Genomic DNA, 72,089 nt, shown 5'->3' with positions numbered 1-72,089 from the left:
AAACTTGCATCAAGAGAAAAAAATATTTGGATTTCCTCATGAATGTGGGATTATCAAGATTCAAAGTAGATGTGTCTTTCACAACCTATAATCGTAATATCATCAAACAAACAATACCTCAAATGCACTAAATTTCTCCTTTGCAGCATCATAAATGAGGGTGTCATCCATCAAATTGGTACAACCCTTTGAAATGTTTACCCTTGTGTAACTTCACACTCATCCAATTCAATCACGAGTATAAGCTTCTCAATGCATTCAATCATAATCATGTTATAGAATCCAACCATGGAAAAAAGTTCTACAAAGGTTGAGACAAAAGTTGTTATGCTCTACCCGTGTGAGGGTTTACATAACTACTATGACTAGTTAAATAACTTGTATTTCTATATTACACATAGACATAAGGACCTAAGAAGCTTGAGAACAAAACTCCTTGGATATCTATCTCTAAGCTGTGATTTGATAAAACTTGCAAAGGGCTCTCAACAATAATCCCCCAAAATAATTATGCTTTGGGAATTGTATTTAGTTGAGAGCATGTTAAGAGGAATAACCCATATCATAAAAAGTGCAAGCCGTGATCATTTAATACATTACATTGTGCACACATTCTATAACTCATTTTCAACATCCACTTTCTTTTGCAAGTTCTTTAAGGGCTCCTTGTACTCCCCTACTCCTAACTTGGTGACGGTACTTTCTAATACATTTTCACATTAACTTTTTCTTGAATCGGCAACTATTATTTAGTTTACTCATGTTGATTCATAATTTCCTAAAGTATAACTTGCAGGCCTTGATCCATTTCTTCCTATCCAACATTGTTGACTAGCTAGTTGGATGCTATTTGACATTTTGTACATGTAAAGCACCTTCCCAACAAGTGCAAATCCTTGAGGGCATGCTTAATGCAACATAGGAGATCATTTCTTCCCTAGCATACATAGTGCATGAAGTCTAGTACATTGATAATGTTGGAGGCTCATAGTTAACAAGATCAATGGTGTATAAGAACCATCAACCCCTATATCAATGTTGTACAATCTCATCTTTCTCTAACTCTATGTAACCTGAAGACTAACTTGAACAAAATCATTTAGTATTAATAATGGAGTTCTTGGAAACTACACATTAATAATGGAGCTGGAGAGCCAACAATTTATCCCGGCATGAACAAAAAACCCAAGTTTCAAACACAAAGAAGGAATAGATACAAATTAGGCAAAGAGACTAGAGAACAAGGTATGAAGGAGAAATTGTACTATGTGGACAAAAACCCAATATTCTCACCATACATAAGTGTAGGCGTTTGACCCTTACTAATTTCTTCCATCCTCTTGCAAACTGTTGTCCCAATAGATCACAAAAACGCGATGTTTAATACATCTTGATTGAAGCCCCCAAAATGCTGTTGAAGGCCACCAATATGTCATGGTCAAAAGAATGGAGTTCATAGCTTTATTTTACTAGAAAATGTGTTTAATTATATATTTTGATAATCTAAGTATCCAATTATGTGCACTTAATGTGCCACTTACCTTATTATAAAGTATACTAGTTGGCCTAGCAAGCATTGCTGGTCATAACACAAATAGCACAATCAACACATAATGATGTATGTTCAATTGGTCCATAATTGAGTAGTTGCCTTGCAGAGCACTCATCAACACTCACATCTCATTATGAAGCTGGTGCAATGCAACAATATAATACAATATATAAATTATGGTTCACCTAAGAAACAAGGGGGTACTCCATTGTGGGAGCTTTCGCTCAACCGCCAAGACCCTCGGACCGCTTATTCTTTCAAGCGTTTCAAGCGAGCTCTAATGGCTATCTCTCACCTAGCCGACGCGCCGTCGATCCCACAAGTGTAGTGAGCTTACCTTGATGCTCAATCAAATACCCTCCTCTCTCTTACACTTCGGTAGCTCCACGATCCTAGATGCTAGCTCAAGCCTCCTCCATCTCCAAGCTCCAAGCTCCATCCTCCATAGCCACGCGCGCAAGAGAAGAGAAGGGGAGAGAAGAGAAGAAGAGGAGATTCCGCTCCTTTGTGCTGCAGTAACGTGGTCGGAAACACGATAACATTACCCCCCTCCTAGCCAAGTGCCAATCCCATGGCACTGCGGTGGGACAAGGGGCAAGTTAGGTCGACTGGTAGGCGAAACAGGTAGGTGGGTGGTTAGGGATGATGACCCGGAGCGAGTCCAGCGTGCGTTAAGCTCCATGAAGACACTCGGCATCTGTCACACGGTTGTAGCCGGTCGTCTTGTGAGTATGAGAAGCGCTTGAAGCAATGTAATGATGGTATTGGAGGGATTTATTCTGGTAAAACCCCTTGAACTCTGTTTGGCTTGAACCCCGTGGCTTTGATTGAAGATCCGTGCCTTGGATGTGAAGGTCCTCGGGCTGGTGGAATCAATAAGCTATCCGTGGATCTTGAGGCGTAGGGCATGGATCATTGGACGATACAGTTCCAAGATCTATACCAATGGCAATCTTACCTTGAGCCGGTTCGATCATGGTGGTCATCAGCACCAAGCGGATGGCTGGAGGACGGCACGCTTTGGGTCCTTAAAGGGTGCCATGGGTGATGGTCTTCGTGGGGAGCCATCGCTTGAGAGTCGACATAACCTACAAGAAAAGTTGTGCCCTCCCTAAGGGGTGTGCTGCCTGCCGTGTAGTGTGTTGTGCTCGTGGCAGTGGAACTGGGAGATGGGTCTAACCTTGGGCAAGCCCTTGGTAACGTCCCACACTTGAGGACCCAGCTTGTGCTTCGTTGGTGGTGCAGTGCGAGCCTTAGGGTGACAGGTCTGAAAGTCCTGCCCTTGATGTGCCCTAAGTGTGAAGCAGGTGAGAGGGCTAGGGAGATCCCTAGGTTTTTTTTTTTTTTTTTTTTTTTTTTGCAGATGAGACATAGGCCCAAGTATCTTAGTCGGAATGAGGAGGAGAAGGTGGGCGGAGAGACTTTCTCAAAAATTGGCGACTCTGTATGTAATTCTTTAGATTCATGCGGACATGTAGGGAGGTAGTGGAGAGGAAGGGGTGGTTGCATCTAGTGAACTGGCTGTCGTTCATGTCCTTTAGGAGGGCTAGGCAAAAAGAAGGAAGGAGGGTAGCTCTCATCATGAGACGAGCCATGGCACAATTATCTATAGCATTGGGGTCGAAGAATAGGGGAGGCAAGCCACGCTCTTGTGTAGTCGAGTCCTGCTTAAGAAGTAGCCTAAGTAGCCTAAGATAATTACAGGTGGTTATAAAGGCGGGGTCAGGACATGAGGAAAAGTCCGCAAGGAAGCGCATCATAGACTCCTCTAGGCTTTCTGCGGTAAAAAGAAGGACGTTATCGAAGGATGCTACAGTGGAGTTATAGATGACAGGAAAGTCATATCGCCCGTGGATGGTGGCATCAAAATCTACGCCTACCCTTCGAGGGTACGCCATATAAGCAGGGTCGTTCCGCTCAAACAGCAGGGTATTACAAAAAGCCATCCAGGCGAGCATGCTTGTGTCGCATACTCGTCTCCTCCACAGGGGTTGGTCCCTATAGTTTTGTACAGTGTGGGGGATTTCAAAAACTTTATCTTGCTAGTAGTCGGCCGCTTCGGTGCCCCAAGAGGTTGGGGTCTTTTCCCACTCTTCCAGCCATTTTTTCCCCAGCCGGCCACCGGCCACCGACCACGATTACCTCGTCCATCACTTTAAGGGGCAGGACCCTCCACAGACTGTTGGGTAGGAGGAAACTGAAGGAGAATGGCTCCTTTCCTAGTTCCTGCACCTCCCACACCACTAGTTCTGCATGGAATCCCGCCGAGAGATCATCTGGGCACGGAGGGAGAGGCGCGGATGGTAGCACGGCTGGTTTGGCTCTCAGCTTCTGTCTGGCCTCCTCCACCAGCTTTTTTCGCCTTTCTTTAGAGATGGCTTTTCTTTCTGTAGCAGCTGGGTCTGCTTGTGGCGGGTCTTCGGCGTGTAGCGAGGGGGGTTGCGGGACCACATCTTCCCTGAAGCGATTTACATCAATTTCCAACTCTGCTTCTTCCCCCTATCGTTCTGTATGAACTGCTTCTTCCTCGAACCCGAGGGCATCTATTTCCTGGGGGGTTAGGCCGGCCCTCGTCAGGTATTTCCGTTGTTCCTCCAAACCCAGCCTAACCTCCGCCGGTAGTGGGGGCATCTGTAGTCCAGCATGTAGGGCTCTTCTTGCCATGCCAAGCTTCCTCTGTACTGCTTCTAGTGGCTCTCCTTGTGCTGTGTGGGTGGTATCCAAGATGGTATCGAGGAAGATCTTCCGTTGAGCGTTGAAGGCCACATGGGTTGCCTCCGCCTTGCTCTCCGCGATGATTTTCTCTTTTTCTGTTAGAGCAAGGTGGCGCGCCAATGTCTTCCCCCTCCTCTCATTATGCACGGCCCACTCCTCTGCCCTTTTGTTCATCACTTCCAGACCCTCCCCTTGTCTTAAGGTCAACATCATGATTTTCTGTCCATAATCTTCTAGTTCCCTGACCAGCCTCTCTTGTTCTTGTCATTCAGAGGTCAGCTGATCTATTAGGCGCTTGAGCTCCTCCTCTTGCTCCTCCATGCCTCATTGCCTTTCTTCGTCCCTAGCACTCACCTCCACCCTGAGTGCATCCACCTTAGCAGCTTTCGCAGCAAGCTCCTGGTACTGCACTATTAGACGCTTGTGCCCTCTTTGCATGTTTACTAACTCTTGCGTCTCATTTTCGAGGAGCTGCCTCCAATGTTCCTCCTCCCATCCCTAGCCTTCAGTTCCTGTTTCAGTTCTGCAATTTCGCGCTGCTACAAGGCTACCATTCTTGTCTTGTCCGACTGGAAGGAGGCCATGGTTTCCTTCTCGGCTGCCAACTCAGCCACGGCTGTTTTGCGTTCCTCCTTCGCTCTCTCCGATTGGGAGAGTAGCTCGGTGATGTATTCCTTGTAATTCGCCGGTGGCATCATCGTTGCATGAATAGGCGAGGTGGAGGCTTCGACTTTTTGCTTTTTGGACTCTTGCCTGGACTCTACATCCGTGGCTGGCCTTTTTTGTCCTATGGTCGTAGTTTCCGTGCTGTGCCCCTGGCCCATTTCTTTGTTGATAAAATACTGCATCCACGCCACGAAATTTGACACATCTGCGCTAGTGGGGATGCTGGGGGTGATGGTGGTGAGTTTCACGGGAGGTACCAGGAGGGTAGGGATCGGATGGAGCGGGGCCTTGCCTTTGCCTTCGAAGACTAGGGGTGGCACGAACTCTGGCACCTGTGTGCTGGATCCAGGCCCCTCTTCTCTGCATGGGCTCAGGTTCCTTAGTTCGTCTACTCGGCACTGCGGTTCTATGGACCGTCGTATGGCCTCCGCCAGGTCCTCCTCCTCTTTCCTTCACAGCTCCTCTTCTCCCTCCCCTTTCCTCTTCCTTTCCTCCAACCTTTTCTTCTGCTCCTGTTTTTTTCCTTTTTGTTCGTTTTCCCTCCTTTTCTCCGCTTCAGCTTCTTGTTTTGACGCCTCCTTGGCTTTCTGCAACTCCTCTCTTTCCCTCTGCTCCTCCTGCTTTTTCATTCTCTCTCTCTCTTTTGCTTCTTTCAGGGATTCCTTCTTCGCCCTTTCCAAGTCTTCCCTTTCTTTCTTCCTGCCTTCCTCACCCTTTTTCTTCCCCTGCGCCGCCTTTTTCTTCGTTGTCCTGATTGCCTTCTTACTAGTTGGTCCTTCTCCCTCTTCTTCTGTTTCTATTCTGTCGCTGGACCTATCTTTGTCCTGTCGAGAGGGTGACTTCTCCGACGTTTCTTCTTCTCCCTCCTCCAGCTCTTGTGCTGCCTTTATTGACTCCTGAATTAGTGCAGTCAAGACTCCTCCGTAGCTGATGAAAGAGGCCTTGGAGGAGGCTTTCTTCCTTTCCGTCACCTTGGAAGCCAGAGATTCTCCTCCCGTCGGTGCACTTCCCAAGGCTAGTGCTTTGGCCACTTGATCGATAGTCTTTTGCACGTAGCCATTCCAATCCACCTCATCTAGAGTGTGGGCTACTACATTCTCCAGCATTGGCACACTAATCCGATGCATTAAGGAATTGTAGCATTGGCTGGAGAAGAGCACGTGCACCAACTTGGCCTGCAGCCTAGCGTCAGTGTCAGGGATGTCTTGGATGCTTATGCCGTTATTCGTAAGTACCTCTTCCTTCTTCATTTTCAACGAGGCATAAACATCCCTTTTTTGACGCCTTTCTGTTGTAGGTACCAATCCCAGAGCTTTTTCCACCAAGACTGGGTCCAATCGGACATGTACCTTCTTTGCGCCCTCTCCTCGGCCTACTGTTACAATGCCCCCTTGCTGGTCCGAATTGTATGTTCTGAGGAATTCCACGCATTTAAAGTGGTCCGAACGGGGAGGCTTTCGATATGAAGTGACTAGGCATCTGAGGGCTGCTTGCTCCTTGGAGATTTCATCGTTTTCTATTAGTTCGGCAGCGATTTTGGGGGATTTAGTAGTTGAGTTCGTATTCATCCCATGTGCATGGTAATGCACGAACCTCCAAAGCAAGGGTTCTGTCAAGGAGGCCTAGGTCTAGCCTCTCATAGCTTCTTGCGAATGTGGTGAAAGTGTCATCCAACATCCTAATGCAGGTTATTAAGTCGTCCCCAGAGGTCGTGGCAAGGTCGTTAGCCAAGGAGAGGAAAGGTCGTATCGCGTATGAGGGTTTAAGACCGACTGGTGGAAATGGTGCAACTGGACTGGACAGTGGTGACTACCTCATCGGTGTCACAGGTTGGGCTTTGCACGCAGAAGCACATTGAGGTGCTGCAAGAAGCTCTGGGGGCCTGGGGGTTGGGCTGGGTTCTGAGTGAGTAGTCACAGGGCTTTTTAAGCCCTCTAGATTAAGCAAGTTTAAGGCTTGTGGCGTTTGCTTTGGTCGATAGATGAGTTTAGGCTTACTAGCCATGGCTGGCAATGGCGTGCTGATTATGTGCTGGGTACCACGTGTGCAAGCCTTCCGCTATAGGGTGATATCACTTGTAGATGAGCTTTTTAGCCGGCCAATTTTAGGCACCCAAATCCAGGGGTTTCCCTCGTAGTATCATTGTGTCCGCAAGAGATTTTTAGGAATCCATCGCAGCGTGGTTGCTTGTCTATGGCAATAGCGTCTATACTGCCTTCTAGGCCGGAACGACTGATGTTTCTGGCGGTTAGGGTCCCGTTAGGGTGGTGTACCCAAATGTGGTTCCTGCCGTTTTGGCACCCACATAAGTCTGGACTCCTTGGTCTTGTGAGCATTCTTGGTGGATTTGGGCCTGGGGTTGAGTGCGTGGCACAGAGCCACATGTTTCTCCAGTTTAGACTAGGTCTAGAGCGTGGTCCTAGGGGTTTCTACCAGTGGTGTCGTGATAGTGGAGGAGTCATGACAGCCCTTTCTGAAGGCCGTCACTATACGGGTGTTGCCGATGGCAAGATGAATGCGGTTTAGGTTGTAATCCACATTACAGTGCGTTAGCTTTTTGAAGGTACGACCTAATAGTGACACATTACCGGCTTCTGTAGTGTTAGGCAACACATGGAAGAAGGCTGGTAAACTTTTAGTCTCGATGGAAACAAGTACCTTGCACTTCCCCAGGAGTGAATAGACGGTACCCCCAAACGGGGTGAGGTTGGCATTAGTGGGCTGTAGCATTGGTTGACCAATGCGTGTCCAATGGTCATGCGTCAACATGTTGTAGTCAGCCCCTTCATCAATCAAGGCGTCGAAAGAATACACCGCGCCGGTTGTGACTATGATTCATAGATACGTCGGTGCCACTGCTTCCTCGTCCTGATCCGTAAGATCGGTTACAGTTGCCATTCGGACGTTCAACGGGGCTTCTAGCATGGGCGGCTCATGTAATGGATGGGAAGGAGGATAGTACTTCTTTACGCGGTTGCCGTTAAAAAAGCACACTCCTTTACCGTCAAGTGTCTCCAACTCAACATTCCCGGTTCTACCAATCATGGGTACTCTAAAAGGGCCCAGTCCTCGGAACTTCATCTTCTGTTTGTGTCCTTTTACTGAGTATAGCAAAACAAGATCCCCTTGTTCGAAGTCTCGCTGCTTGACATGCTTGTCAAACCACATCTTTCATTGAGCCTTCTCGTAGATGAGCGAGTGGGTGGCTAGAAGACCAATTTCTGACAGGCGTTCCAGCTCTGTCAGGCGTTGCGTCCATGCTTCATTTCCTTCCCATCGTTCTTGGAGTGCTATTCTCAGGCTAGGGACGAAGAATTCTATTGGTAAAATTGCTTCAGTCCCATAGGTCAACCTAAAGGGGGTTTGACCAACGGCCGTTTTATAAGCTGTGCGATAGGCCCACAAGGCTGCCATCAACTTATTATCCCAGTCGCTTCTTGAGGCTGAGACTACCTTAGTCAGGATGTTAATAAGAATTTTGTTAGTTGATTCTGCCTGGCCATTAGCCTGAGGGTAGTATGGTGAGGATTTGCGATGGATGATAAGAAAGGTGGATAAGAGATGTGCTATCACTTCGTTGATGAAGTGTATGCCTTGGTCGCTAACCAGTTCGATGGGGCAACCGAAGCACGAGATCACCTACTCCCATAAGAACTTGGCAGTCGTTCTAGCGTCGTTTCTTCGTGTTACTCTTGCCTCTGTCCATTTCGTGAGGTAATCCGTGGCCACCATGATGTACTTGGCTTGTGAGTACTGCGCTACAGGGCTAATTGGTCCTATGAAGTCAATTCCCCATTTTTCGAAGGGTTGGCGAGCAATAATTGGGGTTAGCTCCATTTGATCCTTACGAATCGAAACTTTTGTCCGCTGGCACTCGTCACAATGCTTGACAAATCGCTTGGCATCGCGAAAAAGTGTGGGCCACCATAGTTGGGACTGCAACACCTTCCGTGCTATCGTGTCTCCGCTAAAGTGTCCACCTGCAATGCCGCTGTGCGCTTCTAAGAGCACATCATCCATCTCATGTTCACACACACACCTACGCAGCAATCCATCTTGCCCCAACCTATAGAGTTGGCGTGCAATCAACTGGTAGGGCTGGAGCTTCAATATCAAGCGCCTAAGTTGTGCATTTTCCATTGGTCGCTCAGGTAGTCCGTGCTCGAGCACTTGGACTATGTCATCTGCCCAGTATGGTGTCAAATCAGCCTTAAATAGGTCTCTCTCTGTGGACAGGTGCAATAAGTGGGCGTCAAGTAACTCGTCAATGATGCCTTGTCCAACTGCTTCTCCTGTGGGTATGCGGGATATGTGATCAACCATGTAATGATGTTTTCCCTTTCGTACCACCACAGAGAAATCGAACTCCAGGAGCAGGAGGACCCATCGAGCTATGCGTCCTATAGCACAAGGTTTGTTCACTAAGTAGAGCAGGGCTTGATGGTCCACGAAGAAAATGAAAGGTGTGGCCAGTAGATAGTGCTAGAATTTCTTCACAGCAAACACCATGGCTAGTCCCTCCCTTTCTGTTGTTGAATAATTCATCTCCGTCTCAGTGAGTTGTCTGCTAGCAAAGCTCATTGGGTAGTCCAAGTTATGCTCACCCGGTTGGCACAGCACTGCTCCCACGGCAAACTTAGAGGCATCAATGTGTACGTGGAAGGTAGTGGTCCATTCCAGGGCTTGTAGAATCGGTGCCGTTGTCAGAGCCTTTTTCAATTGTTCGTACGCCCGTTGGCATGCTTCGGTCCACTGGAAGACGATTAGTAGCTTGTACAATGGCCTAGCGATCAGCACGTAGTTCAGTACAAACCGCCAATAGTATCCTGTGTGACCTAAGAAGCATTGAACTCCCTTGTAATTACTTAGGGATGGAAGGTCAACGATAACCCTGACCTTCAAGAAGTCCGTGGCAATGCCGTTCTTCGACACCACGTGTCCTAAGATGCATCCGTGCTTCACCCAAAACTGACATTTCAAGGGGTTCAAGGAGAGGCGATATAAGCAACACCGTTCAAAGACCGTGCGGAGTTTGTCTAGGTGTTCAATCCAGGTCGAATGGACACACAGGTCATCGACAAAGACCTCTAGCTCCTTGCGAAGCATGTCCTTGAATATGGTGTACATAAGGCGTTGAAAGGTAGCAGGGGCATTGGTTAACCCGAAGGACATGACTACGTACGCAAAGACGCCCCACTCAGTGCCAAAGGCGGTCTTGTGCCTGTCTGCAGGATGCACTTGCACCTGGTTGTACCCCCAGAAGCCATCCAGAAAACTATAGGCTTCCTTGCCTGCCACCCTCTCAAGCATGTGCTCGGTGTACGGCAAGGGGTAGTTGTCTCTCTTCGTAGCAGCGTTCACCTTCTTGTAATTGACGCACACTCGAATCTTGCCGTTCTTCTTCATCACAATGACTATGGGTGACACCCAATCTGTGTGCTCAATTTCGTAAATGAATCCAGCTCTCATCAGCTTGTCGATTTCCTCTTTGACAGCATGAGCGTGCTTTGGATTCATGGGGTACGGTCGGCTGCTTGACCGGCGTTGCATCCAACGTCATGGGTATGTTGTGAGTCACAACACTCGGATCTACCCCTCATAGCTCATCTAAGGACCAAGCAAATACGTCTATGTACTCCCACAAGAGATCGACAAGACTCAACTCTTCTTCACTAGTCAAGTCCTCGGCAATGAACACCGATCGGGATACTTCCCCTTCCAAGGCTAGGTTTACCTCCTTGACCTTGGCTGGCCCTTCGATTGGTTCGCTTGTTTGCCCTTGGCGCTTGGCACCTAGCAGAACCACTACCCTATCCCCTTTTTTTAATTTAGTGAAGCATTTAGGGAGGTCTTGCAGCTTTCGTTGTTCCTCTGATCGTGCATCCTTGGGACGCTTTGCCTTATCCTACCGTAACCGTCTGCACCTCAGGTGGACAGGTAAGTCCCCCTTGGTGCGTCTCGTCATGGGTGGCCTGGGCATTTCTGGGTTGCTATCAAAAGTAACTTCTGATTCAGAGCCAAACCCTCCATTTTCACTAGAAGAGGTGGTCTCCCCTCGTGGCCGCAGTTCAGATGGCGGCTCGGTTCTAAGTATTGATGTCGTTCTTGGTTGGGCTAAGCCGGCTTGCTCAAGGTCTACGGCTTCTATGCATTCCAACCAAGCGCGATCAGATTTCATGCACATGACTCCTTGGTCCATTCTAAGGGCCCGTTTTTTCTACGGCTTGGCGTCTGCCATATCTGCTCAATTTCTCGTCCTTCAGTGTCGTACTCTATGGTATCCACTTCACCCTCGCTTTCATCACCGAAAAATTGGCAATCTTCGTATTCATCACAGGAATCCTTGTCACTCGACTGCTCATCGTCTCCCAAGGCTTGCTCTGCCTCGTCTCGTTGGTCAAGAACCAAGGCCCAGTTATACATGAGGTTCAGCTCGTGCACCCTGGTCCACTGCCACTCGGAATCCTCCAAGAGGTCCTGGAGCGGCTTGAAGTTGGCGGTTAGGCTGCCCGCTAGCTGGTCCGTTAAGTATTTCAGTATTCCCTGGAGTTTCCTTTTGTTGGAAGGCACTTGGAAGGTAACCGGCTTAGGCCCTCCATGGAGGCTTACTGCCATCATGTAGAGTGGCGTAGGAAGTGTTCCGTTTGTCTTGCCGGCCGTTTTGATGGCCTGCTCGTACGCCTCCTAGTCAGAGAACGGCAGGTCAATTGTAGCGAGGACGTGCATCCAATCCCGCTCATCCTCTGGGTATGGGATATACTTGGTCAAGGACTCATAGGGCTTCCTGACCTGAGTGTTCCCTTTGAGCATAGCAGAGATGGCGTCCAAGTCGACTGGTGAGATCTTCCAAGTGTCCATCTCTATTCGTACGGCGTTAGTTCTATTGCCAAGATCAAGCCGTTACCCCAATCTTCGATGACTCTCGCGTTGCGCATCCGGGGTCGGCCTAATAGGACATCATAGTCCACTCCATTCATGACTATAAAGTCAACGGAGAACTGGACACCTGCGATCTTTACTGGCCAATTTTTCAAGACCCCGAATGGTTTCACTCTCATGCCGTTTGCTAGCGTGGCGTTGAACCTAGCAGCTTCAACAGGCGGGTTTCCCCAAGTCTGGAGCACTGCGTAGCTAAGCACACTAACCTCGGCTCCCGTGTCTACGATTCCCTTGTTGCGTTCCCCAGGGCTAGAGGCAGGACTGCGTGCATCTCAGAGCCTTCCCAAAAGGCATTGACGTGCAAAGATTTAGGCACAGAGTGCAGCGTTAGACTGGGCAATTGTGTTTCTGCATCCTGGTCTTGAGGGTCTACCGTGACCTGCTCTTGTGAGCCCTTGACCCACTGCCTAAGGTCTTGCCATAGGGCAGGGTGCTGCTCAAGTAGATCTCCCAGGCCAACTAATACAGGGGTGGTCACTAGCGTGGTCAGGAGATTGCTAAATACTCGTCCTTCCTTTAGCCTAGACTGTCCGGGCCAATGGCCGCGGCTGATCTGCGGCTTTGTTGCGTCTAGGCTTGGTCTCAGTGGCACTGCTTGTGGCATAGTAGCCTTGGCCGACTTAGGTTGAGGTGGTGACATTGGCGTGCTTATGCTGGAGAGATCATCGATCTCGTCCTCCGTGATGGGTTCAGCATCTTTGAGGTGCTGTTGAGCCTCCCTCACCCATTCCTTCACCTTCTCTATGGCCTCCAATTGTCGCTTGGGGTGCGGGTATTCCCCTATCTTAGCACTTCCCTTTTCGGTTGTCTTAGGGGCTGAAGTCTCCGCCTCCACGTAGATCTGAGACTTTCCTCCTAGCAGGTAGAGTCGTAGCACTCTCGGTCTTCAATGCGACCTTAGCGTCCGATCTCTTCTTTTTCCACTTGCGACTTTTCTTTCCTATTGAGGCTACGTCCAGATTGCTAGGTCCTGGTAGAGAAATGCCGGCCTGCTTGGTTTGGGCTCGGATCATGACTCATAAGGGAATAGGTATGGCCTCCCCGTCGAGGTTTTTGACACCAAACAGCCCTATTGGGACAGATGGCAAATTAGCTGCGCTAGAGGACGGCTTCCACTTTGAGCAATCAATGAAAAGATGGGTGATTCCGCACTCTGCGCACCTTTGGTCAACCTTATCCTTGTTTTGCTGCTCTCTTTCAGGGCAGCGTGATGAGACATGACCGGGATGTCCACAAGTCCAACAAGTGACTGGATCCTGTGGCTACCCTCCTAGGCCTCTACCCCGTCCTCGTCCTAATGCCATCACCGGCACGGGTCGATAATCCATGAGGACCGCGTTACCCTCGTCGTCATTCGAGACGTAAGGATATATGTAGGTCTCTTCATCATTTGGCTCCTCCACGTAATGTACTGGAGCGTCGCTCGGTGGGTGAGTCACGTAAGGACCAGGCGGTCTAGGAATGCCGGTGGGATTTATGTTCATTCTAGGGACGGCTAGTTTCATATCGTTAGGCGCGGGTAGAGCCAATGGAGCTCCCCTTCCGAAGAATGGCTGCGGCCTGTTAGCTAAATAAGGCTGGCCGTAGGGTTGTGAGTATGGAAGCCTTCTTGGTAGTCTGCATTGTGCGGCATCATGGCCGAACCTCCCGCAGTTAGCGCAAGGTCTTGACCTTGGGTCTTGACACTCGGCCGGCAAGTGGTTTCCGCCACAGTACACACACTGGTTGTGCGGGCACGTTGGTCGTCTCAGCATGTCCTGTATCTTGGCTAATTCCATCTTGACCTCCGCCAGGCCTTGGTCTGTCTCGGTGGCTTTCCCCTTATCTTGGGATGATGGGTTCGACCGCTCACTAGAGGCTGGCGTTCTCTCTAAACTCCGTGGGTTGGTTTCTTCTAGATTTGAGCTCCTAGAGCTCCACTCTTTTAGCTGGTCATCGACTCTGATGGCTTCCTCAAAAACTCTAGCCACCACGTCTCGTTGCAAGCTTGAATTGCCTGCCAATGCCTTATATAACTTCTCATCTCTAATTCCGTTGATAAATACAGTTGACACTGCTCTGTCAGTCGATCACTCACCTAAGGGGATTCTCTTAAAGAGACTCCTCACATGGGTCACATAGTCGCGGATGCCCTCCTTCTCCTTCTGTTTGACATTCGTCAAGCGTACTAGCAAGTTGTTGGAGTATCCGGGCTCGGCAAACCTCTTGACGAAGAGGTCCTTGAGGTTATTGAAGTTGGCTCGTTCTACGGCATCCAGGCTTGTATACCACGTTCTACCGTTATCGCTTGAGCAAAGTCCGAATGCTTGCGAACGTTGAGTCTGGTCGTTGAGGCCATTGGCCTCGCAGACTTGCTTAAACTGCTCAACAAAGTTGTACGGATCGTCATGTGGCTAGTACTTGTCGAGTTGCTTGGCAATAATCGGTATTTTGGCATGGCTCTTTGAGCCCTGGTTTACCCCTAATCCTGCAAGCAGCGACGTCGCTAGTGCAGTGGCACTCTACTCTACTGCGGTGTTATCTAGCAGCCGTTTCATGAGGAGCTCGCTCAGCGTCAGGTCTCCCTCTAGTGCTCTTTCCTGGTCTGTTCGGTTCCGGCCAGCCAAGTTCAGCACTTGCTGCACCTCATGCAGCTCCATGCTTTGCCTTAGGCTCCTGGCTTGTTGATCCCTATTATACTCAGCTATGCCTTGCGGGCTAGCCTTCTCTCCTCCTCTAGGTCTGCAATAATTACATCTGCCGTCCTGCCACGGTGCTCGTACTGGGCATGCGCATCGTAACTGCTCACCATCTGCTGTATAGCATCTGGGAATGTGCTCACATCGAGCTCCTTGGTAAACCGATGGTCTGAGCCTTCCTCCGTCATAGTTGAATTCTTGCGCCTTGCTACGCTGTCGACCAGGTTGGCTAGTCGTGACAGATCCTTGTCGTTGGCGCTCCTCGCTTGGTTCTCTCCTGCACTTCGTGTGTTTGTCTACGTCCTGGGTCCTCTCCTATTGGTGGGTTCCTTGAGCGATTTATCTAAGTGAATTCCCTTAATTACTGAATACAATTCTTAATTTACAACCACTCGGTGAGTGTGTTGTTCCTCGTGCACTTGTGCCCAATCAGGCTTTCAGTTTCCTTAAGTATACTTCAAGTGCAAAATTCAATGTGAGTGTAACAAGCAATTCCTCGACGCCTCACTCACTCTCACTCATTTCTGGCCTGATAGACTTGTAGACCCATTTTCCAACCATTTAGTCAAGGTTTAGGACTCTTTGTATGTTTCCTTGTTTGCTTCCGATCAATCACGTCTTCGTGGCTTAGTGGCTTGCGTCCTAGTCCGTGGATCCCTGAATTGTCTACTACCCACCGCTAAGCGGCTGTGTACTACAATGTCTCTTATCCCGTGTGCCAGAATCAAGTTCTGAACGCCCGAAGGGTTTCGACACGTTGCGCTAATGCACGTTTGCTGGGTCGGGTCAAATTTTTGACAGCTTTGACAAAAAGTTGCATTCGGATCAAGTGGTCCGAATTGCAGGGTCCGAGTGGGTCACTCGGACGGGCCGAATGGCACGGGGTCAAGGGCTGAATCTCCAAATCTAGCTCGGACGATTTTTACTCGGACGGGCCAAATGGCAGGTTCAACAAGTTCGGACAGGCTAATTCGGACGGGTCGAACCGCAGTTGGTCGAGGGTCGAATCCCGAGTATGGCCGAGTTCCAATTTTAAAACTCAGACGGGTCGCTCGGACTGGCCGAATGGCACAAGGCCAAATGTGCCACGTGATCAAAAAGTTCTAGCTCGGACGGTGCGAGAAGGGTCACTCGGACAGGTTGACTCGGACAGTCCGAGTGCCGACTAGGGTTCCGACCGAGTGGCCGAATGGCAAGGGGCCGAAGGCCGATTCTGGGACTCGGCCCAAAAGCAATAGCTCGGATAGGCCGAAAGCGGCGCGACGAAAACAGCGTGATGCCAATCTTGCCCGATTCTTATGATCTACTCAACCATTCCAAGCACAAACCTCCAAATACTATCTAGGGGGTTTGAGAAAGGGATTCATATACCTAAATGGGTCGGTGAGTGCGTCGGTGATGCAATCGAATCACACGGCCTGGGGCTTTCTAGCTCTCTCTCTCTCTCTCACACTGAAATGGCACAAATGAGTTCTCTTTTGGCCTCCCGGTTCTTATATACCCTCCCAGCTATGGCGTTGACACCCCTAATCCCTCTTATCGATCTTAGTCCTCATTAGCGAGCATTTTGCGCATTTACATGACTTTCTCCCTGCTTTTACCCTGTTTTGAAATAGTGAACCCTATCCTTTTCCGGTTCGACCTCCTAACTCTAACCTACGCTAAATGCAACAAAAATCGAAGGCAAAAAATTGGAATAGATTCTCCATGCTTTCCAATCATCAAAGAACCAAAATATCCCAAAATACTTACTTGTCGCGTAAGTGCTCAAGCTTGAATCCGTTAGTCCCGGCAACGGAACCAAAATGTGGAAGCTTTCGCTCAACCGCCAAGACCCTCGGACCTCTTATTCTTTCAAGTGTTTCAAGCGAGCTCTAATGGCTATCTCTCACCTAGCCGACACACCGTCGATCCCACGAGAGTAGTGAGCTTACCTTGATGCTCGATCGAATACCCTCCTCTCTCTTGCACTCCGATAGCTCCACGATCCTAGATGCTAGCTCAAGCATCCTCAAGCCTCCTCCATCTCCAAGATCCATCCTCCATAGCCACGCGCACAAGAGAAGAGAAGGGGAAAGAAGAGAAGAAGAGGAGAGGAAATGGTGAAGAGCTTCACCCTCTTGATCCCTCACCCTCACACACACTCACTCTCTCACACTCTCACACTCCCTCTCTCAAGAGCACACACAAGCAAGAAGGAGAAAAGAAGAGAGAAAGAAGAAGACTCCTTTTGCCATACACCCAAGAATGGGCTTCTCATTCACTTTTCAACTTTATATACAAAACCCTAAATCCCTTTCGGGCGGTCATCCCCTTTTCTCTCTTTTACATGGCCGACCGTAACCTAGGCCCTTTTTCCCATTTCCCACCATTCTAATTTATCCTATTCCCACTAATGGAAGCCTGGCACTCTTTTACACAGATTTGGGGGCACTCCCGCATTTTAATGGTGCACCTTTTCCTCTTTCCTTGCCGTGGCCCAACACCGAAGCCTCTTGAGGGTCATGTCCGAACATTTGAATTTTTCAGGAATTGGTTGCCAGTCAAGGCACCTTTTTCTGCTTTAGCGTCTTTTTTGCTCTCTTTCCTTCTTCCCAGTTTCCGCTCCTTTGTGCTGCGGTAACGTGGTCAGAAACACGGCAACATCGATCGAGCAGTTTCTTTTAAAGCTTTAAAAAGTTCCAAACAAAAATTAGGAGCCTTGAGTGCACTCTATGAGCGCTATGTAAGATCGGGTCAAGGTTTGGAAGTTTCTTTCAATATTGAAGTAGCATACAGATCCTAGATCTGTTCTAAGTGTTAAAAATATCATACTTCATATAGATACCTCATGTGTAAAACAAATTTTCATCATCCCCACATGCGTGCATGCACAAGAGAGCACGCGCGTAACAGACCCTAGATCTGTCCGAAGTGTTAAAAATATCATACTTCATATAGATACCTCATGGGTCAAACAAATTTTCATAATCCCCACATGCGTGCATACTCTCTCTCTCTCTCTCTCGCTCTCTCTCTCTCTCTCTCTCTCTGTGGAATGAGTTTTCAATTATAATCTCCGTGAAATATCAAAATGCAGCTTGGCATCTGTGGAATTAAATTGATCTAAAATGTGCTAATTTGACCCTGAAAGTATCAACATGCCATGTCTACCTATGTAAGTATTCAAAATTCCCTAAACATGTAAGCAAAATTGTCTAAATTGCTATAAGACACACCCATTGAGAGTCAGGATAAGAGAGTAAATCCACCATGTCTTTGTGACCATCTGATCTTGGTACCAACCTTGCTACATGGGGAGTTTGTATCCCATAGATATCACATGTAGAAACTCAGAATGCAGACAACTCAGATTGGCTTAATGTTGATCAACCCAGCATGTTTTACAAGTGTGTATTTCCAACAATGTGCACTATGATATACTGCCAATGCCGATCAAAAGAGTTACTAGCAAGACCTTAATACAAGAAGATAAATTATAGTTGCTATCATTGGAAATAACAGTGAGTTCTGAACCTGCTTCACTGTGCCAGTGAAAAACAAAATAAGATTTTATGTGCTTATCTATTACCATTGGGTACACTTTCATACATGATGACCATGTAGTCACTCTGAAGATAAAGGTCATATTATACTTCAGCTGCTCTTCTGCATCAAATTTATGAAAAGACCAGCCACTATGTTTTGTCACAGCTCAATTCTTCCTGCCTTCTGCCAGAATAATATGGTAGCCATGCCTATTCATAAACACCCAAAAGTAAGGAGCTTGTAACTAACTGTGTAACAAAAATGATAGAGCATAATAAACTGTACAAAAGAAGTGTGTAGTTCTGACATCTAACAAGTACCAATAAACAGCTCATACCAAGCCCTTGGTGTCTGCATCCCTCCAAGAGATCCCTGCCTGCTCAATGTGGATCTCCTCTCATAAGACCCAATTTCAAGAAGGCTGACTTACAAATGATAGAAGGGCCATCAACAATAAGCAACTAAAGCAATAAGTAGTAGGTGCAAATGTCTCTGCATAGTCCAACCCAGGTTTTTGGGCACAAGCCTAGCTTTGTGCTTGTCCAAGATTTTCCATTAGCCCTGTCCTTGGTCCAATAGACCTCTCTCACAACAATGATCTTCCTCACCCTTCGGGGAAAATGACCAAACCCAGATGATCAAAAACAATAGGATGTGAATTTCCTTGAGAAATGTGAAGATTGGTTATAATCAGGTAAAGGAATTCTATTATATATCTACATTACATTGAGAGGAGTCCAAGCTGAGAGGAAAGTCTTTGACATGAACCTGCTTGTAAAGGCCAGTATACACAGGCAACTGACTTGGATGAGCCAATAATTAGGGATTCCTATTTCATCCTGTTCAATGCAAGTATTCGTGTACAGTATGCAACAAGATTCAGACAGTCCAGCAGGCATGCTTACCCAACATTGAACATAACTCATTGGACCAATATCTTCAGATTATTATAAAGAGCGTCCGCTCTTTCATCAGAAATTACTAGTCAAATTTAATGTCACTGAATCCACATGAGGTCTTTCTGTAATGATGGGGAAACTATTACATACTATCTCATATACACTGAGAATGTGTATGAATATAATGACCTAATGTGGTATTCAACTAATTTTACACGTAAGAACACTGACAAATGAATCAATACTACCTGTGAGACCTTCAATAATTTTGTGCATGTACAAGAAGATATGAAAATAAATGATGTGTATAATGTCCATAACAGAGAAGACCAAGGACTTGTACCAAAGAATTCTGATTTGGAGCACTTAGATGGCCCCAATGGCCCAGAATGCAGAAGTTGCAAATGTGAAAATTTCAGACTCACTTTGACATGAAATAGACATTACCTTTAAGAAGAAAACTAATAGACAACATACATTGCTCAGAATTTTAAAAATATCAATATTTGGGACAGTAAAGCAACATTAAACTGAAAATTGGGAGCAGTCCAGAGTTAGAATGGGAATGGCTGCAAGTCCATTAATTTGCTGGCAAAATTACTTTCCAAACATGTGGCTCTAAAATGTTCAATACTGTTGACAATGACATTTTCTAATTTGATAGCAAAATATGGCTTTCAAGATACTTACGTAGACTTGAAAGGAGCACTGCAAGCACCAACAGGAGTAGAAAATGCAACATCTTGAAAAGGACCTGCCATCTTTCCACGAGGAAACCAGCCCAGATCCCCACCCTTTTTCCCAGAAGGGCACTCTGAGTATTCAGATGCTACCTGCAATCAGTAGCACACTATAATCTCTCTCTCTCTCTCTCTCTCTCTCTCTCTCTCTCTCTCTCTCTCTCCGTAACAGGTATGTATCAATTATGAAAAAAGTACAAGATTACAAGAATTACAAGATGCAGGATGGCTCCAGGCAATCATGTAGAAAAAGATGGCTCTCTCTCTTTTTCTCCCCACCCCCCCCCCCCTCCCTTTTTTTTCTTTCGTAAATCCTCTCTCTCTCTCTCTCTCTCTCTCTCTCTCTCAATTATGAAAAAAGTACAAGATTACAAGAATTACAAGATGCAGGATGGCTCCAGGCAATCATGTAGAAAAAGATGGCTCTCTCTCTTTTTCTCCCCACCCCCCCCCCCCCCCCCCCCCCGCTCTCTCTCTTTTTTTTTCTTTCGTAAATTCTCTCTCTCTCTCTCTCTCTCTCTCTCTCTCTCTCTCTCTCTCATTCATTCATTCATTCACTTATTAAGGTTGCTGAAATCAAAGAATAATCAGCTGTATGAGAGGCCATCTAGCCAGCATGCAAAGCCGTATTCACCACTGGAAAAAACAAAACCACAAAAAAGCCAAAAGTGCGATGGAGTGTCAGAGTGTAATGTCCATCAGAGACAAATCCCAAGAGTTGTAACCACCAGTCGAACTGGGGTAGGCAGCAAAACTCAGCCTGTAGGAGTGTGTTGGGGCTAACAAAGACCTCCAGAGCAATGGTGGCAGCAAGGCGACCAGGGCAGCAACAAAACACAGCAGTTCAGGCACCTGGCTGATCTGGGTGGCAGCTGAAAATGGCTGAACGGGTGCTGAAGACTGTCATGGAGTCTATCTGGAGTAGGTAGAGTGAAGAACAGCCTGTCGCCTGGCAGCTGAGGCAGCAAGTGCAAGGCAGACTGCTCTAATGATGACGTGGACTGCTGGTAGCTGTGGGAACCTCCAGAACAACAGGGTGATGGCTAAAAACAATCCACCTAGCCCTGGATCGTGATGGGCTGCAGTCGATGGCAGCTGGACATCGAATAGTCAGCAGCTGATGGCTGAAATTTATACGTGAACCCAAGAAACCTGCTCAAAAGAATGAGACTGAATGGTGGGAAGCCTATCTATTTATAGATGTGGAAGGATTCTCCCAAATCAGGGTTTTGCATATGGGACACAAAAACTCTCTAGATCCACTCCCCATTTAATGAAACTTTTGGTAATTACTGTTTTGGGGCTTTTTTAAAGAGCTAATCACTAGGTAATAAATTTTAAGCCCAACATCATCTTCATCCCTAGCTCGTAGGTTGGTGCCAACCATGTCCTCCTAACATCTAGATTGGTGAGATCTATCCTAATAACCCTACCAGAGAGAGAGACCCCACTTCCTTACAACACACACACACACACACACACACACACACACACACACATTTCTTCCTCTTTGTGTCATGACCCACCTATAAGCCTCCTTAGCACGATCCTAGAGAGTCACTATGTCCCACATGCAAAACCCTAATCTGGGTGCCCCAAACTTTCTATAAATAGGCATGCATCCCACCACTCTCCCTCAATCTTGTTTTTGCGAGTTTCAGGAGCCGTATCTTTGCTGCCCACATCCCCTTCGTGGAGAACATCACAATCAAAGCTTCCCCCAACCATCTACTACCATCTGGCACATGATTCCAACCTTCACCTTCACCCTACCGCTATCACCTAATGTCTGATTGCTGCGTTTGATACTAACATCATCATTTGGTGTTGTCGCCCTCAATCAGAAACTATCACCATCTTTGAAATCTACATTTGCTGATTTTCTCTTTTCTCTAGCTATCACTTGCATCTTTTGCACAATCCCCTATTGATTTCAATTGTTGCTCAATTGTTGACCATTTTTCTCTCTCCTCAGGTACCTACGTTTTTAGTGTTGGATCAGAGATGGCAGCTATCAACTCAGCACAAATTGTGTAGACAATAGAGAGTGAGAGTGTGGTTACTACTCCACACTTGATTAGTTGGAAAGTAAGTAACTCAAAGTACAAAGTACAATCCTTAGACTTTAGGATTGTGTAAGTGCCTTAAGGTGCGTTCACATAGGAAAGTATACGATGTGTGATAAGTGACCCAAGTGACCAAATTGTGTAAAATAAATATACAAATAAAAAACAATATAGCTACAGATCACCGACACTACTATGTGAGCATAGGCATGAGTGAAACTCAACAAACCCCTTGAAGTGAAAAGTGATTAACATACAAGGATCATACACCAAAGGAGATCAAATTTAAAGCATTGCGAAATGCTTCAAATTTATCGCAAAGAAAAGCTTTGGTGAAGATGTCAACCACATTATTGTTGATAGGACAGTAGACAAGGTTGATGTCCCCTGCATGTAGCCTCTCTCTAACAAAGTGATAATGTATCTCAATGTGTTTTGTGTACGCATGAAACACTGGGTTCCGTGCCACTACAATGGCACTCTAACTAGGCACTCTGACTATCAATAAACAAAGAAGTAGGCTCCGTGGCAAATACATCAAGATCACTTAACAAACATCTCAACCATACACATTCAATTGTAGTAGTGAAAGTTGCCTTGTATTCAACTTCACAGGACGATGTGGCAAAAGTGGATTGTTTCTTGCTAAGCCAAGAAATGCGAGATGAGCCAAGAAAGAAACAATTTCCATTTGTAGAGTGATAAGAATCAAAATCTCCAACCCAATTGGAATCACTGTAAGCATATAACTGCAGCTGCCCCCCCTTGGCATAAAGCAATCCAAGAGTCCTAGTGCCCTACAAGTAACGAAAAACACACTTCACAGCTTGCCAATATGGCATGTGTGGGCTGTGTATATATTTGCTCAAGATTGAATCTGCAAACTAGAAAGCTGGCCTTGTGTTGGATAAATAAATGAGACGTCCAAACTACTAGAGCGTATGTATGAATGTCAAACATGTCACTATCATCATGCAAAGACAGCTTAAGTCCAGTCTTCATTGGTGTACTTATTGGCTTGCAATCCTAAAAGCCAAATCTCTCGAGGAGTTTACCAATATATCTAGACTATGACAATCTAATGCCCCTAGAATCATGAAGAAACTGAATGCCCAAATAGTAATGCAAAGGCCCCAAATCTGACATTTCAAAAGTTTATTGCAATTTTTCCTTAAATGCTGAAATCTGACCAACATGTGTCCCTGTGAGTAGAAGGTTATCTACATAAAGACAAATGACCAACAAGGATCCCTCCTCTTTGCATACATAAAGCGTAGACTCTGATGGGCTATTAATGAACCCTTGGTTGAGTAAGAAGGCATCAAAGGCTTTTTTAGCTTGCATACCAAGTGTTTAGATCCTTCAACTGCAAAACCCATGGGTTACTGAACATACACTTCTTTCTAAATCTACCCACGTAAAAATGCAGTTTTAATGTCAAGCTGGTACATAATCCAACCATTATGGACAGCCAATGCAACCATACACCTATTAGTAGTCATACGAGATGTAGGAGCAAATGTCACCTCATAATCAATGCATTTCTTTTGCTCATAGCCTTTTGCTATAAACCTCGCTTTATACTTATCAATGGATCCATCCGCTTTTCACTTCAGCTTATAGATCCCTTTAGTACCAATGGCTTTCTTTCCAACATGAAATGTAACTAAATCCCATGTTTGATTCTTCATGATAGAATCAAATTCAGCTTGCATTGCTAGCATCCAATGCACACTTTGTTGTGCATCCCCAAAAGAATCAAGCTCGTCATCATCAAGTGTGTTTGTTTTCATAACAAACTCCATAGCATTAGCATGATCATGCAAACATGTTTGTCTTTGAGTACGACCAGCAAGCAAGTACCATCTAAGTATTTGTCTAGCCTCCTAATTATGTGCATGCTCTTGACGAACCTCAAGTTCAGCATATTGCTGCATATTCAGATCAGCCATAGGCTGAATTTCTGCATTATTTAATGGAGCAGTTGGTTGAACAATTTGTTCATTTAATGAAGCTCCAATTGTATCACCAAAAGATATAGGTAGCAACCCTTCAAACACATCATTTGCAGCCTAATATGTGTCATAATCAACAAGAGATAATTTTGATTTTTCATCAAAAATCACATCTCTACTAACGAAAACGTTCTTGGAAACAGGATCGTACAATCTATACCCTTCGCTTCAAAAAATTATTCAACAAGGAAGACATATTCCCCCCCTCGGTCTGAATGGAGAGTCTTAATCTAACAGCCAAATTGATTTTCCACAAGTGCAATAAAAGCCAAGAATGCATCATACACTTCTAACTTTTTTACCAATGAACCCAACAAAAACAAGTAAAGTCATCAATGAAGGTGACGTAATAATAGCATCCACCTAATGACTTTGTTTACATGGGTCCATATACATCTAAATGTATAACTTGCAATCTAACCATAGCTTTAAAAGCAACATCACGAGGAAAATAATGCCAATCCATTTTTCCCAAAATCCATCCCACAAATGTGCTCAAGAGGTCTCTCCAAGATCCAACATATGAGTACGTTGCATAAGCATCAAACTGCCATAGTTCACATGCCCCATGGGAGCATGCCATAACTTTGTCTGTGACATGGCAGGAGTAATAGTAAATGCCAAATAAATTGATTGATCAACCAAATGAGTATCTAACTAATAAAATCCACGACATAATGTACCAATGAGTACCAAAGTCAAGAATTCCTTATTCCTGACCATACATTTATTATCATCAAATGTGACTTGCATTCCACACTTTGCTAAAGAAGAAATGAACAATAAATTCTTCTTTCTCCCTGGCACATATAAAGCATCCTACAAATGAAAAGTGAAGCTAGCAAGACAATCTCTCCAACATCTCTAATAGAATAAGATGCATTGCCGGCACATTACACTGATTTGCCAAAAGGAGCTGCAACAACAGAGGTAAAAAATCCATACAGAATGTAATGTGCTTAGAAGCACCACTGGCAAAGATGCTAGTATCCTCTGTAGGGTTGAATGCTCTATCTACCCAAGAAGAATCATAACTGTAAGTGTAAAAAGAATATAGCAATAGTAGTAGTAGATGCATTTGAAACACACATCCCAAACTCCTCATTTTTCTTCTTAGCAATACATTTTTACATTCTGTGATGTAATGACTTGGTTTTTTACAATAATGGCATTTCCCCTTCTTGGCTTGCGTGCCCCCTACTTGTTGTTTTGTGAAGTTCTTAAACTTCCAAAACTCTGCGGAGCATTCCTAGACTGACTGCCCTTGCCCTTTTGTCTTGCCATAACACCCTATTCAAAAGCTACAACATCCACCCCACTATTCTTCCTTGTTTGCTCTTTTTCTAGCAACAAACTAACCAATTGAAGAAAGATAAGTGGCTGCGTAGAAATTCGCATTGTAAGATTCAATGCCGTATAAAAGGCCAAATAAGAAGGTGGCAAAGAATTCAAAGTAGTAGAGATCATCTAAACATCAAAATAATACTTATCTACATTCATCAACAACTACTCGCGTAAGTCCTGAATTTTATTAAGATGATCCTACATAGCATCACCTTCTTCCATCTCTACATTTCCAAGCTCCTTCTTTAAGAAATAAATGTGAATAATTTTTTTCCCAAGAAACATATGCTCAAGTGTGAGCCATGCTACCCGTGAAGTAGCAACAAATCGAATATGCAAGATTATAGACCGTTGAACTGTCAATGCAATAAGTGACAATGCTTGGACATCCCTACTATCCCAAGTCCTCTGTGCAATTATTCTTTGGGGTGGTGGCTAAACCAAAGCTTGCCTTTGACCACTGTTAGTGCACTCTCCACTATATATGTGTATCCCTATAGGAGTATTGGTGGTTGTAGGTGGCTCGGGGCACTTTTTACTCCCCCTAAGGGAGGTTTTTTCCCCCAGGCTAATAATAGCCCATGTGACCTCATCAGGAGGCTAGGGGCAGTATTATTAGGCTAGTTCTAGGCTTTTTATGCTTAGCAAGCACAGTGCTTAGCACTAGTACCTATTATGCACAAATCCCTAATCTAGGGTTGTGTGCTTATGATTGATGTGTATCTTTTTGATGATGTACTTTTTTCCCGTCACGTAACTTTAGCTCACCCTTGCTTCCCTCACTCTGTGTGTACTTTCTTGCTTCTTCATTTGGTATCAGAGCCATCCCATCACTCCCGTGAGCATCCCATCGCGTACCCTCAGCTCGTGAGCTTCATATCGACTCAAGACATTCTGGAATTGACAGGAACTGCTGCAAAACAGGCCGCCGCCACTCTTTTCAGCATATGGGAGGTTGTACCTTCGATTTGGTCGCGGGAATCAACACCAGACTCTCACACGTGTGGTCGCGCTCAGTTCTAGACCTGCAGTCGCCCCCTGTCGAGGGTCTTTGAAAGCTTCTACAGCCTCATACACATGCTCAAGACAGCCTACAAGCTGATAAGCTCAGGCGCGCACAGTTTTAGAACAGTTTCGAGGTCATTCTCAGCCTGTTCAGGTCAAATCGACAGGGAAAATAGCTCCAGGAGCTGTTTCGCCACATCGCGCCTCATTAACAGGGCTGTACAGACCTGTACATGCTGTGTCGACACTTGATTCAGTCATTAAATCAACCCAGTATCACTTCCGATTGAGCGCACTGCTGAAAACAGCTTCCAGAAGCAATAAACAGTTCAATTTTGATCTGTTCCAGCTTGTATTTGCAGCGCAGCAGTGATTAACAACCTGTGGGTTTGTGAAAACGACTGTATTTGCTGTTACCAGCTCTCCCGTGACTTGTGGGTTCTCCCGAGGACCGATACAAGTGTGAAAAATTGGGGCTTTTGCCACCAGGGTGTTGCTGTAGCTGATTTTATGCATTGGGCAGCGTGTACGCAACAATTGTGATCAGATTTACCCTTCCAATCAAGGGGCTTTTCGACATTTCTTGTGTGTATGCCTTGTTTACACTTGGTACAACAAGATTGTGCCTATCCACTCAGGAATTGAGTGAGAAATTGGGGGATTTTATGCTTTATTGTGGTGCAGCAGAACAGGAACACTGTGTGACAGTGTGTGTGGATGCTATGCTCTCAATTTGAACACTGAGAAGGGATTACAGTTTTGGGACAGATTTGTATGCATTGACATTGCCCTTATGCAGTGGGACAGAGTAAAGCAAGTGATTGTGTCTAAATCTCGGAAGAGATATTTTGTTTTGGGATTTTCCTTTTATTTTTCTTTCAGGTGATTCTTGTGCAATACACCCTACGCAATGGGCAAGGATGGTGTGTTGGATTTGCTCTCTGTTGAGAACAAGCTTGATGGGAGCTCCAACTACCCACTGTGGTCATATATGATGAACCACATACTAGTGGCACACGGGTTTAGCAAGATTGTGGAGGGTTCAGAACCTCGTCCTGGCTCTCGTGTGACCTCAGACATGGATGAGGACTCCACTAGTACCACTGGCAGAAGAGGTATTCCAGCTCCACCCCCAGCTCCCACCACAGATGCACAGCAAAAGTGGGATGAGAGGGATGCTAAAGCACATGCTATGATAGCATTGTCGGTCAAAGTTGCGCTTATACCTCACATACGGTCTTGTAAGTCCGCTAAGGAGGCATGGGACACCCTGGCTAACCTTTATCAGGTACGCAATGAAGCCAGGGTAGCCTATCTTAAAAGGCAGCTTGATCATTTAGTGATGCATGAAGGAGAGACTATGGATAGCTTCATTACCAAGCTTAAGGACTTGCGTGAGCAGTTGATTTCCTTAGGGGAAGACATGACAGATGGGTCTATGGTCACTGTAATGCTGAATGGTATTCCTGAGTCTTATCAGGCTCTTGCTTCTACATTGAGGTTAATCATGCAAGGGAATCCTGATTCCTTTCGCTTTGACAACCTAGTGCAGATACTATTGCAGGAGGAACAGTCAAGAGAAAACAGGAGCATACTTCAGCAGGGTGATCAGGCCTTCATGGCAAGTCAAAAGGGCAAGGGTAAAGCTGTGTCTGGGGCTGCATATAAACCAAAAACAGCAGCCAACCAGCCAACTGTCAGTGGGGAAAAAGATGAAAATCAGCCCAAGAAAAAGGGGAAATGTCATTATTGCAGGAAACCGGGTCACTATATTGGTGAATGCCGGAAAAGAATTGCAAAAGAGAAGGAAAAGGGCACAAAGAAGGAAGCAAATGTAGCACAGGCAGATGCATCTAGTGCAAAGAAGAAGGAGACAGCCAATCTGTCCATTGTCTCGCATGGAGACGAGGACTTTGATGATGAGTGGGCTTGTACAGTATCATGCTCGTACAACCCTTCTATGCACACTACAGATGAATCATGCCTCTCTGTGACCTCTCAGGAGGATTGGTATTTTGACTCAGGTGCTAGTAAGCACATTACCTCACAGAGGAATTTATTTTCAGTTTTTGATGCTACCTCCGAGAGAGGTACAGTTACATGTGCCAATAACTCCGCTTATGCTATACAAGGAGTTGGCAAGATTGTACTTACAGCCACACAAGGTGGATCTTTTACACTCACAGATGTACTTTATGTTCCAGGAATCCAGAAGAATCTCCTTTCCGTCCCTGCTATTGCCATGGGAGGACTTGAGGTGACATTTTCTGGAAGGAAATGCACAGTGCATGACCTTTCTGATGAGGGTTGCATTGTTGCAACAGGTACTTTATGTCGTGGGTTGTATAGATTGGATCACTACAGGGCTGGAGTACATGATGCTTGTGCTGTGATTACTAGTGATCAGTTGGCCATTGCTGAGCTGTGGCATGCCAGGATGGGCCATCTACACTTCAAGGGTTTACAGAGATTGCAGGCACATTCTATGGTGGAGGACATGCCACCCATACAGTTACCCTCTCGTCATGTGTGCGAGGGATGCATATTGGGCAAAATGCACAGGACCCCAGTGCCTAAGTTGTCCACATATGGGGCTGCCAGGAAATTGCAGCTCGTTCATTCAGATGTTTGCGGTCCTATGAGGACCAAGTCCATAGGTGGCTGTGCATACTTCGTTACATTCATTGATGATTTTACATGCTACTCTTGGGTTTATGGACTGAGGCATAAATCGGAGGTGGAAGCACGGTTCAAAGACTTTATTTTGTTGCAGGAGAATCAGACACAGGAAAAGGTTGCCACCCTTCGTACCGATCGAGGGGGGGAATACATGTCTCATACTTTTCATGCGTTCTTGGCAAGCAAGGGTATTGCCCATCAGTGCACTGTGCCATACACACCCCAGCAGAATGGTAAAGCTGAAAGGTTTAACCGTACTGTGATGGAAATGGCCAGATGCATGCTTAAGGGGAAGGGCCTCCCTAACAAATTTTGGATGGAAGCACTGCAGTGCAGCAATTATGTGCTGAATAGGTGCCCAAAGAAAGCTTTGCAGAAGTATGAGAGGACTCCATTTGAGATGTGGACCGGCAGGAAGCCTTCTGTCAAAGGCTTCAAGGTTTTTGGATGCTTGAGTTATGCCTTAGTGCCACAGCATCAGAGGGGTAAGTTGGATGACAAGGCTGTAAGATGCATTTTTGTTGGTTATAGCAGTGAAAGCAAGGGCTATCGGCTGTACCATCCTGGTACACAGAAGATTCTAACCAGCAGAGATGTTACATTTGCAGAGGAGCAGAATTTTGATTGGTCTACGCTCCGTAGGCAACCAGAAATTTACAGTCATGATGTCTTCGAATTGCTCCTGCCCCAGGAGGGAAGAAGTGCAGCCACAAATTTACCACGGGTTGTTGACATTGTGGGGCCTGTAGCAGATGCAATTCAGCCCCAAAATCAGCTCGGTACAGCTGGTATACAGCCAGCAACAAATGTTATTGATCCTACTGGTGCAGCTCATGATTTAGTACAGTCACAGGCTGATTTGCCACAGCCATCATCCGAGCACATGGCAGTCCCTGAAGTGTCCAGACGGGTGCCTAGGTGGTTGCTAGATACATTGCAGGACAGCCACATTGATGTTCCTTTGCCTACCAGGACAAGATCCCGCCGTGCTCATGGGATGAGTATTGATTATCATGCATGTGAGGGCACATACAGTGAGGATGAACCCACTCAGGTGGATGAGCCTGTCTCTTTTGAGGAGGCAGCAGAAGACCCAAATTGGATGCACGCCATGCAATCAGAATATGATAGCATCATGAAGAATGAGACATGGTATCTGACAGACTTGCCTCTAGGTAAGAAGGCCATAGGGGTTAAGTGGGTGTATAAAATCAAACGGAATGCAGATGGCACAGTGTCACGCTACAAAGCCCGTTTGGTTGCAAAAGGGTATGCTCAGGAGAAGGGCATAGATTATGATGAGACATTTGCACCCACGTCTCGCATGACCACAGTCAGATGCATGATTGCCTTGGCTGGTCAGTTTGGATGGACTATCCATCAGTTGGACATTACTACAGCTTTCCTGAATGGTGATATCCATGAGGAAGTTTATGTACAGCAGCCCACTGGCTTTAGAGTTAGGGGGCAGGAAGCCAAAGTTTGCAGATTGCAGAAGGCTCTATATGGGTTGAAACAGTCCCCTAGAGCATGGTATGAGAAGATTGATTCTTACTTGGCTTCCCAAGGCTTTCTGAAGAGTTCAGCTGAGAGCACTCTATATGTCAAGAGTGCAAAGGATATGTTTCTGATTTTAGTTCTATATGTTGATGACATGCTGCTCACGGGGCCACAGAAAGTGCATATTGCAGCTTTTAAAGCTGAATTACAGCACCGCTTTGAAATGTCAGATCTTGGTCCGTTGTATTACTATTTGGGTATACAGTTTATGCAGACATCAGGGGGCATATATTTGCAGCAATCTATGTATATTCAGAAATTGCTACAGAAGTTTTCCTTTCAGGATTGCAAACCGGTTGCCACTCCCGTGGAATCAGGTGTAAAGTTGAGTCTTGAGGATGCAGGAGAACTTTTTGATGCCACTGTATATAAGCAGGCTGTTGGATCATTACTGTATTTATGCAACACTCGGCCAGACATACAGTATGGGGTATCCGTATTGAGCAGATTTATGCACTGTCCAGGCACAAAACATTGGCAGGCTGTGAAGAGAATATTTAGATATCTCCAGGGTACTATGCATCTTGGATTGTTTTACCCCAGGGGGGATGCTTCATGCTTGCAGGGCTACAGTGATTCAGACTAGGCAGGAGATTATGACACAAGGGTGTCCACTTCCGGTTATTGTTTCTTTTTGGGTGATGCATGCATTTCATGGCTCAGTAAGAAGCAACCTACGGTGGCCACTAGCAGTTGTGAGGCAGAGTACAGGGCTGCTTTCACAGCCACAGTTGAGTGTGTTTGGCTCAGGAGGCTTTATGCAGATCTTGGATTGGAGCAGCATGCTTCTACATCCATTCTCACTGACAGTATGAGTGCTTTGGCTGTAGCCAAGAACCCTGTGTTTCATGCTCGCACGAAGCACATAGAGGTACATTACCATTATGTCAGAGAGAGACTCGCAGCAGGAGAGATATGCTTGTCTCACGTGTCTACACACGATAATGTAGCTGATATTTTCACCAAGGCACTACCACGTGATAAGTTTGAGGCTTTTCGACAGCTCTTAAACTTAATCCCATTACCTGGTGATTAAGCTACATACCCTGTAACATGTGTACATACACCACACATCACTCCAGGGGGGTTTGTTAGTGCACTCTCCACTATATATGTGTATCCCTATAGGAGTATTGGTGGTTGTAGGTGGCTCGGGGCACTTTTTACTCCCCCTAAGGGAGGTTTTTTCCCCCAGGCTAATAATAGCCCATGTGACCTCATCAGGAGGCTAGGGGCAGTATTATTAGGCTAGTTCTAGGCTTTTTATGCTTAGCAAGCACAGTGCTTAGCACTAGTGCCTATTATGCACAAATCCCTAATCTAGGGTTGTGTGCTTATGATTGATGTGTATCTTTTGATGATGTACTTTTTTCCCGTCACGTAACTTTAGCTCACCCTTGCTTCCCTCACTCTGTGTGTACTTTCTTGCTTCTTCAACCACAACCTCCTTGTGGAGGAGTAGCAAGAGCCATATCTCCAACAAGTACATTCTTCATCATGAAGGACCATAGAGAATAGTTATTGCCATCCAATCTATCCTCTTTAGATACATAAGTGAAGAGATCATTTTGTCCCTGATTTTCCATGATAAATGTCACTCTTCCAAAAGGCACAAGAGCAATAACAAAAACTAGCCTGACTTGGAAAGCTGCAAATTTTCAAAAATTACAGCAAATGCCAAGCTGTAATCAACTAAACTATGTCACACTTAACCACTATTGTCTCAATGTGTTGAAATTTTTCCAGATTTCAACAAGCAGCACGCTGTCCAATGCAAGAACCGTGCTCAGCAGCACTAAAAACACAAAAACCCCAAAATTTAACTATCCAATGTGCTAGATTTCAATCAATTTCAGATGGAAACTTCATTACATATGGCAATGTCCACCAAACATACAAAAGGCCCAAATTTTCCGACCCAAATTCCAACAAATTTCTGCAATTTTTGCACTGAAGCACCTATTGTAGTAGCAGAAATGGATCTTTCCCTATAAAAGCCCCTTGCTTTGGCTTTGATATTTTGAATAAAATGATAAGATATACTTGTGACAATCAAGAACAAGCGGAGGACGAGCTGTGGGTGCTAGCGCTGCAGGCGGGACTGCCCAGGCTGGTGGGCAGTGTAGTCTATATGCAAGCAAGCCTGGCAGAGCTGGACAGGACCAAGCAGTGGCCTGGATAGGCTCGCAGAGCTGGTGGCTCAAGCAATGCAGACAGGTCAGGGAGGCAGCGGCAACTGCCTGGACAAGGCGGCTCGAGCAGGAGCAACAAGGCGGCTGTTGGCTGGGCTGGCGAGCCTGGCTTGGGGGCTGCAGTACAGGTGGTGGCTGTTGCTACAGCTAGCGGACAGAGTGTTGGCTTGGCACGGAAGCTGCAGGACAGACCATCGGCATCTGCCGGATGGACCTAGTGCTCTGATACCACTTGTTGGATCAGAGATGGCAGCTATCAGCTCAGCACAGAGTGTGTAGACAATAGAGAGAGTGAGAGTGTGGTCACTGCTCGACACTTGATTAGTTGGGAAGTGTGTAACTCAAAGTATAAAGTACAACCCTTAGACTTTAGGGTTGTGAAAGTGCCGGGTACATTCACACACGAAAGTGTGTAATGTGTGATAAGTAACACTTTCACACACGAAAGTGTATAATGTGTGATAAGTAACCAAACTATGTAACATAAATACACAAATAAAGAATAATATGACTAGGGTAAAGAACCTCTCTTACAAAGATTAAAAACCACCCGTGTCCTACTACGGATCACTGGCACTCCTATGTGAGCGTAGGTGTGAGTAAAACCCAACATTTAGTTTTTCTCCCTCTTGCACTACCGTCTACATCAGATCCAACCTTCCCCGGCTGCATTTGCTAGTGTCCAACACTTGGAGGCTGCCTTGCTACGTTTCGGGATCCATTCGGAGTACAACACACTCTCTAGCTCATAATCTCAACCTTGATCCTAGAGATATGAGGGTTCGAGGTTTAGTATTCACTACATAGTAGTGTGTTTGTTGCATGATCATTGTATATTCAATATTCATTCATTTCATCATTCATTGTGCTCACTGTCTCTGAGTTACCTGAACCATAATTGTGCTCTATGTTTATCAGTCTATGCTTTGTCATACAATTGGTTTTGTGTTTTCTGCGTTTAGAGCATTTCTTCACAACTTGTCATAACTTTTTTGATCAGCTATACCATCATACCCAATTTTCATTTAGTATTAGATACTTGGGAAAGGTTTGCCCCAAACCAAACGACTTTTTTACTGAGAGTGTCAAATTCGTACTTTGCATCAGCATTATCATCTCTCGTGACAACCAGGTCCTCATTTTGCCTCTCATTGTGTTTTGTAATTAAGATCGGTTTACCCCAATTCGGGTACTCATTTTGCCACTATTTGGTTCCACTGGTCTGTCATCAGAGACCATAGGCTGTAGTACTTACTTGGTTTTTGCTTTCTTTTTTCAAAGTAGTAGTTACTTGTGATGATTTACCAGAATAAAGCCTTTTCCAAGTCTGAAAGTAGCATCAATGTCACTGATGCAGTAAATAAAGTCAAAACAGAAGCTAAGAGCAGAAGTCTAAATAGGTACATAAGTCTAAGCAGTGAAATCAAAAAAGTAGAAGTCAACTATGTTGCAGGAAATATGAGATAGAAACAGTAACTGATGTCACATAGAAGCAGGCAGCCCTAATTCAAAAAATAGAAACTGTGGTAACAAGTATGTTGCAGGAAATATGAGATAGAAACAGTAACTGATGTCACATAGATGCAGGCAGACCTAATTCGAGAAATAGAAACTGTGATAACGAGTCTTTTGTTCACATACACGCATGCGCACGTGCACATGCACACATAGGATAGTATTAGAATTCTTTTTCATCAAGGAAATAATCCTAAAATATGAAAGGCCCTTTTCCCAACACCTAATGTTGGTCTTCAAGTCTTGCCTCTCTCTAATGTTTCGTAATTCTTTCAGTCCCCCAGCATCTTGCAATGGCATTCCATCACGAACAATAAAGAAAATGTGATACAAAGAGTGCTTGATTTAAAGATGTGAATTTAACTCAATCATCATCTGATTGATTGATGTTTTACAAAGCATCTAAAAACACCATATCTATCAATAGTAAATCCAGCAGTATGAAGCCCTAATATACACAAAGAGAGGCAACTAAAAAAGCCTTACCTTGGCAAACTCTGCAGGAGGAACTTTGTCTCCATTGTTCAACCATCCATCTTGTAACTTTTTGTAAGCTTCATTTATTTTCCCTTGTTTTTCACACAGGATATGCCTTGCTGGAGTTTATAGGAATTTGGAACATAGAACATGAGTATCAACACCATTGGCAAAGCTCGCGCTCTCTCTCTCTCTCTCTCTCTCTCTCTCTCTCTCTCTCTCTCTCTCTCCATAAAAGGTAATAGTATTAATTATGGAAAAAGTACAAGATTACATGATTAATGATTTCATAATGCAAGATGGCTCTAGGCCATCATTTGTAGTCACGATGAAGGTACAAAGAAAGTAGAATGACTAAAGGGAGGCGGAAGAAACTGCAATGTGCCAAACAAGCAAATCCTATCTAGGGAGAATGTCTCTTAACTCAATCAAGTCTAGCTGCCAATGAAGAAGCCCTTTCAAGCGAGCTATGTGACTCTACGCACCTAATGAAGCATCAAAGATAAATGCATTCCTCATGGTCCATATATGCCAACCACCCTAGAACTGCAATAAAGGAAAGAGAACTTTCATGTCAGCCCGGACCGGGTCCACAAACTTGGGATGTCCAAAGACCCAATCCTTTGGAAACATCAATAGCCCAACCACTCAGAACCAAATGGCCATTGCTAGTGACCAAGCCTTCCACATGACCAAGCAAGCAAAGAACTGTTGGCAAGGGGTTTCAACTGATGTTTGACAAAAGAAGCAGCAACCATTGAAAATCCTTCACTTGGAAAGTGCCGAGGCAAGAGGAAGTACACCAATCAACATTTACCAAATGAAGACCTTGGATCGGAAAGGTGTTTTGTTAAGCTAGCCTGTCATTACCACAAACATCCACCACACTTGGCCTTTCTAGAGACCCCATGTGGTATTGCCTTTCTAGACAAGCCAATCCTTATAACAAAGTAGCAAGTGATATAATTGATTTACCAAAGCATGAGCCAAAAGCAATCGACCATTAATCATCCAATCTTGCCAAGGGGCCTGTCACAAGGCCGAAGAACCCTGTGAAAAAAATGGGTGTCAAAGGCAAAAGTTATAACGAGTTACACTTGTTAGATTCTAGGTGAATTTTGGTGTCAGTTTGCCCCTAGGACCATTCATTGGCCATTAAGTGTTAGTGGTGACACTAGGGACTAGGCGTTAATTAATGGATTAATGCTTGTCCAAGGGTCAATTAATGCATGGGACCACTTTGGGTTACAACTGGCCTAGCCAATTAATTTTTGGATGGGCAAGGTCAATTTGCATGGATTAAGGGCTGAATTAATTTTCAGAATTAATTAATTCTGAAAATTAATTAAATGGCTGGAAATTGCTAAAAATGGATTAAGAAAGCTGCCACTTGGCAAAACTTTCCCATGCAAGTGGGGGAAAGGTTAAATAGGGCTGAAGGGAGAGGAAAATCTCGTTTTTTTTCATTTTGGAGCCATTGGAAAGAGGTGTTGGACTGTTGCTGCCAGCTTTTGGGGCCAATTCCCAACCATTAGAGACCATTTTGGTGATGGAGATTGCATATTCTTGACCTTGGGAAGCTAACAATTGCTGCTGATGCACTCTCCCCTGAAAATCACAATCTCTGATGCTCCTATTGTTGTTGGTGCATCCGTTGGGGCTGGTACAGCAGGGCAGCAACTGATTTTGATCAGTTCTTCACAACAAATCTCAAAATTTTCTCTCTCTACAGCATTCTCTCATCTCCTTCAGCCTATGCTCAGTCATTCTCAGCAATTCTCAGCTATTTTTGGTGGGCTGATCTGTAATTTCTATAATAAACCCTAATCTACAGCAGAAAGTAGGGTTTAGCAACCACCTTGGGATCCGTGCCAAAGATTGAAGGCTCAAGGGACTGAAATCAGTAGCTGATAATTGAAGATTATCAAGGGATTTCAAGAGCCAGTCCATCCCAAATTGATTTGGGGCAGCATTTGGCCAGCCAAGGGTCAAATTGGAGAAGAAATCCTGGATGAAACAAGGGGCAAATGACCCAAAAGGCTTGCTGGACATTTATGACAGCAAGAGAAATTGGTTATCAAGAGGAGATTGAAGAATCTCAAGTTGTACTCCTTCCAATTGAATGAAAGCTAAAGAAATACCGCAAGGGACGCCAATTTTGGGGCCAACAGGGTGTCTACTATCCAAGAATGTTATGGTAAAGTGTGTATTTCATTTTATGTGCATTTATTTATTGCTGTAATTAACTCTTAAATCAGGTTATCACCACCCATTCCAAGAAGGAAGGCTGGTTTCAGGGCCTCTTGGTCCAAAGAAGGTACAGGCTGCATGGCCCGTAAAGAGGTGAAGATAGCATTCCACAAGTTGCAATAGCCTCAAGGAACGTGAAAGTAGCACCTAAGTGATCTGAAGGACATAGCAACCCCACTAGCATGCAGAAAAGCATTAGCAACAATGACGAGCCCCAAGCGTGCCATCCTATGCAACATCAGCCTTTGTTAATCTTTGCCTTGCCAAAGAGAAGCTTCGAAACCATCAACACTTCCGCTTTCAAGGAGTTTGTTGTCTCCCAATCCAGAGGTGGGTGCCAAGTAGACTTAACAAGGACCGATCTCCAGGAGTGGACCAAGTGATTCAACAACATAGAAGACTTAAGATGAATAGGTTATTCGGCATTAACCACATGCCACCATGAAGCAAAAATCCTAGTGTTCCCATGCTTGATACCCTGAGTCTCAAGGAAGAATCTAGCAATCAAGGACCAAGGTTGCATACCCTCACACAAGGCCTAGAATAGTGACCAACGAAGAGCAATCATGTGTGTCTCCAAATCCAAAACAATCTCCAAATCCAAAACAACCCAACCACCCATTCGTTTGGGAGAAAAAAAAGGTACTAGGAGATTCAAGAAATACCCATCCTTGTAGAATCTTTTTTCCAAAGCAAAAACCGAACAGATTGAGTAATTTTCTACTAATGAGACTTCAGCCAAGGAAGAAAGGGAAGGTAATATGAAACCATTGATATCATGATTGTTTGTCCTATTTTTAATCTCAAGTGAAAAGGCCAAGCTTGTGATTTCCAATACACAAACTTATCCATCATACCTTAGGAGGTCCAATCTATTAGCTCTTTACGCAAAACCTACTCTCCAAAGGGATAGCCCAAGGTGCCTGAAAATTGACCCTTTAAGCACCACCTTACCTTGCCAACCCAAGGCCCAAAGATCACTCTCAGTGCAGCTAATAAGGGCTGACTTGGATACATTAATGTGTAGTTCCAAGGCAAGGGCAAATAAGTCCCATGTGGCCATTGCTATTTGTATATTATCTCGACCAGCCTTAAGAAACATGAAATTGTCATCCACCAAGGCCTAGCCCTACAACTGTTCTTGTGAAGGGAGAGAGAATCCGACCACCTCGACATTGGCCACTAGATACAATAACATCGTCAAAATGAGGTGAGTGCCAAGGCAAAGAACAAAGGACTCAACCAACCTAATCGATCGACGAAGGGGGAAGGATGTCATGACACCACTATTGAGCAAAACTCTTAAAGAGAAATCTATGGTGATAGTATTGATAAGTCTGGATATTCTCAGGCCAAAACCCATGCCTTGCATCAATTAACCCAAGAAGGACCATTCCAAATGATCAAAGGCTTCTTCAAGGTCCAACTAAACCATCACCATTTCCCGTTTCATGTGTTGAGCATAATCTATTCCCATTTGGACATTCAAGATGTTGTGAAGATTATAGTGCCCTTTGATAAATCCATACTAGGTAAGCCTTAAGGTGAATAATGTTCGGAAGATATTCATGCAACCTGTTAGCCAAGACTTTGGTAAAAAGCTTATATATAGAGCCCATAAAAAAGATTGATCGTCAATGCTTGGAGGCTAAGGGGGATGACACTTTAGGGATCAGTTTAATCAAACCCTCCTTCCAAGAGAGTGGCATATATCCAATTTTCCAAATTTGTTGTCTTAAGGCTCAAAGGTGCAGCCAAATGAGTGGCATAGGTCTCAAAAAACTCATTGGTGATACCGTCACACCCCGGACTCTGTGTGTGTGTGTGTGTGTAACAAGTAGTTTATATCATATTGAATCACAGGTGTACAAAAGTCAAATCACTTGAAAGATTCTCTCTCTCTCTCTCTCTCTCTCTCTCTCTCTCTCTCTCTCTCTCTCTCTCTCTCAATCAAAAAATCAATCAAGTGGCTACCCTACTAGCAAGCCACTTATTTTATTAACCTACTAACCTGGGTTCAAATCTCCCTTTTAGTGACTATGCCGAATGTAGAAGTTGAATCCAAGACCTTCTAGTTACCACGTGTTCAACTTAGCCCTCTCTCTCTCTCTCTCTCCCCCACCCAAATAAACAGTACTTACATTGATTACCAAAATTCAAATGTACAATAAGAGGGCAACTACAAGCAATCATCTTGCTAACAAAGAGAGCAAAGAGTCTCTATTGCTAACAAAGAGACCAAAGAGACTATAGCATGCCAAGAAAGAAAATCATCTCTAGGAAGAACATCTACTAGCTTAATGATATTGAGCTGCCAATAAATAATAACTCTTAAATGGGCAATATCACTGCGTACTCCAAAAACAGAATGAAAATGGAAGGCATTTGTAACCAACCTTCCTCCTCAGATAGGGTGATAAATAACCCGATTAAGCACTATTCACAACAATTAACAAATTCACAAAACTAAAATGCACACTTTACAATATAATCTTGGACATTGGACACCCTCTTGGCCCCAAAAATGGCGCCTCTTTCGATATTTATTTAACTTAATTGAAGAAGAAGTTGATGTACAATGGGATTATCCCAATCCTTTTCAGTATTCTAACTTCCCTTGCTGTCCAAAATGACCAGCAAGTCTTTAATCTGATTTACCCCTTGATTTGGGCAATCAATTGGCCTTCACCCGCTTTGATGGGGATGGAAAATGCCCCAAATTCAATGATTTGCTGGTCTCTCCACTTGAATAGGCTAAAAACAACTTCAACCATGTTGAATCTAAGTCTTGAAACTTCCAATTTCTCGCAAGCTTCCCAAGGCTACTGCTAAACCCTTATTTCTGCTGTAGATTAGGGCTTACAGCAAAGAAATTTGAAATTTCTCAACCTATGGTGATCTCACGCATGTACCTAAGAATGTAGACCCATTGCCTGACAATACAAATCATTGGATAAGAAGGTCTACACATGTCAGAAGGCAACCACAAAGGTTTCAACCATCTTTGGATTGCATTTTGTTGACTAATGAAGGTGAGCCTCTAACATTTAGAGAGACATAGTCATGTGAAAACAAGAGAAAATGGAAACTTGCCATGCAAGAAGAGATAAAGTCTCTGTATGCAAATAAAACTTGGGAGCTTGTACCTTTGCCCAAAGATAGAAAAGCTATCCCCAATAAATGGGTTTACAAAGTGAAATGTATTAATGGGCAAAAAGAGTTGAAGTCTTTGTATGCAAATAACACTTGGGAGCTTGTACCTTTGCCCAAGGATAGGAAAGTTATCCTAATAAATGGGTTTACAAAGTGAAATGTATTGATGGGAAGCCCAAGTATAAGGCATGGTTAGTTGCTAAGGGCTATACACAAAAGGAAGGTATAGACTTCCAAGAGGTTTTTTCACCAGTGGTAAAGATGACTACACTCTGTGTTTTGTTTGCTCTCACCGCATCCTTGGATTTAGAGTTGGATCAGATGGATGTGAAGACTGCTTTTTTTCATGGTGATCTCGATGAAGAGCTGTACATGAAACAGCCAAAAGGCTTTGCCATCCCAGAGAAAGAGCATTTAGTTTGTAAGCTGAAATGCAACTTATATGGGCTAAAACAAGCCCCTAGACAATGGTACAAAAAGTTTAATACCTTCATGCTCAACCATGATTTTAAATGCAATCTTTCAGATCACTGCTTATACACTAAAAATGCTGATGATGGAACTCTTATTGTGTTGGTCTTATATGTGGATGACATGTTGATTGCAGGCAAGCATAAGAGTACTTTGAATGCTCTTAAAAGGCAGCTAAGTTCAACCTTCTCTATGAAAAATTTGGGGGCAACTGAACACATTTTGGACATGCACATTAAAAGAGAGAGGGTTTCTCTCATAAGACAAGTACATTAGTGAAGTACGTGACAGGTTTAATATGCCTAATGCTAAGCTTCCTGGTGACCATCACATACAAAGCTTAGTAAAGTTGATTGCCCAAAGGATGATACAATTGCTGGTGTGCTATGAAGGGCATACCTTATGCATCAACTTGTGGATCTTTGATTTATGCTATGGTTGCAACTTGCCCTGACATTGCTCATGCAGAGGGAGTTGTTAGCAGATTCATGTCTAACCCTAGCAAGTCACATTGGGAAGTAGTGAAATGTACTTTCAGGTACTTAAAAAGTACACAAGAGAAGTGTATATGCTATGGAAAGAGTACACTACAGTTGTAGGGATTCTGTGATTCGGACATGGCAGGAGATCTTGACACTAGGAAATTTACCAGTGGGTATATCTTTACTTTGGCTGGTGGGGCTATCTTTTGGTGTTCAAGGTTGCAAAAAATTGTGGCACTGAGCACTACAGAGGCTGAATATATTTCAGCCACAAAAGCTTCCAAGGAAGCTATTTGGCTTGGCCATCTAATCAAAGATTTTGGTCTTTCTTCACGTACTCCGATGCTTGGTTGTGATAGCCAAAGTGCGGTACGCCTGGCTAAGAATGCTATGTTCCATGCACGTACCAAACACATACTACAGAGGCTGAATATATTTCAGCCACAAAAGCTTCTAAGGAAGCTATTTGGCTTGGCCGTTTGATCAAAGATTTTGGTATTTCCACGTACTTGATGCTTGGTTGTGATAACCAAAGTGCCGTATGCCTGGCTAAGAATGCTATGTTCCATGCACGTACCAAACACATAGATGTTCAATACCACTTTATATAACAAGTCTTGGAAGATGGTCTCATCACATTGACTAAGATCAAAACCCAAGATAACCTTGCGAGTGTTCTCACTAAGAATCTTGCATAGACTCAACATGAGCATTGCATCCGAATAGTGGGAGTTGGTTAGCTTAAAGATACCACTTCGGGCCTTTAAGTGGAAGGTTGTTGGGTGAGAAGTCCCTTTGTTTCCATGTAAAGTTATACGGGTGTGAACACACCCTTATTTGTACCCTAACATATAAATACATTTTATTTTTTGGGTGTAAAGTCCCTTCCTCTCTGTGTAATGTTATATGGGTGTGAACACACCCTTATTTGTACCCTAACATATAAGCACATTTTATTCTTTGTGTACCATAACAATCTGGTACACTGATCTTGGGACTCTCTCACTCTCACACTCAACATTGAAGCTCCACTTCTAACTCGCACTCCCACTGCACACTCATCCCTTCAACACAGAATCCGGCAATTTGGACTTTCCATAGATCAAGTCCTTTGGAAGTATCAAGGGCCCAACCACTCCAAATCAAACAGCAAACAAGAGAGACTAAACTTCACCAAACTTTCCTCACCAAGGTTGCATTCCGTGCATATACTATACATTTCGTACGGTACCGTATTGTACCGTTCATTTCGTGTTGTACATTCACTTCGTACCATACCATACAGTTTACATGCGTTCAACATTTTGTTGTTCACCATCATCACCAATTTGCCATGTCATCAAATCTAGCTATGTTTGCATGTCATCAAACCTAGCTACGTTTGTTGTTGCCAAACATCCACAGAGGCTGTCTGCTGCATTCCAAGATCTGTCCAAAGTATGACAAGTATGTCTTTACATGGTATCAGAGTTAGGTACTCACTTAAGAAACCTAGGCCTTTGATTGGAGATCTCGCCATTAGAAACAAGTTCATAGAGGGAAGATGACTTAGAATACATCTACACTCCTTTAGTCTACAAAGCTCTCCATGCAGAGACCCGAGTAAAAGTGGGCTTCACAACTTGCTCTACAAGGATCCAATATAAGAGGAGAGACATCAAATTACCATGGAATCCAAAGAACATATGAGATTGCACGAGCCAAGTACAATCTTATCCTAATGCATCAAGCTCAACAACTCCAAGAAGGCAAACCATTGTTGTCTCCTTTAGATTTAGTACACAAATCTATTGATTTTGTTATCCCTTTAGATTCAGTGCACACATCTACTAATTTTGAAAGCAAGACGAACACTCCACGTTGGACATATCATTTCACTGGAGAAATCAACACAAAGTACAAGCCTCTTATTCCTACCCCTCCACTCACTTCAGTGCCAAATATGCCCATTTATTCTTGATATTTTCAAGTCCCTACTTCTTTGCAAGATTTTGATGATAAACTTCTCAAGGTCAATTTGAAGGAGATGAATCATCCCATTTTGCATTTTATCTTCGCTCACATTTCATTTTCAAAGGCCAAATTCAAAAAATCAATTCAATGAATTCATTCACACTTCAAAGTTCATCACATCATTTTTCTGCTAGATAACCATTCACTTCTCCTATGCACACACCACCAGCGACATCTCACATCACACCAAGAGATTCCTCAAAAATAGACACATACTTTAGGAACTTTTCCTTTCCTAGTGGTGCACATGCACCAATGCAAGAGGCTCAATGTCTCTCACATGTACTTTCAGGCTTTACATAGGGGACATCCTCCCCAAGTTTTCCAAAGTATGGATGAATTGGTACCAAAGTTCACCTAGGCAGCTTTACCTAATGAATCAACTAGTTATGTTTTTGTGCCTCTGCCTACAATTGGGCAAGGCTATCAAGACCAATGCCTTCTCAAATAGCACTTTTTGGACCTTTGTAATGCCAAGACTTTTTGGACCTTTTTGGACCTTTTTGGACCAATGCCTACAATTGGGCAAGGCTATCAAGACTATCACACTAGAGGACAGGAACCTTTGTAATGCCAAGCTCTCCAATTAGATGTGAAAACTATAAAGCCTCTTTGCATACCTCAGTGGTGGCAACCATTTACTCTACCTTTGTAGTAGACAATGCAACACACTTCTGTAGCTTGGATATCCAAGATATTGATCCTCCTATGAAGGTGAATATATACCTTGAAGGAGACTTCCTACAGTCTGAATGATCAACATAATCTGCATCTAAAAAGCCAATGACAGATGCTTTTTGCTTTCCAAAGTAGATGCACAAATCCTATTAGGAATAAAGGCTCACCGTGCCTTTTACAGTGTTCGAGTGTGCACGCATCTTTACACATGTACTTTATATATATTATCAAAAACCTAAAGTGGTACACTTCATTATTGTACCCACATATTGAGTGTCATGCTCTCACTCCCTCTCTCACTACACATATCTCGGCTATACTCTACCTCGATCCTCGCACACACTTGTCTTCAAATTGGTATCAAAGCACAAGGAGTACACACTTCTCAAAGCTAGACAAGCGCAAGCTAGTTAGGTGACCTCAAGCAAGAGGTGTCAGCGCCAATAGTCAGTGTTCAGTAGGTGCAAGTCAGAGTCAACACTTGACTACCTGACGAAGGCAGTTGAGTCGGACCACCAAGCATAGAATTGGCAATCAACAAGCGCAATGAGCAAGCGATGTCAGACAGACTTCATCATAGCGCAGGCAATGGGGGCTGCGAAAAGCTTCGATGGGACAGGCTACAATGGGCTGCAACTAACGCAACAAGTCAACCGTGACTAGATGGGCCACAAGTCACAAATCTGCAATCAATTCTCTGTTTAAAAAATTTTAACATTTCAAATTTGTTCCTCCCCTTCTACTAGGTGTTCATGTGCAAGCTTGACCTAAAAAATTGGGGCTTTTCTCGGATTTGGGGACTTTGATGCAAAACTGGACAATCTAACTCAGAAATTGTAAAATCCATGCACATTTACCCGTGAAATTTTGGGGCTTTTCACACTTTAGTGAATTTTTTCAATTTCACTGAAATTTGTATACACCGAACTTGAGAAAATTGGGGCTTTTGCACAATTTTATCAATTTGTGCAAGAATTGCCCGGCGTATGCACTTGGATACATGTATTGATGCAATCTGGATGAATTTCCTTTTGAAAATTTGGGGCTTTTGACCAAAATTGTCAAATTTTGCCCGATAATGCTTTTGGAGCAGAATTTGCAGTCAAATTTTGGGGATTCCACATGTAATTGGTGCCTTGGCCTCTACATGTGGCTGCAATTGCTTGTGGAAGTTATAATAAGTTATCATTGGCAAGTACTAGGTGGTATCTAGTGTCAAATTTTGGCCTAAAAGATTTTATTAGCCATTAATGTCAATGGTGACATTAGGAACTAGGCATTGATTAATTAATTAATGCCAATTCAAGGGCTAATAAATGCTCATGAATGCTTGGATGACAAATTGGCCTAGCTAACTTGATTGTTGGCTAGTAAAGTTAATTTTTTGAGAAAGAATTAATAATTAAATTAATTCCCTAAGTTCATATTTTGAAAGTTAATTTAATTGTGCTGAAAATAGATGAAAATGCAATTAGAAGGCTGCCACTTGGCAAAACCTTCCCATGCAAGTAAGATAAAGGCTATAGCATGATGGAGATTGGGAGAGGATGAGAGAGAGTTACTGCTGCAATTTTCCAGCCATTGGTGATCAGTCTGTGAAGATATGCTAGGGTTTGCACTGAGGAAACACAGCATATACAACCAAGACTAAAACGCAAAACACAAAAAAACAAAACTCAAACACAGATACAAACACAAAGAGAAGAAACTCTGAAGTGAATGAATGCTGTAAATAAATGTAAAAGTGTACAAAATGCCTAAAGGTAGAGCAATGCAGTATCGAAGAATGACATCCATTGAAGATAGATCCAAGTGCAGTAACCACCAATCAGAGATAAGAAAGTGCCGAGGCAAAGAACTGTTAGGAAACAACAGGAGAGGTGTTTGCTAATGTAGACTACTTGCTGGACAGCAAAAACACAAATATAGCAGCAATTGCTCGATTGGAGAGATGGCACCAGCATGTCGCCTAGCACCAGATGCTAAAAGCCCAAGCTAATCAAGTGCTATGATGCTGCAATAGCTAGAGACCTCCAAATTGCAGGGCAATGCCTGAAAACAAGCCACCTAGGGCTGGATAGTGATGGGCTGCAATGGGTAATGGCTGGACAGTAGATGGTAGGTGGTTAATGGCTGAAATCTACACAATAGAGTGAGAAACCTGTGTCAAAGTGAAGCAATGCAAAAGCAAATGACCATGACAAAGAGTGAACAGAGAGAGAAAGAGAGTGAAACGCAGAAAATCTGCAGTGAAGAATGCTGTATAAGGATGCAGAATTATACACGGGTGCATAGAAAATATATGCGTATGTCTCCACCTCAAGGATCTCGATCTCCATCAGCCCCAAGAGCAATCTCCGCAGTCAACAGGCTGAAATCTATCACAGACAATGCGTCAAGACTGCTGGAAACTCAGCCTTTTAAAGGCTGAAAATAATACCCAGAAATAATCAGGTCGGCTGCATTAAATGCAGCCAACCACAGTGTCCGATTGCTGCCACGTGGCAGCCTACCACATGGCACTACTGACGTGGCCATCCAAGAAATGATTGTCAATAGGACCTCTCAGATCTTGGACAAGGCAGTAGACGGAGGGATCTGGAATGTCGGTGAAGTAAAGCCTGGGGAAGTGCCTTCATAAACAAATCTGCAAGATTGTCTTCGGTCTTACAATATTCCACATCAATGGTCTCATCCAGAAGCTTCTCCCTGATGAAGTGATACTAGATCTCTATGTGCTTCGTCCGGGCATGGAATACGGGATTCCGTGCCAAAGCAATGCGACTCTCATTGTCGCACCACAAGATAGTAGGACGAGTCTAGGGTCAACCAAGCTTCTCCAACAACCGTTGAAGCCACACTGTCTCACATGTGGTAGAAGACGCAACCCATACTCTACCTCAATCGAAGATAGAGCTACCGTGGGTTGCTTCTTGCTACTCCAAGAGATAGCACAGTACCCAAGGTAAAACAATAACCTATAGTAGACGGCCTTTGATCCACATTGCCAGCCCAATCTGAATCACTCCAACCTGCAAGAACAAGATCAGAAGCACCTGTCCTGCTGGATAGGAAATACCGAGGTCGAAGGTCCCCCTCAGAAACCGAAATATCCTCTGAGTAGCCAACCAATGCACCTGCTAAGGTGCACTCATGAACCTAGCCAAAGAACCTACAGCAAAACATAGATCAACCCGTGTGTTGAGGAGCCAAATCAATGATCCAATCAGCTGACGGTAGCAAGTAGCATCTGCCAAAGGGGAATCTGCGTGTGAAGTGGCCTTCCAGTTCTCATCCATAGGAGTAGAAATGGACCGACAATCCTCCATCTCAAAAGCCACCAAGAGCTCTTGTGCATATCTCTGTTAAGAGATGAAAATCCCCCTTTGAGACTAATAAATCTCATGGCCCAAAAAGAAATGGAAAAGTCCTAAATCCGTTATCTCGAACTTCTGATGTAGAGTTGTCTTCGTCTCATCGACCTTCTGGGCATGCTCATCCGAACGATCAAGTCATCAACATAAAAAACAAACAACACATGACCACCCTCGAAAGTGTGCACATAAAGTTGCGGATCGGCCCTAGAGCACCAATATCCCAACTTGGCCTGGAGAAACGAATCAATCTTCTCCTTCCAAGCACGCGAAGCCTACTTTAGGCCATACAAGGCCTTCTTCAACCTGTAAACCTTCCCATCTGAGGAACCAAAGCCAGGAGGCTGCTCTACATAGATCTCCTCCTTCAAATCACCATTCAAGAAGGCCGACTTCACATCCAACTGAAAGACAAGCCATCTCCTACGACCCAGCCAAGGCAAGAACAGCACGAATTGTTGCCATGTGAGCAATAGAGGCAAAAGTATCATGGAAATCAACACCTGGGCGTTGTGCAAAACCTTTAGCAACAAGGCGAGCCTTGTGCTTGTCCAAAGAGCCATCACTATGGTACTTGGTCTTGAAGACCCATTTGACACCAATCACCTTCTTATGAGAGGGATGAGGCACAAGGGACCAAGCCATTCCGCTCAATAGCCTCCAACTCGGCTTCCATCGCTTTTCGCCAATGATCAAACATTCCGCTTAGCAAGATCATACAAACAATGGCCTTGAGATTGCAAACTATAGTCCACAAACACTTGTCTTCTAGAAGCCGCTTCAAATTTGTCACGCAATGTCTTCGGAATGTGAACATAAGCATCACACCCAAAAACCCTAAAATAAGAAACATCATGCTTTGATCCAAAATACGCCTTGAAAGGAGTTATACCAACAATAGCAGAAGTAGGGGAACGATTAAGGATGTGAACTGAAGTAGCCACAACCTCAGCCCATAGACACTGAGGTGTCTAACAATGCTCCATCATAGTACGGGCCATCTCGATCACACTGCGATTCTTCCAGTCCAAAATGCCATTCCTTTGAGGGGTGTTTGTATTGGCAAACTTTTGGTGTATGCCGCAATTTGCACAAAACTAAGTAAACTCATTAGAAACAAATTCTCTGCCCTTATCCAATTGTAAGGTCTTCAACTTCCGCCCCGATTGGTTCTCCTCAAAGAGCAACCAATCCTTGAAGTTGGAAAAAGCCTTCGACTTCAACTTCAAGAAATAGGCCCATGTCATCCTGTTGTAATCATCTACAATGAGCATGAAATACAAACTCCCTCCAAGGGATTCCGTCCTCATCGGTCCACAAAGATCGGTGGAAACAACTCCAAGGGTGCTGAAGACTACCTCGAAGCCTTGCTGGGAACAACAGCACGAGTCTCCTTCCCTCACCACAATATTTGGCAAACCTCGAACAAACTGGTCCTTAGACGCCTTCCGAAGGTATTCATAATTGAGGTAACCAAACCAAGCACGCCAAAGCTCATACTAAGTTTGGGAGGTAAGAAGAAGAGAAGTCAAGGCAGAAGAAAATCGCAACTTGTAGACTCCATTCTCCTTATAACCTAAAGAAAGAATTACTCTCAATCCTCGATCAAGAATCCGAAAAGAATCCACATCAAATTCGACCAAAAGGCTGAGGGTACAAATCTTGTGCATTGAGAGAATATGATACCCCAAAGCCAATACATAAAGTACCTCAAAAGCATGGGCACCACCACGCCCATCTAGAATAAGATGCATGTTGCCCTGTCCCCCCTAAATAGGAATAGACGAACTGTCGCCAATAAGAATCTAACAATGAGAAGGCCGCAAATGAGTACCACCTACGAAAGAAGGGGTCATGTGCCTAGAGGCACCACTGTCAACAATCCACTCCCGAGTAAATAGGGCAGTCAACGTAGCATCTGAAGCCAGCATAGTCGAATCCTCAACCACCTCTAAATGAAGAAAAGAAGCTAATGAGGGAACAGCCATCGCTTCGGAATCCTTTGAAGATTTCTCCTTCTTCTCCTTGTCAAGGCAATCCTTCTTCTAGTGACCTATTTTGCCACAAATGTGACAAGTAGACTCCTTGTCTTTGTCCTTCTTAGATGTGTCTTCCTTCTTCTCTTTTGGTCCTTCCCCTTCTTCTGAGAGAATTGACCAAACAAAGCTTCAGATTTCGAAGCATTGGTTCCTTTCAGTTGCTTCTCTTGGTCCAAGACCATAGAAACCAACTCTTTCCACCGAAAAGTCTCAAACCGCCCTGAAGCAATCAAGGCGGAATAAAAACCACTGAAGCGAAGCGGTAACTATGAAAGGAGAGTTATCACCATGTCTTCAAAAGTGATCACCTTCCCTGCGTTTTGAACCGGCATCTGAAGCTGCCTTAGCTTGTTAATATGCTCCCGCATGGATGATAACTTCTTGATACTCATAGTCCTCATTCGCACTTCCAAAGAAACGAGCTTTGTGATGGCCATCCGATATACATCTGATCCAACTCCGGCCATATCTCCCTAGCCATTGCCAAATGCTCTATGTGCGAGATAACAGCTATAGTACAAGAGAAAAACAAGCGAATGTGTGCATTGAGTTTATCCCAATGTGCCTGAGCCTTTTCCAACTCTGCCTTCTCACTAGAAGAGAGTCTCGACTCGTCTCGCGAAGAAGGATGATTGATAGCCTCCGTAACAAGCTCCGCCAAATCATAGGACTCCAATATGGCAAGCATCATAACCCGCTAGATGCATTAGTTCTCACCATCGAGCATTTAATCTAAAGGAAGAGCTAGTAGGATGGGCACCTTCCAATCCATGATCACCTAAAATTCTGTCTCGACCTCAAAAGACGTCTTCTCCTACAATGCCTACACAAAAACACAAAAAAATAGCCCCCTCTAACTGTGAAAATACAAGTTGCTAGGTCTAAGTCTCTTTCCTTCTTCACCCGCAATGAAAAGGTAAAATCTGCACTTGAAGGCCAAAAATGCAGCCTTCTTCCTTCTCTAACAGCAAAAACAATAGCAGCTTCAGCAAATCTTCTCTTTTCTCACACGTCCACACTCACCTCAACCTTGTTTTGATGCGCAGCCCACCTGCTCACACTTGAACGCTGAAAACACAGTCTTATGTCGCGCTGAAAACTCCTCTTCAAATAGATCCACACTAGGTCAGTCCTACAATGCTCTAATACCATGTCAAAATGAAGCAATGCGGAAGCAAATGACCATGACAATGAGTGAACAAAGAGAGAAGAGAGGGAACGAGACAATGAAACACACAAAATGTGCAGTGAAGAATGTTGTATAAGGATACAGAATTATACACAGGTGTAGAGAAAACATCTACGTAGTCTTCACCTTGAGGATCTCGATCTCCATCAGCCACAAGAGCAATCTCCGTAGTCAACAGACTGAAAACTTTCAGAGACAATGTGTCAAGATTGCTGGAAACTCGGCCTTTTAAAGGCTGAAAATAATACCCAAAAATAATCAAGTAGATTGCAGCTGACTGTATTTGGGGACTGTCTCCGTGGAATTGTCTGAATGCTACTACGTGGCACTGCTGACGTGGCCATCGAGGAAATGACTCTTAACAACCTAAATGGTGGGCAGCCCATCTATTTATAGATATTGAAGGGTGCCCAAAAAAATTAGGGTTTTGGGGACCACTGAAACTCTCTCGAACTGCAAACAAATTTGTGTTTTTCATTAATTAAGCATGTTTTGGGGCTGTTTAAAAATGCTAATCAGCTGTAAAGCGTGTTTTAGCTCAACTCAACCCAACTATTGGAGAGTGTCAAAGAGCTGCCCCTAACTGGTCATAAGGCCATTGGAGGCAAGTGACAGCCCTTCTAGGCTGTCTAAAAGTTGATGACAAGAAGTTTGGGGCCCACAAGGGTAGGTGACTACATGTGGGGCTCTTGTTGATGATGGGCTGCAATAAAACAGTCGTTCACATCAAGGCGGCATCAAATTTCAACCAATTTTGGAAATAAAACTCTAAAATTTTTCTCTTCAACTTCCTCTCCATTCTATCAACCAATTCACAGCTTCCCTTGGGATCTCGGTCAAATTCAGTGCCAAGAGGGTGCAATTGAAGAATTTATGCTGCTAAATCCTAATTTACGACAGAAATTAGGGTTTACCAACCACCTTGGGAAGAGTGCTAAAAAATGGAAACCTAGTACTTGAAATTCAGTAGCTACTGAATTTCACTTAAATTCTGTCCCAAGAGCATGCAATTGAAAGATTTCTATTGCTAAACAACAGAAATCAAGGTTTATCAACCACCCTAGAAAGGATGCTCAGAAATGGGGGCCTAGTACTTGAAATTCAGCAACTGAAATATGGGGATTTTAAAGAATTTCAAGAGGCCAGCCAGGTAACATTAAGTTTGAGGTAGAATTGTCATCCAAGGAGCAAATCGAAGGCCAATGCCCAAGCAAACCAAGGGGCAAATTGGTTTGAAGGCTTGCTGGTTGCTATGGACAACAAGATAGCAATACAAGTTAAAGAAATACTGCAAGACGCACCAGTTTTGGGGCCAATCGGGTATTCAATGTCCAAGAGTAATTGGTAAGATTTACATTTTCAGTCTATGTGAATTTTACGCTTGCTGTAATTAGTGTTAAATCAGGTGATTTACCAGCAACTAGCAAAAAATGACCATGAACAACTGAGGAGAAGGCAGTCTGAAGCATGATAATAGCACAAAGAGGAGCAGCCCCCTATAAATAGGGAAAGGACAGCAAACTAGCTGACCTGACATTAATGCAGGTCAAACCTGCTCAAAACCAGCTGACTCATTGCCATAATGCTGATGACTGCAAAAAGATCCCTATTTAGTTCACCTTAAAACAGCCCCAAAAAGCATCTAATGCCAAATTACCCAAAGTAAATGGCTTTATTTCCAAACAATAGAACAAATGCACCTAGAAATACAGCCAGTTGTTTAGTGCATCCTTCATCCCTAATCATTATCACTGTCAGCATTCAGCCATCAGCCAATCACACCTCGCACTGCTGGATATACCTCATCATGAGGAGTTGCTGGTCAGTCATCATCTGATTGCCATCTTCCCTGTTGCTACTTTTGCCTAGAGGACATCACCATCAATGGAGGTTCATTACAGCCACTGCCATCAGTTGCCTGCTGGTCCATAATCAGTCATCACCTACAACTATGTTTTCAGCACCAATGGGCCACGCAGCAGCCGCCCAGCCTGCCGACACTACCCAGCGTGTTGACGTCATCATCACCATCATCAGATCTGTGTTTCAGCCTGCTGGACCAGCATTTTGCTGCCGTCAGTATTCAACATAATCATCAGACACAGGTGGACTACTGTCCTGCATTTTGAGATCCATCACAAATACAATGCACTCTTTAGACCTGTTCCCAATATCTCTAGCACCACTCTCTGCTCACCTCATCCCCAGTCCTCGAGACATGGAGGGTTGAGACCCCTTTGTAGCATGTTCAGCACACAATGTTCATTCATCTTTTGAGTTCTCTTCATCTTGAGTTCTACATTACACTTTGAGTTTGTTGTACATGAACCTTTCTCTATCTATGCTTGAGACCTTCTTAAAAATTGAAGCATGGGGAATTGGACATAGACTTACCCCCAACTATACTTGTCCTCCACCCCGAGCCTAGGACCAGAAAGATAACAAGCCAACTCACATCATAAGGGTTGAAATTCCATACCACTAACCCACAACATCCTAGTGTATGGATGTAACAGTCAAAAGGCCTAGAACCCAATCTATGGCAACCCTAATTGCAACCAAAACACCCTTGCCTGCCCAGTTTGCAGCCCCTACTACCCACATTGCTGCTAGCCATTGAAATGCAAGCAACTTGCAATGGTAAATGCAAGGTGACTACAACCCCAAACACAGCCTCCACAAGTATACATCTAAATCAAAACTGAGCTTCATATTTTATGTCCAAACTTGATTTTGATGACTATTGATCTTAAATGTGTTGTTTTTGTAGTGTAGCTTCATCTACCCATGTAGCATTCTCTTCAAGGTAGTCTTTCCATTGCATGAAGTGTTCTAGTAAGATGAGAGATCTTAAAGGTTTCACCCGTATATCAAGGATCCCTTCTAGATGTGTTTCGAGAACTCCTTGAGTTATGCAGCAATACCCTATGATGCCTTTAGGGCTCACTGTAGTATATCCGGTTCATGGATCTGATATGTGTCACATGTAGGTGATGGTATGGAATATAGGCACTAGCTCTAGTTTGATAATCTAATGTGGAATTAAGTTTTTAATACAATTTGTTCCAAAGATCATGAGTATTTGAAGCCTCTCTATCTATCATTGGCCATAAGTAGAGAGTCTAGGAGCCCATATAGGTGATAGATATATCAAGTTGGAGCGAATAATGTATCATAAAGTGATCATTAGGTGTGGGATAATTGAATATGGGATTGGTGATATTCACTGCATGTCTACAAGTGGAGCATACCCTTGTGTAAGTGTGTCCCATGATGCTTGTCTTATGGAAAAATAGCTCCCTATATTGGTGACACCCATGTATACACATGAGAGCCTATTACCTCCACCTCATTCTCAAAGGTTCACTAATCACCCCCATTGTGTGTAGAAATCGTCTAATAAACATAGAACAAGATAAAGTGACCAGATTGATGCATCACTCCTCTATCTATAAACTCAACTATCTCATTCATGAGCATGCGAAAAGTGTTTGGGAGAGTGGGTAACCCTACGTCACCCCCACAGTGCTTTGTATCTCCTATAGGCATCTAGCTTGCCCCGCCATTCTCTCATACAATGCGAAGATCTCCAAAGTCATTTGCGATGGTATTCCTAGCATAGGTCAATTATGGAAAGCCAATTTTGTGGCATTGTATCGAAGGCTTTGCCACCCAAAAAATCTATGTATGTGACTTGGAGGACCTTTAGTGTCTATTTGAATCATTGTGCTCTGTTTGGACTGTGGATACATGTAACTTGCCAAAGATATGTCCAGACCATGATGGTCCCATAACGTTCTGATTGGTTAAAGTTGTATCCCAAGCGGTTTATTATACGACTAAAGAGTCTAACAGCCACGAACTGGAACAGCTGTAATGCTTCATGGAGCTTGCTAAGTTAAACTACAATCGAACAGTGCAAAACCAATTCAAATACCTACTCGACTAAATGTTTTGAACACTCTTCGAGGTGGTGAAATCCTAAAAACTACTTCAATCAAAGTCTTGCATGAGTTGAGCAGCAATTGAAGAAGCGCGCAACTTGGCCGTAACTCTATTAGTAAGCCCTTTAAAAAAACCATACTTGTAGTCCTTTAAAGCATTCTACTGAAGAATCAATTACAGTAGTCACATGCGATACAGGAATATTCCGAGACAGCCAACACATGCACGTTAATAGCGAGCAAAAGGCATTCTCTCACATATAAACAGCCATAACATTTCATTAGATGGTTACATATGCGTGTGGCATGACAAAGCGATCGGAAAAACTCCGAAAAACGCCAGTAAACTTCTAAACAGATCGTTGCAGGTCGTGCAGTTACCTTTGACGTAGGTACATGTGCCGAGGCCATCGGCAGCCTTTCCCCCTTTGCCTTTTCCTTTAGCAGCTCCTTCATCGGCGGCGCCAGCGGCTTGTTTGCCCTTGCCTTTCGAACTGTCTTTAGGCTTTGAATCCTTGCCCATTCTGATGAACCCGCAGCGATCCCAACGAGCAAGAAAACTCACAATCAAACTGATAAGTAGACGTCTCAGTCCTTAGTCGAGACACAATTACCAAACTTTAGTTCTTCTAAATGAACCTTCGAGAGAATTTTTTGGTCCTGCGAAAAAGGCTTGTAAGCAAATTTTGTATCGCTTAAATAAACTTTTGACTTTGATTGATTTTTATCCTCCACACACTCATGCATTGTGATAGATGGGCACAGTTCCCAAAGGAAGAGGCATAGTAGTAGAGGTAAGGCATCATTCTTGTAGTGTGCTTGTGGGCTCATGTTACTATCACTCTCACCGTTGTGCTTGGGAGGCCTAGGCATGGTGCAAGGTTTTCCATCCTTCATATTAAGGAGTAGTGGATGCATGATAATCATAGAGTTCTTTGACATATGGAATGGCTAGGTATCTGTATGTATCAAGTGAAGAGGAATATGGCAAAATGATGGGTTCAAAGTCTTATTCATGCTAGCTTTGCATTTTTCGACACCTCCGTCTTAAGCTGGTAGATTCAATATGCTTCCCAAGGACTTGCTAGACTAATCAAAAAGATCTTCGTGACCTTAGTTGCAGCTTTGTTGAATCCTTAGCTAGTAATCTTGATGCAAGCCTGATTTATAGCTCATTGAAACCTCTTTTGCATAGACATGCATAAAAATATGCAATTGATGTAAGTAGTGCTAACACAATGGCCAGTTCCATACAAAGACATATAAAACACAGTTCAATGTACATCATATGCGAAACACGTCTGAGGATGAATTCCTAGCTAATCCCAACCAAGTGCAATCATAGTGTTTGATATGAATTGAAAATGGAGGTAATCCTCTAAACAAACCCTACAATCCATGCTGCATTATATGAATTGAAAATGGACGTAATCCTCTCAACAAACACTCATTGCTCAAGCTGCACTTTGATGTGGCAACGCAAATTCTCTACAAGAAGTTGATCAAATGTTGCATAAAGAAGAGAAAGGTTAATTAATAAACACCTCAAAAAAAACTTCCCAAAGTTAAAACACATAATAAGCCCTATATAGGACATTGACCATATATCAAAGATATATTGACTCTACAATTAGAGCATGTCCTTCTTCGTTTTGTTTTTGCCTCAATAGCCTAATCTCGATTGTTATCAAGCCCTTGTAAAACCTATATATTAGTTTTGATCCATGTTTTTTTTTCCACTCTTTGTTTACCCATTCACTCCCAACTACTTAACGTATTTCACATGTAAATCTATGATTACTTACATTCATTGTGATTCTTCATTAGTATTGTAAGCTCTTGCATGTTCTTTGTCATCCATCTATCACCTTCTAATCAACTCTCAGAATCTCTAAGTCCAAAAAAGGAAAATGATCCAATGCATGCCCTATCCACACTTGCATATTCAATTTATCACTTTGTCACTATTATAGAGTGGAAAGAGCATTATTAATGTTGCCAGCTACATTCTTCTTCTTGCCTAGGAATAATTAATTCATAATTAAACCCTGTAGCTCTAACATGTTGCACAATTCACTCAAGCCTACATTGACATGCCTTATCATTTGCTTTCCATATGCAATCAACAAGGTGCTTTAACAACCCATATTTACTAGTAATGATCCCCTCTCTATTCATTGACATGGCTTTTAACAACATCAATCTGGAAATGGATCACGTTTTCTCCTCTATCTTGGCTTACAAGAGCCATTCTTTGAGTTGTTAGAATGCTAATAGTAAAATGAAAACCTACATGATCTCATTGTCAAACTAAGTGCCAAGGACTTATAATCAAATACATGTCACACAATCTTTATGATCACAACCATGGAATGTCTACATGTTTTTGTCAACCATGACAACAAATCATTTCAATAGGAATCGCCTTAAGGTAAAGAGGCCAATAGGATCACATACAGTGGTAAAGGCTCACATCTATTGTTGTCAACCATGAAAAGAGATCACCTCAATAGGGATTATAGTTGTTATATAGCATCTTAGAAAGTCAAGAAATTGAATTGTGTAATTAATTCTAGTTTTGGTTCTTGTTAAACATTCAAACCATGCATCTTTTACTATAATTATAGTGGTCTTTCATTGCCATTCTTTTATGAATTCGTCATTTATAGTTATCAGTGTTCCTTATATGCTTCACACATAAGATACACTAGGCTACTTTGTGATAGCTTTGAGAGGGAAGCAGTAATCGGTATGAGATAGAAGTTATGGAGTGCAAGAGGGTTGAGAGAGATAAAGAAGAATACAAGAGAGTTATGTGGGTGCAAAACAAATGGTACCTTTGTTCTTTGTTATATTCACTTATATATTACTATATTGTGTGTATAGATACATGGGGTATTATAGGCCATTGACCTTGACCCCAACAACCTTCCATGTCAATGCACCTTTATGGAAGTATATGAAAAAAGTGAAGACACTATTGAATGCCTATTAGCACTCTGCAGTGTACAAATTTCTCAAAAGGTAAACTCTTCGTAAGAAGATATGCAAGGTTATCATCCATATGGATCTTAACAAGCTCAGTGTGCTTGTCATCAAGCACCTCCCTGATGAAGCAATACTTCACCTTGACGTGCTTTGTCTTTGCATGAAAGATAGGGTTTCGTCCCAATTAAATAGTACTCTAACTATCATAATTCAATGTAGTCACCTCTTCTATAATGCCCAAGTCTTCACTAAACAAGTAAGCCATATAACTTCCTTGTGGACCTTTGTGGCTACAACATTCTCTACCTCAATAGTAGATAAAGCCACACATGGTTACAATCAAAGATCCGAGATACCATACCACCTATGAAAGTGAAGAAAAAACTTGTAGTAGGCCTCTTAGAGTCTATACTCCCTACAAAATCAACACCTATATATCCAAGAATAGATGCATCATTCCTTTTGAAGCATATGCACATAGACTAGTGGTGTTCAAGTATCTCATGATACTCTTTACTACCTCCCAATGCTTCTTGCTAGGGTTTGCAATATAGTTGCTAAGCACTCCCACTACATAGCCAATGCTTGGATGTGTAGCAACCATGGTTTACATTAAGCTACCAACTATGGATGCATATGGAACCTTAGTCATTTTAGCCTTCTACTTATCTAGCTTGGGGGCTATCCTCTTAGTTACATTTCAAACATGGAAGAAATGGAACATTGATAGCCTTCACTCCAATATCTTTCCAATATATTCCTTTTGAGACAAATAGAGTATCTTTTTGTCTCCATCTCACATAATTCATATATCAAGAATGTGAATAGCATTCCCTAAGTCCTTCATATCAAGGGTTCATGTAACATTTTCTTTAAAACATCCACATCCATGATTGACTTTCTAGCAATATCATCTACATAAAGAATCAAGATCATAAGGCTATCATCCCTAGCCTTCCTCATGTGTAGGGACTAATCGGTTTGCCTCCTAATGTACCCATGATCAGACTGCATAAAGGCATTGAACTTATGATAGCATTCCATGGGAACCTGTTTCAAACCATATGTAGCTTACATACCAATTGCTCCTTGCCTTCCACAACAAAACCCTCAAGCTAATTGTTGCATGTAAACATTCTTATGCAAGTCACAAGAAAGTAGTATTTACATCCATTTGGACCAACTCCATATCCTCTCTAACCACCAAAGTAAGAACCATACAAAGGGTGTCATCTTAATTGGTGGTGAGAAGATCTCATCAAGGTCAATCCCCTTCTCATGCTTAAATCATTTGGCCACAATCTTGTGTTGCACTTGGGTAATGCATGAGATGGAGATATCTTCAGCTTCTAGATCCACTTACATGGCAATGAATGTTTTCCCTTGGGCAAAGAAACTAACTCCCAAGTAGCATTCTTTTCCAAAGAATCCATCTTTGATTACATAGCCCTCTTCCACTTACGATTGTCATCCCTAGTCATAACATCTACATACTAAGAAAGATCACCACAATCTATGACCATAATATAGTCTGAGTCAAAGTATATCTATTTGACAATTTAGAAACACTTGTAGACTTGTGTAAAAATAGCTCAATAGGAGCCACCGGTCATCCCACTTGTTGTGCCATTTGAACTATCTTCCTTATCTAAAATTTTTAAATCTTGGTTTTTGTGAGCATTGTCTCTTTGTAAAGCAAACAAAAGAGTCACACAAGAGAGATAGTAGCAGTAGAACAATTAGAATGTCCACAAGGAAGATTTGGGTTTATTCTCTTCCGAGTAGGAAGAGTGGTGTGTTGGATGCATTTCAATAGTTATAATTATTGACAAAGAACCTCTCTCTCTCTCTCTCTCTCTCTCTCTCTCTCTCTCTCTCTCTCTCTCTCTCTCTCTCTCTCTCTCTCTCTCTCTCTCTCTCTCTCTCTCTCTCTCTCTCTCTCTCTCTCTCTCTCTCTCTCTCTCTCTCTCTCTCTCTCTCCCCCCAACATTCTCCTTCTGCTACACTGCTTAATGTGGCGAATCAATTGCATGTTTCCCAAATTTTACACTTGACGCTATTGCTCTAAGAAATCGTTGCCCACACTAATTGAGCTTTTGCATTTGCTTTTGTTGCCCCCATGATCAATTGTTGTTTGTGCCATCTACAATTCTTGCATCAGAGAGAGAGAGAGAGAGAGAGAGAGAGAGAGAGAGAGAGAGAGAGAGAGAGAGAGAGAGAGAGGATTAATTGGCAAAACGAGTGGGGAGAGAGAGAGTATGTGTGCTAGCCAATTGTTAGAGGCTTAAATTGAACATCTTGAAATTCAAAATTGGTTTAAGTATGATTGTAGGTTGAGGAGGCTCTCTAGAGACTTGGGGCCTCCTAAACCTACAACTAAAATTATATATAATAGATATCTACTCAGTAAAGATATCAAAATGGTCTAACACATTGTGTAAGATTAAATTATAAGCACAAGCATGTAGCTCAACTAAATTGAGAAGTTCCATAAGGATCCCTTAAGTGTCACCAAATAGGCCCCTCTACCCCAATATTTGTGCACATACACCCACCCCTTGTATATGCATGTGCATGCAGGTGTACACACACACATACTCTCTCTCTCTCTCTCTCTCTCTCTCTCTCTCTCTCTCTCTCTCTCTCATCCAACTATTATCCTCATTATATCACAAGAACAAAAACTTTGAATTAGTTGTAATCAAATGATTGCAACTTACATCTTATAAGAAAAAAACACTGTTGGGGGTAAAGGCACATGTGCCTAGTAGCCACCTATGTATAACCATAGCGACATTACTCGCACACCTATATAATGTAGGTGGCCGGTGCCCATCCCTATCGCTTCATTTTTTATTCTTTCTGTGATACTTGAAAAAATGGAAGACCGGCCACACATTGTGACTGTTGGAGTTTCCACATCTTGTGTGTGTCTCTCTCTCTCTCTCTCTTGCTCTTGCTCCTTCCACCATAGCTCTCACTTCCATTCTAGGCTCACTCCCTTCAACTAGTATGAGAGCCAACCATTCGAGGAGCTTCTTCATCCTTTGCTTTAGCTCGCATTCAAAGCTTCAACTCAAGGTTTCATGGAAACCATTGTTTCTTTCTCTCAAGGTATGCATTGAATCTTTCCTTCTTCCGGCTTGTTCCAGCTTGCTCCATGCTTATTGAGGAGCTTCCCAAGGCTTAATCGATCCTTGTTGAATGCTTCTTGAGCTGAAGTGCAGCCATTTCATCCATTTTGAGTGGATATAGAGCATGCTATAGAAGTCATGGATAACTATGGTAGCTTGACAACATTGTTGTATTTTGGCCATAACTTTTGCATATGGTATTGGATTTAGGCATTCTATAGCTAGAAATGAAGAATGCAATGAGAGCTACAAATCGAGGTACTCATAGAGTTGATTCTATGTAGTTTTGTAGCAAAGGGTGGCTTCTTGAAGGATGGATTTTAGGCCTCGGAACGTGCCTAAAAATATGAGAAAAATATGGAAATGCAGGGGAAAATGCTCAACCACGAAGGTGGCAGCTCGACCTAGGACGATCTTAAGCGTCAAGTGCTTGACGGGCGCCCGTACGACACTCCGAGAATTTTCATAATTTTTCCGTGCGCCTCTGCCAGTCAGTGGAGCTGCCGGTCAGTGCGGGATGTCGAGACGAGTTCATAGAAATTTTCAGAGGGACGATTGGGTTCCGTATGCGCAAGATGGCCCGAAACCAGCCGGGGTGCCCAAAGGGGGGCCCAATTTGGGAAATCCCAAGAGGTGTAAGGAAGGGGGGTGACCTTTGGCACCCCCCTCCAAAAAATCGTGATGTAGGAGGGGGGCGGCGGCTGTTTTTGGCAGCCGCCGAAAAAATCGCGCCCCCCCCCCCCCCCCAAAAATCATGAAGAGGCTTCAAGCATAAGCCATGAAGGAGATTATGCCAGGCTCCTGCCTCCAGTCTACGCTCCGCATCGCCTCCTCTCGCGCGCAAGATGGTGGCCTGGTTGGAGAGAGAGAAAATCAGTCTTTCTCTCTCCTCCCTCTCTCTCCTCTTAACCCTCGTTCGTGCGTGGAAGAGTAGAATGGAAATGGATGGTCGGATGGATGCCGATTCTTGACGAGATTGAAGGGCAATGCCAAATCATTGTAGATTGCTGATTCCAAGTGGAATTCATGGCTGGAAATTAATCGTGGGACGTGCCAAATTTAATGGAAAACCCGCAAGACACGGTAATAATTATTTTTTCAAAGAAAATGGCCTTTTGATGCAAATTTGGTTGATAAAAATGTGTTCATATGGATTGAGTTTTGAGTATGTCGTGCTTTGAGTTGTTTTCTGGCTGTTCATCATTTAAAAATCAGAAAAACATGTGCGGGATAGCAGAAAATAGAAAACCGAGACACGAAAAACCATAAAAATGAAGGAAAATAGGGTTTTTTGGGCTAAAAATGATGCAATAAATTAATCCACACCTACTAAAATTCTTTTTCTGCTGAAATGAACTAAGGGCCACAGCCCATAATCTGAACTTAATTTTCCGCAATTTAAAAATGGGAGAAAATGGGAAAATTTGTAAGAAAATGGTGGAAAAACCCTAAAAATAGGGGAAAATTTATGTTTTGGGCTTCGAAAAATGGGGAAAATTATGAGTAATGTCCGTGACTGTATAGTGAGGCTGAGGCATGAAGATTTGCTTCAGATCAGCCTTGCTTCCGTGTTTTAGTTCGGTTTTGTCCGCTTTTGATATGAAAAATAAGGGAAAAAGCCGTAAAATGCCATGCAACGAAGCATACAATCGTTAGAAAGAAACCATTAAAAGGATGTTTGTGCACTTGTGCACAATACTGTTTTGCTAAATGTTTGAGCACTAGGCACCCACCAAATGCATAGAGCATGAAAAGAATTTAAAAGTATCGGTGATCAGCTCCTGGACATACATTGCAATTGGTTTATTAGAATATGACCTACGTTGAGAGACAGGATACCCGTGCTGTAGGCTAGTCGTGGGATCCTAAAGGGGAAATCAAGTAAGGACAATGGTACATTCCTGGACACGCTTATTTGGTACCTTGAGCGACGTTTGTGCGAAATGTCTATATGTGGAGCGACGCACTAAGGGGCCAATCCCCAAGGTGTAGGAGAGTCGCAGAGGGTTGACGGCATTCAGCCGTAGGAGGAACCCCATGTGTATGTGATTCGAGCCTTTTGGCTATGTGAAAGGGACTCCCTCTAAGGAGTAGTGGGATAGGATCAGTTGGACTACAACGTATTACAAACGCAATGTTTAGGAAGGTAGAGATTTTGATAGACGCTCCTGGCCGCGAGGCCGAGGGGTTGTCTTGTGCGTAGTGACGAGGTCCGACTAGTGCATGAGCCAGTGCCGGCCCGCTTTTTGGTCCATCAGTGGTGCGTCTGTCGGGAGCCGCTTAAAAGTGGCGGTTCTCGAATCTTGGTTGTTTAGGGACCAACTAGCAATTTATGCCAAAGGATACTGAGATTGATCCGTTATTTATCGATAAGCATCGTCTAGCAGAAATCCAAAAGCAGGAAAGAGACGAAAGAGCTAGGCGACGTGCTGAAATTTTTAGGAGATATTCCCCTAAGCATAGCGGTGCTGAACCCTTACGAGGGAGTGGATCTAGTGGTCTTAGGACCACAAGCAGCAAGTTAGGAGAAGGTGGAAGCTCTAGTGCTCCCCTTCCTGCCATAATCCAGTCCACATCAATTGCGGTGTAACCCCACCGTCCCCTATTCTTAGTACAAATCCAATCCGTGTCATGGCGCAGCCTATTGCAATTCCAGCAGGAACGACGGATTTGCCGGCTCTAGGTTACCCGCTACCCATTTTTAATGGGCTAGTTGAGGAAGATGCGGAACTCCACATTAGGGAGTTTCAAAAGCTGATGTTTAACTGTCGCATCCAAGAAGAAGGACATTTAATGATGTTCTTCAACATGACTCTCAAAGGAAGAGCTGCTATATGGTATCATGGTTTAGAAGTCGGAACCATATTGAACATTGATGCATTTTATGGAGCTTTTCAAAGGGAGTTTGCCCCTGAAAGGGGTGGGCAATATTGGTTGCGTGTACTCAACGTGACCCGCCAAGAACCACACGAGGATATTCGTGCTTATGCGAAGAAGATAAAAGAGGTTTTCCGTAAGTTGGATACCTCTATTCCTATCCCCGTAGCTGCCTAGTTGCAATATTTCCTACATGGTTTGGACTTTAATATCCAATTGCAGTTGAGTAGTGTTCCCTTGGGGGATATATATACTGCCATTACACGAGCACAAGAGGTGGAATCCCGACTACAAGCAGCCTATGCTTCTCGAGGTAATTCGAACATGGGTTTAGTATTGGGAAATAATCTGGCAATGGCCAATGGTAGTAGTAGCTAAGGGATGGCGATGGCTAACCCTAATGGGAGAGGGAACATGATGCAGAATGTCCCTTTATTACCAGCTCCCCCTAGCATATCGATGCCTACGAGCGGTCAAATGGCTCCAAGTGGTGGAGGCCAGGCGGTCAATTCTAACACCATGCCTGTGGCTCAACAACCAGTGCCTAATCGAATTGTTAGGCCGATGGAACGACATGGTAATGACCAAGGCTATGAGTCAAGTTCTTCCAATGTTCTTGGCGAGGTTAAGGACATGATGAAGCATTATACCGACATGATTACGGAGCAGTATCGGCAAATAGCCGTTGATGTCAACTTCCTTAAAAAACAACAAAATTTGATAGGAAGTAGATACCCAGATGAGGGTGCACCTTCGAGGTTTAGTTGCAAATGGTGTGGTGGGCAGCACTATCCAAGGAATTTCCCGAATGTTAAGTGCGATATCTGTGGAAAATCTGGCCATTTAGCAGCTACTTGCTAGAGTAAGATCAGTTCCCTCCAGCGAGGAAGTCGGCAACCAGGGCCCGTTAATCATCGTGCCCAAGGAAGTGATTCTCAGCGAGAAGATGGGCCTAAACAAATACTTCAACGACCAAAGACTACGGTGGAGGAGCTACCTAGTGGTAGTGGGGTCAGTTTGATTGAGGCTGTACGCGTTAACGATGCTGAAACCTCTAATCTGCGAGCTGTCGTTACAAGAGGTCAAAAAGGTAGAGAGGCCGACAAGGATAAGCCTGTCGACGGAAACCCTAAACAAGGCGACAAAGGAACGCAAGTTTTGGATCCTGCCCTGGAAGGGGGACCTTTGAAGCCCGTAGAAAGTAAAGCCGATAAGGAACCACCAAAGAAGAAGGTGAAAGTTAAGAAAGAGGCAATAAAGCCGGTTCAGCGACCTAAAGAGCGGATGGTTTGGTGTGAAAAGCGAGCTCTATCAAACTATCATGAATTCTATTTGGCAAGCTCTCTTTGTGAAGTCAAGCCGGATGTGAATTTGTTACAGCTTATTAAGCTTTCCCCAGGAGTACGCAAGGAATTTAGAAAGATCCTACGTACCGGGTATATCGTAGAACCTTTGGGTATTGCGCGAGTTGGTGATGACTGGTTTGAGCTTGCTAAGAAGCATTGCCCAAGGGTTGCAGCCTATGTCGATGGGATATTAGTAGATTATGCCATTGTCGACACGGGATCATCTGTTGACATTATGAGTTCTGAACTGATGGAAAGGTTGGGTCTTGCGATCCAGAAAGATACCTCCACAATTCTCAGAATGGCAGATGATAGTTTGAGATAGCCAGAAGGCTGCATTACTAAGGTCCATGTCACTGTTGCAAATGTAGAATGCCTGTTGGACTTTAGGGTGATTCATTTTGCAGGGCGGCCAAGTTACCAAGTATTACTTGGACGACCTTGGATCTTGCAAGCGGATTGCCAAGTGGATATACCCGCTGGTCGGCTGATATTCGGCAGAGGTGCCCAGCGTGTGGTGGTTGATGCTTATCCTGAGTCCCCGCAGAGTGAGAGAGCTCCTCTATCTTCTACAGAATTGGAGACATTAGAAGATTTATCTGCCAGTGAGACATCATCAAGTGATGAGTCCAAAGAGGGATCCACCACAGAGGACATCTATCAGATCACTTTGAATGAGCCGATAGAGGCCCAAGATCGTATAAGAGATGCAGATGTTATCGAGCTAGACCTTGGTACGCCTGATGATTCGCGGCCAATCAAATTAGGTTCTATGCTCAGCTCAGCAGAAAAGGAGGACTATGTGGCCTTGATCCAGGAATTCCGTGATATCTTTGCCTGGAGTTATGATGAGTTGAGAGGCATCCCTCCTAGTCTTGCTGTTCATACAATTCCGTTGAAGGAGGGCAGTCGTCCGGTACGGCAGAAAGTAAGGCGTATGCCTTTTGAACTGAGGGATGGGTTGTTTGAAGAGCTACAGAAGCTTCGGAAAGCGGGTTTGGTTTTTCCTGTGCAACACACGGAATGGTGTTCGCCAGTTGTGATTAGAAAGAAGAAGAATAATCAAATCCGTTTATGTGTAGACTTTAGAGAGCTGAATAAGCAGACAGTTAAGGACTACTACCCGCTGCCATTTATTGACCAGATTTTGGATCAATTAGCGGGTAGGGAGATATATTCGTTTATGGATTGCTTTGCAGGATACAACCAAATGGCAATTGCAGAAGAGGATAAGTTGAAGACAACTTTTATCACTGTATTTGGTACTTTTGCGTACCATGTGATGGCCTTTGGTTTATGCAATGCACCTGGTTCGTGGCAACGAACAGCAGATAAGACATTCGGTGACATATCCCATGAAGAGTTGAAGGTGTTTATTGATGATTTAGGGGCCGCCACCATGAGAGAAAGGCAGTTGATCATTTTAAGAAAATTCTTCGAGCGCTGTAGACAATTTTGCATCGCCCTAAACCCACGGAAGTGTGTTTTTGGAGTACCTTATGGGCTATTGCTGGGTCATGTGGTCAGTTCGGTAGGAATTGCGACAGACCCCGAGAAGGTCAAAGTTATAGTTGCCATGGGTCCACCACGCACTCCGAAGGAGGTGCATAGCTTTCTGTCTTCGGTTGGTTACTACCGTAGATTCATCAACGCCTTAGTAGAAAGAGCGTTGCCGCTTACAAATTTATTGTCCTTTAGCTGTTCGTTTGTATGGGGTGACCCTTGTAAGGTAGCATTCGAGGATGTGAAACAAGAGCTAGCAAGAGCGCCCGTCTTAAAAGCACCTAAAAGAGGTGAGGTGTTTTATATATTTTCAGCAGCCACGATGTATAGTATCAGCTGCTGTTTAGCCCAAATTTGGGAGGAGAAGTGGTACCACCCGATTGCTTTTGCTAGTCGGAAGCTGGGGGTATCCGAAATCAATTATACTTACATGGAGAAGCTGTGTCTAGCGATGGTCTTTGGGACCAAGAAGTTCAGGCATTATATTCTCTACGAGAAAGTCGTGCTTTATACGAAGGCGGAGGGACTTCGACTATTGATGAATAAGTTACAGCCACCTGATCGTCTACCAAAGTGGTTAATCACTTTGCAGGAATTTGATTATGAAATCAAGAGTAAGCCACCACGGTTGCAAGGCATCGTGGAATGCCTTGTGGACTTTGGGGAGCCGAAAGAATCTGTGGCTGAAGGTAGTGACATGGAGTTGTTATTTAAAATAGATACGGCATCTATTCCCTCCTGGTATGCTGCAATAACGCATTATTTATTAACAGGAGAGGCGGGATCCGAATTATCTAAAGCTGAGAGAAGGAAAATTAAGCAGCAAGCGTTAAAGTTTGCCTTGATCGCAAGTACATTATATCGGCAAGGGGTTGATGATATCTATCGCTGGTGTGTGATGCCTGACGAGGTGCCATTCATTTTGGAAGAGTGCCATGATTCTGCTTGCGGTGGCCATTTTGCTGGATGGCTTACAGCACAAAAGGCTTTAAGAGCAGGTTATTGGTGGCCTGCCATCTTCCAGGATGCGTTTGCGTATGTTAAGCGATGCGATATTTGTCAACGACATGATAGTCGAGAGAATAGGAAACGACCACTCACCCCTATTATGGCGATACTTCCATTTGAGAAGTGGGGAATAGACTTTGTGGGTCCTATTACTCTGTCGTCGACTACGCAAAAGAGGTACATCATTGTCGCAACTGACTACTTCACAAAGTGGTCAGAAGCACGTGCAACAAGGAAAGATGATGCTAAAGAAACTGCTAGTTTCCTTTTAGAGCAGATAATATGCCGGTTTGGTCCGCCGAAAGAATTAGTGTCGGACCGCGGAACCCATTTCCTGAATAAGGTGATCAAAGGTTTGACAGAGATGTGGCAAATCAAGCATAACAAGACAACCCCATATAATCCGCAAGCCAATGGTCAAGTTGAAAGTACCAACAAGCAGCTTGTGGGCATCCTGTCTAAAATTGTGTCAGAAAAGAAACGAGATTGGGATAAAAAGTTATCCGTGGCAGTGTGGGCCTATAATACGACTTTCAAACGAGCCACTGGCCATACCCCGTTCAAGTTAGTATATGGGGAGGAGTGTGTCTTGCCTTTAGAAATTGAGCTGCCGACTATTCGGTTTGCCATCAATCATTCTTTGAGTGATGAAGACGCACTTTTTGAGCGTTTGACGACACTGGCACATTTAGATGAGCTTAAGCTGCAGAGCTTATTGCACCAAGAAGTGGCGAAGTGCCGAATGAAGCAGCTACACGACCTCAAAGCCAAGAAATACACCTTCAAGAAAGGACAGCTTGTTCTGTATTTTGATGCACAACGTGAATTATTTCCAGGCAAGCTAGAGCCCAAATGGGATGTGCCCTATAGGATCGTTAGAATAGGAAAGAATAAATCTACAGTGTTGTTAGCTGACCTTGAGGGGATAGAATTTAAAAATAAGGTTAATCTTAATAAGATTAAACCTTATTATTTCTGACTGCACTAATGCTATGACTGCCTTGCAGGTCTAGGCGAGATCGATCAAACATCTGCAAGGAAATCGTGATAGAGGTTGATGGGTCGTCTGATCCCTTATTTAGAACACCCATATTTAGAACAGAGGTATCATCAGGGAAAGCTCATTTGGTGGAGCAAAGGATACAAGGTGCTTGAGCAAGAAGGCGGGACATTTATTTGGGAGATCAAGGTCTTCTGCCATCACTGCCTACAAATTTTGACGAGTATCCCTGTTGAATTCAATGATGATGGAGGGATGGAGCCTACAGTCCACCCGTTGAATATGCTGAATTTCGATTACCATAATTACGAGTAGAGTTCAAGATGGCGGGATATGTAAACCCTTTATGGACGTACACCTTGTACTTTGATGGGGCGTCCAGGGGTCCATGCAAAAAAGGAAGTGTAGGAGTGGTCATCCGAGACCCCCGACGACGGATTGTCATGAAGTTAGCTGTTTATCTCGGGGTGAATTTTACCAATAATATGGCCGAATACAAAGCCCTGATAATGGGTTTGAATATTGCAAAGAAGGGTGGTATCCGTCAGTTATTGGTGAAAGGGGACTCTCAGTTGGTTTTAAATCAACTCAATGGGGCGTACATGGTACGGAACCCCATCCTTTGTATGTACCATCATACTGCCATAGCCCTGCTAGACGAATTCGATAGAGTGTCTTTTCAGCTGATTCCACAGAACTGGAATCAGTTTGCCGATTCATTGGCTAATTTCGCGTATGAAGAAGACCTCTTCTTTAATTGTGGCCCTTGTCCCGATATATCTATTGACGATGAGACAGGACCTGGTCGCTTGTGGGGTATGCTTTCCGAACATGCTCTCTTTGGCAGACGATGGTTGATCTGGGTGATGCAGAGGGTAAGTGAGACTCATCTGCCCTTATTATCTTGGACCCATAGATTGATTCGACGACATGTGATGCGAACACCTCTTGCGATATACGCAGGAGGGATAGGTCATAATCTAATGCACCTAGTTTAGGGCTACGAGCCTTTGTTCCCCTGGGAATAGTATGCTTTGCTGTCTATCATAGTTGTTTCCAGGAGGATGTTATGCATAGTATGGTTTTATTTCATTAGGCCAAGAGGGCCGATGCAGTTTTGTAGTGAAGTATTTGATTTCATTAGGACAAGAGGGCCATTTCCCTATCTAGTGCAGGTGCGTTTAATTGGGTTTTTGTTTTAGTGTTGTGCTGGACAGATTTCGTGGTTCATGGACTTTGGTGGAGCCTGGCGGAGCCTTTGCTGCGATGGAAGCTTCTTGTGGCCAATCCAGGTGATATTTCTCCTTTACGAGTACCTTTCTTTCCTGTTATATGTGTATCTGTACTTGTCGAGGGGATATATTTTTGTTGGGGACCAGCAACCAAGGCATGAAGTCCCAAGTTTAGGCTAAGGATGTTTGAGGGAGGTCGGAGTAGTCATTGCCTCCTGTAACGACATTGTTAGACATTGAAAGACCTGTTTTAGAAGGAAGTCCTAGTGGCCTTGTCCTGCTAGCCTGCTAGGCAGCCGTTCTAGGAGTTCTTGTTAGTAGTGAGGCAGTTAGAGAAGCCTGCCAGAAGATAATAATGATGATGCCCAGAAACTTTGTACATCCTAAAAGATGAATATAAATACGAAGGTGTGTAAAAAGGGGTTCTAACCCCTCTCAAAGAAAAGCAAAGAAAAGAAATGAAATGAAAATATATAAGCAGTTGATCATTGCCTTGCGAAGGCCTGGTAGGTTCCTGGGGACGAGTCAGACCCGGGGCCGATACCTTGTCTTCTTAGGGGTGGCTTCTTGCTGGAAAAATAATACCAAAACAAGGAAGGTTGGAGCGAAAATAAAAGTGAGCATTAGAAACGGATTAAGTGTCGCCTTGCGAGGGCTTGGTAGGTTCTTGGGTACCGAGACGGGTCCTGAGGCCGATGCCCTGTTCTCCTTGGGTCACTACGCTCAGCTCCCTCCTTTTTACATGCTAAGTATGATCATCCAATAAAAGCCCTAAAAGAAGAAATGTATTGAAAGAAAATACTCCTTGATCAGGCTATAGGAGTCCTCGCCTTGTAGGAGCTCCTAGTTGTGTTGTCTTTAGTTGGTAAGTAGTTCAGACTACCACTTAGGGCAACCTCTTTGATTAGTTTTTTTTAGTTTGGCTGTGTTGGAGCAGCTGGTTAGTGACTCACTTCGGATCTTCTATTAGATGATGCTAGGCCTATTCCTTGTGGATGTCATGCCTTGGTTCTGTCCAGGGGTAGGGGGAGCATTGTGCTGGGTTTTATTATATATTTGTTTTGTATCAGTTTGATGCTTCTTTGGTTGTTTATGTGCAGATATATTCGTGGGTTCGACGGACTGAGTCGTCCTATCCCGTGGTCGCCAATGAAGGATGGATTTTAGGCCCCGGAACGTGCCTAAAAATAGGAGAAAAATATGAAAATGCAGGGGAAAATGCTCAACCACGAAGGCGGCAGCTCGACCTAGGACGATTTTAAGCGTCAAGTGCTTGACGGGCGCCCGTACGACACTCCGAGAATTTTCATAATTTTTCGTGCGCCTGCACCAGTCAGTGGAGCTTCCGGTCAATGCGGGATGTCGAGACGAGTTCATAGAAATTTTCAGAGGGACGATCGGGTTCCGTATGCGCAAGATGACCCGAAACCAGCCGGGGTGCCCAAAGGGGGGCCCAATTTGGGAAATCCCAAGAGGTGTAAGGGAGGGGGGGGGTGCCCTTTGGCACCCCCCCCTCCAAAAAATCGTGATGTAGGAGGGGGGCGGCGGCTGTTTTTGGCAGCCGCCGAAAAAATTGTGCGCCCCCCCCCCCCCCCCCCCCCCCCCCCCCCCAAATCATGAAGAGGCTTCAAGCATAAGCCATGAAGGAGATTATGCCAGGCTCCTGCCTCCAGTCTACGCTCCGCATCGCCTCCTCTCGCGCGCAAGATGGTGGCCTGGTTGGAGAGAGAGAAAATCAGTCTTTCTCTCTCCTCCCTCTCTCTCCTCTTAACCCCCGTTCGTGCGTGGAAGAGTAGAATGGAAATGGATGGTCGGATGGATGCCGATTCTTGACGAGATTGAAGGGCAATGCCAAATCATTGTAGATTGCTGATTCCAAGCGGAATTCATGGCTGGAAATCAATCGTGGGACGTGCCAAATTTAATGGAAAACCCGCAAGACACGGTAATAATTATTTTTTCAAAGAAAATGGCCTTTTGATGCAAATTTGGTTGATAAAAATGTGTTCATATGGATTGAGTTTTGAGTATGTCGTGCTTTGAGTCATTTTCTGGCTGTTCATCATTTAAAAATCAGGAAAACATGTGCGGGATAGCAGAAAATAGAAAACCGAGACACGAAAAACCATAAAAATGAAGGAAAATAGGGTTTTTTGGGCTAAAACTGATGCAATAAATTAATCCACACCTACTAAAATTCTTTTTCTGCTGAAATGAACTAAGGGCCACAGCCCATAAGCTGAACCTAATTTTCTGCAATTTAAAAATGGGAGAAAATGGGAAAAATTGTAAGAAAATAGTGGAAAAACCCTAAAAATAGGGGAAAAATTATATTTTGGGCTTCGGAAAATGGGGAAAATTATGAGTAATGTCCGTGAATGTATAGTGAGGCTGAGGCATGAAGATTTGCTTCAGATCAGCCTTGCTTCCGTATTTTAGTTCGGTTTTGTCCGCTTTTGATATGAAAAATAAGGGAAAAAGCCGTAAAATGCCATGCAACGAAGCATACAATCGTTAGAAAGAAACCATTAAAAGGATGTTTGTGCACTTGTGCACAATACTATTTTGCTAAATGTTTGAGCACTAGGCACCCACCAAATGCATAGAGCATGAAAAGAATTTAAAAGTATCGGTGATCAGCTCCTGGACATGCATTGCAATTGGTTTATTAGAATATGACCTACGTTGAGAGACAGGATACCCATGCTGTAGGCTAGTCGTGGGATCCTAAAGGAGAAATCAAGTAAGGACAATGGTACATTCCTGGACACGCTTATTTGGTACCTTGAGCGACGTTTGTGCGAAATGTCTATATGTGGAGCGACGCACTGAGGGGCC

At 43.9% G+C, this 72,089-nt stretch overlaps 1 protein-coding gene across 1 annotated transcript; it reads right to left on the bottom strand.

Annotated features, from left to right (window-relative positions):
* Positions 1-17,784: 17,784 nt before the first annotated feature.
* Positions 17,785-54,837, bottom strand: LOC148026810 (FKBP-like peptidyl-prolyl cis-trans isomerase family protein). The gene is made up of 4 exons (XM_087691341.1): positions 54,545-54,837; positions 34,580-34,689; positions 19,668-19,810; positions 17,785-18,287 (listed from the first exon to the last, which is right to left on the bottom strand). Exons 1-4 carry the CDS (start codon positions 54,684-54,686, stop codon positions 18,245-18,247), a joined length of 438 nt encoding a protein of 145 aa, XP_087547467.1. The 5' UTR covers positions 54,687-54,837; the 3' UTR covers positions 17,785-18,244.
* Positions 54,838-72,089: the final 17,252 nt, after the last annotated feature.

Source organism: Lygodium microphyllum, chromosome 13 (assembly GCF_053477565.2).
Source record: "Lygodium microphyllum isolate KBCC chromosome 13, Lygodium_microphyllum_v1.1.10, whole genome shotgun sequence".
Lineage (NCBI taxonomy): Eukaryota > Viridiplantae > Streptophyta > Polypodiopsida > Schizaeales > Lygodiaceae > Lygodium > Lygodium microphyllum.
This window is presented reverse-complemented; position numbering and strand designations above follow the sequence as displayed.

Coding starts and splice junctions, on each gene's coding strand:
- LOC148026810 (XM_087691341.1), bottom strand. CDS start 54,686: ATGGGCAAGGATTCAAAGCCTAAAGACAGTTCGAAAGGCAAGGGCAAA. Junction 19,811..34,579: donor CTCCTGCAGAGTTTGCCAAG/GTAAGGCTTTTT, acceptor TACTGATTGCAG/GTAGCATCTGAATACTCAGA. Junction 18,288..19,667: donor AGTGCTCCTTTCAAGTCTAC/GTAAGTATCTTG, acceptor GTTTATGAATAG/GCATGGCTACCATATTATTC.